General features: G+C 52.3%; 1 protein-coding gene across 3 annotated transcripts; it reads right to left on the bottom strand.

Annotated features, from left to right (window-relative positions):
• Positions 1-29,825: 29,825 nt before the first annotated feature.
• TESPA1 (thymocyte expressed, positive selection associated 1) lies at positions 29,826-67,452 on the bottom strand. 3 transcript variants are annotated; one of them, XM_077838780.1, is made up of 11 exons: positions 67,358-67,452; positions 47,876-48,082; positions 47,112-47,154; positions 44,317-44,366; positions 43,903-43,956; positions 43,288-43,324; positions 42,745-42,846; positions 40,365-40,573; positions 38,249-39,474; positions 36,719-36,803; positions 29,826-31,144 (listed from the first exon to the last, which is right to left on the bottom strand). In XM_077838780.1, exons 2-11 carry the CDS (start codon positions 48,039-48,041, stop codon positions 30,987-30,989), a joined length of 2,130 nt encoding a protein of 709 aa, XP_077694906.1. In that variant the 5' UTR covers positions 48,042-48,082; positions 67,358-67,452; the 3' UTR covers positions 29,826-30,986. The 3 variants fall into 3 exon arrangements, with proteins under 3 accessions (XP_077694906.1, XP_077694908.1, XP_077694907.1); XM_077838782.1 differs by having other exon boundaries at positions 42,745-42,843; XM_077838781.1 differs by lacking the exon at positions 67,358-67,452 and adding an exon at positions 51,107-51,162.
• Positions 67,453-71,008: the final 3,556 nt, after the last annotated feature.

The raw sequence follows: 71,008 nt of genomic DNA, 5'->3' as shown, positions 1-71,008 counted from the left end.
ATCTAATTCTTTTTTGAACCCACTTATACTTTTGGGCTTCACAGCATCCCTGGCAATAAGTTTCATAGGTGTGTGTGTTGTGTTAAGTAGTACTTCCTTTTCTTTGTTTTAAACCCACTGCCTAATAATTTCATTGACCCTTGGTTCTCGAGTTATGTGAAGGTTCACCGGGGGAAGGAGACCAAAGCCCTGAGGTAAGTGGGGAAGTGGGATACCGGGAGGAAGCACGAGCAGGAGCGCGTGAGAGGGCAGGGCTCCTGCCTCATACAGAGAAAGAGGGACGCGAGTTATCTCAAGTGCCTATACACAAATGCAAGAAGCCGGGGAAACAAGCAGGGAGAACTGGAATTCCTGGCACAGTCAAGGAATTATGATGTGATTGGAATAACAAAGACTTGGTGGGATAACTCACATGACTGGAGTACTGTCATGGATGTATATAACTGCTCAGGAAGGACAGGCAGGGCAGAAAAGGTGGGGGAGTTGCACTGTATGTAAGGGAGCAGTATGACTGCTCAGAGCTCAAGTATGAAACTGCAGAAAAACCTGAGAGTCTCTGGATTAAGTTTAGAAGTGTGAGCAACAAGCCTGATGTTGTTGTGGGAGTCTGCTATAGACCACTGTACCAGGGGGATGAGGTGGACAAGGCTTTCTTCTGGCAACTCACGGAAGTTACTAGATCACAGGCTCTGGTTCTCATGGGAGACTTCAATCACCCTGATATCTGCTGGGAGAGCAATACAGCGGTGCACAGACAATCCAGGAAGTTTTTTGAAAATGTAGGGGACAATTTCCTGGTGCAAGTGCTGGAGGAACCAACTAGGGGCAGAGCTCTTCTTGACCTGCTGCTCACAAACCGGGAAGAATTAGTAAGGGAAGCAAAAGTGGGTGGGAACCTGGGAGGCAGTGACCATGAGATGGTTGAGGTCAGGATCCTGACACAAGGAAGAAAGGAGAGCAGCAGAATACGGACCCTGGACTTCAGAAAAACAGACTTTGACTCCCTCAGGGAACTGATGGGCAGGATCCCCTGGGAAAATAACATGAGGGGGAAAGGAGTCCAGGAGTGCTGGCTGTATTTTAAAGAATCCTTATTGAGGTTACAGGGACAAACCATCCCGATGTGTCGAAAGAATAATAAATATGGCAGGCGACCAGCTTGGCTTAACAGTGAAATCCTTGCTGATCTCAAACACAAAAAAGAAGCTTACAAGAAGTGGAAGATTGGACAAATGACAAGGGAGGAGTACAAAAATAATGCTCAGGCATGCAAGAGTGAAATCAGGAAGGCCAAATCACACCTGGAGTTGCAGCTAGCAAGAGATGTTAAGAGTAAAAAAAGGGTTTCTTCAGGTATGTTAGCAACAAGAAGAAAGTCAAGGGAAGTGTGGGCCCCTTACTGAATGAGGGAGGCAACCTAGTGACAGAGGATGTGGAAAAAGCTAATGTACTCAATGCTTTTTTTGCCTCTGTCTTCACGAACAAGGTCAGCTCCCAGACTACTGCACTGGGCAGCACAGCATGGGGAGGAGGTTGCCAGCCAGAAGGAAGAAAGAAGTGGTTCAGGACTATCTAGAAAAGCTGGATGAGCACAAGTCCATGGGGCCGGATGCGCTGCATCCGAGAATGCTAAAGGAGATGGCGGATACGACTGCAGAGCCATTGTCCATTATCTTTGAAAACTCATGGCGATCGGGGGAAGTCCCAGACGACTGGAAAAAGGCTAATGTAGTGCCGATCTTTAAAAAAGGGAAGAAGGAGGATCCTGGGAACTACAGGCCAGTCAGCCTCACCTCAGTCCCTGGAAAAATCATGGAGCAGGTCCTCAAGGAACCAATTCTGAAGCACTTAGAGGAGAGGAAAGTGATCAGGAACAGTCAGCATGGATTCACCAAGGGCAAGTCATGCCTGACTAATCTAATTGCCTTCTAAGACGAGATAACTGGCTCTGTGGATGAGGGGAAAGCGGTGGACATGTTATTCCTTGACTTTAGCAAAACTTTTGACAGGGTATCCCACAGTATTCTTACCAGCAAGTTAAAGAAGTATGGGCTGGATGAATGGACAATAAGGTGGACAGAAAGCTGGCTAGATCATCGGGCTCAGCGGGTAGTGATCAATGGCTCCATGTCTAGATGACAGTCGGTATCAAACGGAGTGCCCCAAGGTTCGGTCCTGGGGCCGGTTTTGTTCAATATCTTCATAAATGATCTGGAGGATGGCGTGGACTGCACCCTCAGCAAGTCTGCAGATGACACTAAACTGGGAGGAGAGGTAGATACACTGGAGGGTAGGGATAGGATACAGAGATTCCTAGACAAATTAGACGATTGGGCCAAAAGAAATCTGATGAGGTTCAACAAGGACAAGTGCAGAGTCCTGCACTGAGGACGGAAGAATCCCATGCACTGCTACAGACTAGGGACCGAATGGCTCGGCAGCAGTTTGGCAGAAAAGGACATAGGGGTTACAGTGGACGAGAAGCTGGATATGAGTCAACAGTGTGCCCTTTTTGCCAAGAAGGCCAATGGCATTTTGGGATGTATAAGTAGGGGCATTGCCAGCAGATCGAGGGACGTGATCGTTCCCCTCTATTCAACATTGGTGAGGCCTCATCTGGAGTACTGTGTCCAGTTTTGGGCCCCACGCTACAAGATGGATGTGGAAAAATTGGAAAGAGTCCAGCGGAGGGCAACAAAAATGATTAGGGGTCTGGAACACATGACTTATGAGGAGAGGCTGAAGGAACTGGGATTGTTTAGTCTGCGGAAGAGAAGACTGAGGGGGGATTTGATAGCTGCTTTCAACTACCTGAAAGGGGGTTCCAAAGAGGATGGATCTAGACTGTTCTCAGTGGTAGTAGATGACAGAACAAGGAGTAACGGTCTCAAGTTGCAGTGGGGGAGGTTTAGATTGGATATTAGGAAAAACTTTTTCACTAGGAGGGTGGTGAAACACTGGAATGCGTTGCCTAGGGAGGTGGTGGAATCTCCATCCTTAGAAGTTTTTAAGATCAGGCTTGACAAAGCCCTGGCTGGGATGATTTAGTTGGGGATTGGTCGTGCTTTGAGCAGGGGGTTGGACTAGATGACCTTCTGAGGTCCCTTCTGTTAGGATATAGCTATTCAGGCCTGTCTGTAAAGGCCTATACTCTAAGAATTTAGGTGTATTCTTATCACTTGGCTAGTTATAGAGGTACAAAAGAGAATCAAAATCACTGTCTGCCGGTGTAAGGGCCTTTTCTTACTGTGACAGTCTGAGGCCCTGTTCTTAGGCTAAGGCCTTTGGCTAAGCAACAGAGGCAGCCATAAGCTGGGAAGCGAACGGTCACATCCTCACATTCCAAACTAGTCACATTGAAATAAGGTGATATGGGGCTGTTAGGCACTATCAGGACAGGATTGTATTCCTATCACCTCCAGAGAAAGGGAAGTGCCTAGAAAATGTAAACGGAAACTTAGTTTGATAGCATCCTGTCTGGCAAGAACTCACTTATCAATAGCTGGGATGTGAAATCCTCACTTCTGTAAAAAGAAAAGGAGTACTTGTGGCACCTTAGAGACTAACCAATTTATTTGAGCATGAGCTTTCGTGAGCTACAGCTCACTTCATCAGATGCATACCGTGGAAACTGCAGCAGACTTTATATATACACAGAGAATATGAAACAATACCTCCTCCCACCCCACATTGTTTTGTCATTATAGTTCCCACTTTGCTATTGTTTGTCTGTATAATCTCTGTCTGGTTCTGTGATTGTTCCTGTCTGCTGTATAATTAATTTTGCTGGGTATAAACTAATTAAGGTGGTGGGATATAATTGGTTACATAATCATGTTACAATATGTTAGGATTGGTTAGTTAAATTTCAGGAAAATGATTGGTTAAGGTATAGCTAAGCAGAACTCAAGTTTTACTATATAGTCTGCAGTCAATGAGGAAGTGAGTGGGCGTGGGTGGGAGGGGATGGGTGTGTGGGTGGGGGGATGGGAACAGGGAATGGGGGTGCAGAAATTGGAATCATGTTTTGCTAAAGAGGGGAAATGGGAACAGGGAATGGGGGTAAGGAAATTGGAATAATGTTTGGCTAAGGGCAGGAATGGGAACAGGGACACAGGTGTAAGGCTCTGTGGTGTCAGAGCTGGGAAGGAGGATACTAAGGAAGGAAACTGGAATCATGCTTGCTGGAAGTTCACCCCAATAAACATCAAATTGTTTGCACCTTTGGACTTCGGGTATTGTTGCTCGCTGTTCATGCAAGAAGGACCAGGGAAGTAAGTGGGTGAAGGAATAAGCCCCCTAACATCTGATATAACCCTGATATTCGATGATTCTATGATTCTATGATTTCCCAATGTAGACCAGGCCATAGTGTTAAGTTGTTTTCTTGTATGTTATGTTGTTGTTGTATCTGATCGGGGGTTGTAGCAGGAAGTTCAGTCCTGCTGGTGTGTGCTGGAGTTGGTACTGTGATTCAATAAGCTAATACCTTTCATTTCACATCTTTCAGGGCTTATTACAGGATATGAGATATTACATTGGAGGAACATGGCGGACATATATAAATATGTAATAGATCTGATTCATAAGTCAAACAATTGCACATATCTAATTTGGTCTGGGTTTATTGGGGTAACAGGCAGTTTGCCCCATTTGACCCTCAGTTTTCTGGATCTCACAGCCACTTATTTCTGGTTGGCTTCACTCCTATGGTTTCCACACCTGTCCATGATGTTTGGTTCATGTATCGCGCACTATAGGTGTTCAATACAGGAAAAGGGGGAAGTTATTTTTTTCTGTCACCTGGCAGGGGTTCTCTTTGGTTTCAAGACCTAACAATAGTTAAGAGATTCCTTCTCAAGTATCAGATCTCTCCTTTCCTGAGAATTGTGTATTTTAGCTTTAGCTTAGTTAATGCTCCCCAGACAAGATGTCCCACTTGTTGGGAGGCGCCTATTGATCTTAAGAACATAAGAATAGCCAGACTGGGTCACACAGAAGGTCCACTAGCCCAGTATCCTGTCTGCTGACAGTGGCCAATGCCAGATGCCGCAGAGGGAATGAACAGAACAGATAATCATCAAGTGATCCATCCTATGTCACCCATTCCCAGCTTCTGGTAAACAGAGGCTAGGGACGCCATCACTGCCCATCCTGGCTCATAGCCATTGATGGACCTATCCTCCATGAACGTATCTAGTTTTTTTTTAACCCTGTTATAATCTTGGCCTTCACAGTATCCTCTGTCAAGGAGTTCCACAGGTTGACTGTGCATTGTGTGAACATGAGCCTCATTCTCTTTAGCGCTGAGAGGGAGCTAATGGTTTGGAATATGCATAAGGGAGACTGGTGGCAATCCTAGTGGCTGTAGAGGGAGTTACAAGGCAGAGAGAGAACTCTAGTTGTTAACAGTGTGTTTTCAAGGCATATGTTAATGTCTGTACACATGACAATTTACACAGCCCTCTAAGGCACTGGACACCCCATTCATTCCCTTTCATGTTGATGGGGTGCCCAGAACCCCCCTCCCCTTCAGCAACATTGATAATCTCCGCCCAGCCATTTGCTTGAGAATCATGCTAACAAAAAGGCAACAAAGGCCCTGTAATGAGGAACATCACTTCAGGGAAGGCCAGGTGGGGGCTGGGGAATTTACTCCCCCCCTTGATTTTCACCCTCTTTCTTTCTTTCTTTCTTTCTTTCTTTCTTTCTTTCTTTCTTTCTTTCTTTCTTTCTTCCCCCTCTCCACCTGCCTAAATGTTGTCATTGCTGTATCTGTTGGCCAGAAGCAGATATGAACCTCATGCTGTATTTTGTCAGTTTCACTGGGTTGGGGGCAAGGGAGCAGGGCTGGGGTTCTCCTTAGGCACTGAGGGGAAAAAAACCCTAAAGTAGAAGGTTTTTAGAGGTGGAACTCTTTCCTATTGGCTTAGGTGTTGCCTGGTAAAGGAGGGTTTGGAAACTGGCTGGAGGCACCTGGGGCTGGGAAACCATCTCTCAGGTGTGTTGGTTTATGGCCAGTTAATCTCTGTGGGAGCAGAAACAAGGACCTAACCCAGCTCATGGGGAAATGTCAAGCCAAGGGGGGGATGGACCCCTGTGCCCCAAGGGTCACAAGGAGGCAGAGGATTTTCCATCCGTTCAGCTGCTGCCTGGGCTGTGCAGGAAACGCAGCCCTCTGAGTTAGGAGTGCCAGGCATCCAATTTTTGACCAGAATACCCGGTTCAAAAGGGATCCTGGTGGCTCTGGTCAGCACCGCTGATGGGCCATTAAAAGTCTGGTTGGTGGGGCTGGCAGGCAAAACATAAGGTCATACACCGAGAAACAAAGAATGTCAGTCACAGTTAAAAGATGGGGATTGTATCCTGGAAACCAGGAACTCTGAAAAAGAGTCATGATGGAAAATAACCGATCATGAGCTTACGGTGTGATGCTGTGGCTATGAGGACTGTGACACAGTGACCCATTGGCAAGGGGACCCCTGTTGTTTGCAAACAACTCTTGTCTTAGCCCTGACATACTCACTACACCAAACACATGTCTTGCAGGGTAGTTATCCAGAAGGAGTGACATGTAAGGTATCTAATGAAAGCTCATAGCTTTTCAAGACTCATAATCATTGCGAGGTGTATATATGGGTAATATTTACAGAATAATATAACTACATTGAAAGTATGCTTTATGATTTTGGAGTAAAAGTTTGTCACCATCTACATCCCAGTCTGTAACATCAAGTCCCACATGAACCACTCCATTATCTTGTCCAGGACTGATGTCAAACTGACAGGGCTATAATTTCTGAGTCATCCTGTTTATCTTTTTTAAAATACTGGCACAAGATTAGCTCTCTTCTAGTCTTCTGGAACTTCCCCAGTGTCCCAAGACTTATTGAAAATCAATACTAACAGTCCAATTAGCTTCTTAGCCAGTTCTTTTCAAACTCTTGGATGCAAGTTATCTCAGTCTGCTGATTTAAAAATAGCTGACTTTTGTACTTGCTATTTAACATCCTCCTGAGGTACTAGTGGAATGCAGTGTGTTATCATATGATATAGTCATATCATCTATTTTTCCCAAATACAGAACAGAAATATTTTTGAATATTTCTGCATTGTTATTTATAATTCTACCAATGTCATCTATTAATGGACCAATACCATTGCCAGGATTGTTCTTGTTCCTAATATACCTTAAAAACTCCTCTTATTGTCCTTATCTCTGCTGGCCTAGATTTCTTCTTGTGTCCCTTATCAATTTTCTACAATTGCTGGCTTCTGATTTATATTAATTACTATCATTTTTCCCTTTCTTCCATTTGTTATGTATTTATTTATGTGTTATATATATTTTGATAGCTGCCTTCACTTCCCCTCTAAATCAATATTGCCTTTGTCCTTGATTGTGACTTTTTTGGGCATCTAGTAAAGTGTTCTTAAACAATTGTCAGTTTGATCATGTGCTTGATTGTTTGAAAAGTGTGAATTGGGAGTGCTTTGTTCCAGGTGAGCCTTGAATGGCCTGACTGTTATAAAAAGGCAGTCAGCTGCGAACTAGCTGAGCAGCAAACTGAGGAGCGGCTGACAGAGGGAGTTTGCCTGGGGAGAGCCCACTGAGGCTTTCATCTTGCAGTCTTCTCTGAGCCCTGGTCTACACTAGGAGTTGAGGTCAAATTTAGCAGCATTAAATCGATTTAACCCTGCACCTGTCCACACGACGAAGCCCTTTTTTTCAACTTAAAGAGCTCTTAAAATCGATTTCTTTACTCCACCCCCGACAAGGGGATTAGCGCTGAAATTGCCCTTGTCGGGTCGAATTTGGGGTAGTGTGGATGCAATACGATGGTATTGACCTCCGGGAGCTATCCCAGAGTGCTCCATTGTGACCGCTCTGGACAGCATTCTCAATTCAGATGCACTAGCCAGGTAGACAGGAAAAGGCCCATGAACTTTTGAATTTCATTTCCTGTTTGGCCGGCGTGGCAAGCTGCAGGTGAGTGCAGAGCTCATCAGCAGAAGTGACCATGATGAAGCCCCAGAATCGCAAAAGAGGTCCAGTATGGACTGAAGGGGAGCTACGGGATCTGATTGCTGTATGGGGAGAGGAATCCATGCTAACAGAACTCTGTTCCAGTTTTCAAAATGCCAAAACATTTGTCAAAATCTCCCAGGGCATGAAGGACAGAGGCCATAACAGGGACCCAAAGCAGTGCCACGTGAAACTTAAGGAGCTGAGGCAAGCCTACCAGAAAACCAGAGAGGCAAACATGCCACTTCTATGATGAGCTGCATGCCATTTTAGGGGGTTCAGCCACCACTACCCCAACCATGTGCTTTGACTCCTTCAATGGAGAGGGAGGCAACATGGAAGCAGGTTTTGGGGCCGAGGAAGATGATGATGATGAGGTTGTAGATAGCTCACAGCAAGCTAGTGGAGAAACAGATTTTCCTGACAGGCAGGAATTGTTTCTCATCCTGGACCTGGAGCCAGTACCCCCCGAACCCACCCAAGGCTGCCTCCCAGACCTGCCATGCGGAGAAAGGACCTCTGGTGAGTGTACCTTCTTAAACAGTATACATGGTTTAAAAGCAAGCGTGTTTAATGATTAATTTGCCTTGGCATTCGCGGCCAGTACAGCTACTGGAAAAGTCTGTTAAAGTGTCTGGGGATGGAGTGGAAATCCTCCAGGGACATCTCCATAAAGCTCTCCTGGATGTACTCCCAAAGCCTTATCAAAAGGTTTCTGGGGAGAGCAGTCTTATTCCGTCCACCATGGTAGGACACTTTACCACGCCAGGCCAGTAGCACGTAGTCAGGAATCATTGTAGAACAAAGCATTGCAGTGTATGTTTGCTGGCATTCAAACAACATCCGTTCTTTATCTCTCTGTGTTATCTTCAGGAGAGTGATATCATTCATGGTCACCTGGTTGAAATAGGGTGCTTTTCTTAAGGGGACATTCAGAGGTGCCCATTCCTGCTGGGCTGTTTGCCTGTGGCTGAACAGAAATGGTCCCCGCTGTTAGCCATGGGGATGGGGAGGGGCAAGCCACGCAGTGGGAGGAAGCAAAATGTGACCTTGTATCGAAAGCACATGTGCTGTGTATGTAATGTTAACAGCAAGGTTTACCGTGAAAGAGTGTACCCATTGTTCTATAAAATGTGTCTTTTAAAATACCACTGTCCCTTTTTTTTTCTCCACAAGGTGCATGTGTTTCAAGGATCACAGGATCTTTTCCTTCTCAGAGGCTAGCGAATATTAGAAGGTGAAAAAAATGCACTCATGATTAAATGTTCTCTGAGCTCATGCTATCCTCCCACACTGACAGAGCACAGACGAATGCATGGAGGCAGACAATATCAGAGTGCAGGAAAGCACAAAATGACTGGGAGGAGAGGTGGTGGGCTGAAGAGAGGGCTGAAGCTGAAAGGTGGCAGCAGCATGATGAGAGGAGGCAGGATTCAATGATGAGGCTGCTGGAGGATCAAACTAATACGGTCCAGCGTATGGTTGAGCTGCAGAAAAGGCAGCAGGAGCACAGTCCGCCACTACAGCTCCTATGTAACCAACCGCCCTCCACCCCAAGTTCCATAGCCACCTCACCCAGACGCCCAAGAATGCGGTGGGGGGGGCCTTCGGCCACCCAGCCACCCAGCCTCCGGCCACCCAGAGGATTGCCCAAGCAGCAGAAGGCTGGCATTCAATAAGTTTTAAAGTTTTAAACTTTTAAAGTGCAGTGTGGCCTTGTCCTTCCCTTCTCCACTACCCCTCCTGGGCTACCTTGACAGTTATCCCTCTATTTGTGTGATGAATTAATAAAGAATGCATGAATGTGAAGCAACAATGACTTTATTGACAGGTTTCAGAGTAACAGCCGTGTTAGTCTGTATTCGCAAAAAGAAAAGGAGTACTTGTGGCACCTTAGAGACTAACCAATTTATTTGAGCATGAGCTTTCGTGAGCTACAGCTCACTTCATCAGATGCATACCGTGGAAACTGACTTTATTGCCTCTGCAAGTGGTGATCGAAGGGAGGAGGGGAGGGTGGTTAGCTTACAGGGAAGTAGAGTGAACCAAGGGGCGGGGGGTTTCATCAAGGAGAAACAAACAGAACTTTCACACCGTAGCCTGGCCAATCATGAAACTGGTTTTCAAAGTTTTTCTCTGATGCGCAGCGCTTCTTGCTGTGCTCTTCTAACCACCCTGGTGTCTGGCTGAGCGTAACCAGAGGCAAGGCGATTTGCCTTAACCTCCCACCCCGCTATAAACGTCTCCCCCTTACTCTCACAGATATTGTGGAGCACACAGCAAGCAGTAATAACAGTGGGAATATTGGTTTCACTGAGGTCTAACCGAGTCAGTAAACTGCACCAGCGTGCTTTTAAACATTCAAATACACATTCTACCACCATTCTGCACTTGCTCAGCCTACAGTTGTACAGCTCCTGACTACTGTCCAGAGTGCCTGTGTATGGCTTCATGAGCCATGGCATTAAGGGGTAGGCTGGGTCCCCAAGGATAACTATAGGCATTTCAGCATCCCCAACGATTATTTTCTGGTCTGGGAAGAAAGTCCCTTCCTGCAGCTTTTGAAACAGACCAGAGTTCCTGAAGATGCGAGCGTCATGTACCTTTCCCGGCCATCCCACACTGATGTTGGTGAAACGTCCCTTGTGATCCACCAGTGCTTGCAGCACTATTGAAAAGTATCCCTTGCGGTTTATGTACTCGCCGGCTTGGTGCTCCGGTGCCAAGATAGGAATATGGGTTCTGTCTATGGCCCCACCACAGTTAGGGAATCCCACTGCAGCAAAGCCATCCACTATGACCTGCACATTTCCCTCAGTCACTACCCTTGATATCAGCAGATCTTTGACTCCGTTGGCTACTTGCATCACAGCAGCCCCCACAGTAGATTTCCCCACTCCAAATTGATTCCCGACTGACTGGTAGCTGTCTGGCATTGCAAGCTTCCACTTGGTTTTTGCCACTCGCTTCTCAGCTGTGAGGGTTGCTCTCATCTTGATATTCTTGCGCCTCGGGGCAGGGGAAAGCAAGTCACAAAGTTCCATGAAAGTGTCCTTATGCATGTGAAAGTTTCGCAGCTGCTGGGAATTGTCCCATACCTGCAACACTATGCGGTCCCACCAGTCTGTGCTTGTTTCCCGGGCCCAGAATCGGCATTCCACAGCATGAACCTGCCCCATTAGCACCATGATGCCCACATTGCCAGGGCCTGTGCTTTGAGGGAAGTCTGTGTCCATGTCTTCATCACTCTCGTCACCACGCTGATGTCGCCTATTCACCCAGTTTCGCTTTGGCAGGTTCTGGTGCTGCATATACTGCAGGATAATGCGTGTAGTGTTTAATGTGCTCCTAATTGCCAAAGTGATCTGACCGGGCTCCATGCTTGCCGTGGTGTGGCGTCTGCACTGAAAAAAGGCACGGAACGATTGTCTGCCGTTGCTCTGACGGAGGGAGGAGCGACTGATGACATGGCTTACAGGATTGGCTTACAGGGAATTAAAATCAACAAAGGGGGTGGCTTTACATCAAGGAGAAACAAGAACAACTGTCACACAGAATGGCCCCCTCAAGGATTGAACTCAAAACCCTGGGTTTAGCAGGCCAATGCTCAACCCACTGAACTATCCCTCCCCCTGGTATTCCAGGCAGGACTGAATCTCCATTAAACTTTTCAAGGTGCCCCGACAGACCTCACCGAAATGATTGTTGGCTGTTGATTTCACGGAGGGAGGGAGGGGGGAGCAAATGAATACAAAACAAATCTGGTCTATTTCTTGTTTTGATCCACTCCATTTATCTTTTACATCTTTGGCTGGCAGCAGACGGTGCAATAGGACTGCTAGCCATCCTCATCTCCTGGCTGCTCGGCAGAAGACAGTACAATAGGACTGCTAGCCATCCTCATCTCCTGGCTGCTTGGCAGAAGATGGTGTAATAGGACTGCCGGCAGGACTAAAGAGAATGACCTGGTCGAGTCACTCCTATTTTAGTCCCTGCATCCATGTCTGCCCAGGTGCTCCTGACCGACCTTACTGTGGCAGCCAAGAGCACCTCCGACATGATGATGATGGTTATCAGGCCTATTGCACCGTCTGCTGCCAAAAGGCAATGAGCTGCTGCTGTGTAGCAATGCAGTACCGCGTCTGCCAGCACCCAGGAGACGTAGGGTGACAGTGAGCTGAGCGGGCTCCATGCTTGCTGTGGTATGGCGTCTGCACAGGTAACTCAGGAAAAAAGGCGCAAAACGATTGTCTGCCATTGCTTTCACGGGGGTGGCGGGGGGGGGCTGACGACATGTACCCAGAACCACCCGCGACAATGTTTTTGCCCCATCAGGCATTGGGATCTCAACCCAAAATTCCAATGGGCAGTGGAGACTGTGGGAACTGTGGGATAGCTACCCACAGTGCAACGCTCCAGAAGTCGATGCTTCCTCGGTACTGTGGAAGCACTCCATCTAGTTAATGCACGTAATGCACTTAGAGCATTTTGTGTGGGGACACACACAATCGACTATATGAAAACGATTTCTAAAAAACCGACTTCTATAAATTCGACCTAATTTCTTAGTGTAGACATACCCTGAGTAGTTACTACAATACCTGAGGAAGCTCGTAAAAGGAAGGTAATATGGATGGTGAACATTCAGCTGTTGTGACCTGCACAGGATGTGCTATGTTTGTCTTTCTTCCACAGGACAGAAGCAACTTTGTCTGTACACAGCGCAAGCTGGTCTCCATATTGGAAAAGAAGGTTCAAGGTCTGGAGAAACATGTATTGACCCTGTGTTGCATAAGAGAAACTGAAAGATTTCCTGGACAGCCGTCAGGATATGCTTCTACAGGCACAACATTCTGAAGATTCAGAGCAGGCTGCTCAGCGGGGACAGAAGGACGGTGAAGAAATCTGGCAACATGTGACCTTCAGAAGAAGAAAGGGGAGCATCCGTGTACCAGCAACACAGATACAGGTAAGCAACCGTTTTCATGTTCTCTCCACAGGTAGAGAACTAATGTGGAGAGTGGTCTAGATGATACAGCTGAGGGAAGGGAACAGAAGGAGACTCCACTGATTGGAAGGCATGAGATGCACTGTCCTAGGGATGAGGGTTCCATGACCACCGCTCCCAAGAGAAGGAGGCGGGTGGTGGTGGTCGGGGACTCCCTCCTCAGGGGGACTGAATCATCTCTCTACCACCCTGACTGGGAAAACCAAGAAGTCTGCTGCTTGCCAGGAGCTAGGATTCACGATGTGGCGGAGAGACTGCTGAGACTCCTCAAGCCCTCGGATCGCTACCCCTTTCTGCTTCTCCACGCGGGCACCAATGATACTGCCAAGAATGACCTTGAGCGGATCACTGCAGACTACGTGGCTCTGGGAAGAAGGATAAAGGAGTCTGAGGCACAAGTGGTCTTCTCATCCATCCTCCCCGTGGAAGGAAAAGGCAGGGGTAGAGACCGTCGAATCGTGGAAGTCAACGAATGGCTACGCAGATGGTGTCTGAGAGAAGGCTTTGGGTTCTTTGACCATGGGATGGTGTTCCAAGAAGGAGGAGTGCTAGGCAGAGACGGGCTTCACCTAACAAAGAGAGGGAAGAGCATCTTCGCAAGCAGGCTGGCTAACCTAGTGAGGAGGGCTTTAAACTAGGTTCACCGGGGGAAGGAGACCAAAGCCCTGAGGTAAGTGGGGAAGTGGGATACTGGGAGGAAGCATGAGCAGGATAGCATGAGAGGGGAGGGCTCCTGCCTCATACTGAGAAAGAGGGACAATCAGCGGGTTATCTCAAGTGCCTATACACAAATGCAAGAAGCCTGGGAAACAAGCAGGGAGAACTGCAAGTCCTGGCACAGTCAAGGAATTATGATGTGATCAGATTTCTTTTGGCCCAATCCTCTAATTTGTCTAGGGCCCTCTGTATCCTATCCCTACTCTCCAGTGTATCTACCACTCCTCCCAGTTTAGTGTCATCTGCAAACTTGCTGAGGGTGCAATCCCGCCATCCTCCAGATCATTTATGAAGATACTGAACAAAACCGGCCCGAGGACCGACCCTTGGGGCACTCCGCTTGATACCGGCTGCCAACTAGACATGGAGCCATTGATCACTAACATTTAGCCATTGATCACTATTAGGTCAGTATACCTAAATCACTCAGAGCTGTGAAAAATCCACACCCCTGATGGCACAGGTAAACTGACCTAGCTCCCGGTTAGGAGACAGTGCTAGGTTGGTGGACGAATTCTCCCATCGACACAGCTACCGCCTCTTGCAGTGGAGCACCTACACTGACAAGAGAACCCTTCCCTGAAGTGCTATGGTTTATGTATAGACAAGCCCTAAGGTAAAGATACAGCGCCATCTATTCATGGAGATGCTGTCTGCACTGACTATTACAGTGTCCTCAGAGAATATATAGATATATGGATCATGTCCACTATGTTTAGAAGTCTATAAGAGATTTTGTTCTAAATATCTGTTCCACTTTAGAAGTGATAGGAATTGTACAGCACAAAAAGGAATGTTGAAAGATATAAACACCTATTCAGGGTATAACATTGGAATATGATGAGAAATTGCTTAAAAGGAGGGGATCCCAATTAACAATCTGAGCGCATACTGCAATACAATCCATGAAATGAATCAGTTCTTAAAATAACAACAGTAAAAACAAGAATACGGTATGACGAAAAGCATGTTGAAGAAATGTGTTATACACTGAGGCCATCTATTGGACACTGATGGAAGCAGCAGAGAAATGGAGAGCAGAAAGCTAAGTGCAATTCAGCAAATGGCCAGTAGCAATCAGAGGGCGGCCCACTCCAAGGAGGCCTGGAAGCTGGGTACATAAAACTGAGATCACCACGTGGGACCCCAGAGCTTTGCTGAACCCTCATCTGAGAAAGATTTGCCCCTCATTGAGGGTCACAATCCTAAGAAGATTTGACTGAATCCACAAAGAGGCTGCAGAATCCAGACGTGAAAGCAACACCCACACACCAGCCTTCTGAGCAGCCCTCCCCTGCTTCAGGGTGACAGGACAAGCAGCAGTGGTGAGATCTCATGTCAAAGCTTGTCATTCCCCTCTGTTCTTTCATATAAATAACTCCAGGTTATCTTGTTGAGGCAACACTTTCTAGCCATATTTTGTACCATAACTGTCTCATGCTATATGCATGCCCTCCGCTCCATTGTATGTCCAGTCAAACTGGCCTAAGAGAGACCCTAGCTTTAAGCCATTGCTTTTGATATTCTAAACTTGTCCCTTTCAGACCAAACCATCCCAATCACAGTGCCCACACTCTTAAGAGTGCCTTTAAGACAAGTTTCAGAGTAGCAGCCGTGTTAGTCTGTATTCACAAAAAGAAAAGGAGGACTTGTGGCACCTTAGAGACTAACCAATTTATTTGAGCATAAGCTTTCGTGATAAATTGGTTAGTCTCTAAGGTGTCACAAGTACTCCTTTTCTTGTTAAGACAAGTGCATCCTTACTCCTTGGAGAGGTTCTGGCCATTGAATAAATGTATTAGAAATACTAAGGAATTGATGATCGATGGTCTTAAGTAAATGCAATAAGAAATCGTGGACATTTGCTTTGTTCCTTAGTAAACTGCTGATCCTCAACACTTGTCTATTATTTGTGTTACAGCAGCAATGAGAGATGCCAACAGAGCCTGGTGGTAAAATGAGGGGGCAGGGCAAGACAGCTGGGCACCCCACCTTTCTGCCTCTCCAGCAGCCAGGCAAAAGTTAAACTGACAAGAGCCTTCCACCTCAGGCAGCTGGGAAGCCAAAAAATTCCAGTTTGGTTTCATGGATGGAATTGGTTGGAGATCCCATGAGAAATGTAATGATTTTTGACTTTTCGTTCTGATGCGGGATGAAAAATATTTAGAAAACCTGAATTTTTTGGTGGGAACGGATTTCCATTTCCCACCCAGATTTGGTGCTGCAATTTGCTCACTTGCCACACATCAAATTTCCTGGCTCACTGAGGAGTTGTTAATGTAGATTTATTATTTATATTGGAAGGAAAGATAACACTGCCTGAGGGGAGCTAGTCTATAGAAGAGGGTTGGGCAGAGATAATTGCAGAACAGGGGGGCTCTTTCTCGCACATTCATGTCTTAGCTGCTGGGGAGCAATGGGATGTGGGGGAAGGAGGATTGCTGAGGGGCAGGGGGATGTGGGGGCAGGGACAGGATGGGTGGGCAGGGGGATGTGGGAGGCAGGAGGCTTGCTGAGGGGGAAGGGGGATGTGGGGGCAAGAAATAGGTTGAGGGACAGGGGGATGTGGGGGCAGGAGGCTTGCTGAGGGTCAGGGGGATGGCTGCAGCCCATTCAGACCCACCTGTGGCTACACCCCTGCATTGCAGGGAAAGGGATGGGGGTGTGACCTTAAGAGCATCCCTATGCTAGAAGGCTTGGGGCTCCCTGATATCTAGCAATGAATTTCAGCTGGCCTGATCAGCTGAGTGTACCCCAACTCACTGTTGTTATAATCTGTATCTAAGAGGTGTCATGTAATATGTCTTTGGGAAACTAATAACTCACTGTTCAATAATATTCTTGTGTCAACCCAGAAGGAACTTTATAGATATATGCTGGAAATATGTGAGGGAAGTTAATAAACAGATTTCTTCTAGGCACAGGGAAGAGGCCAACACCCCAAACCAGGTGTGGCCAAACTCAATGGGCTATTCTTTTGTATCAGAGCTTGAAGCAAGAGATTACTTACATTGTCAAAATCCCCAGCAGGGGAGAAGCCAGCCTGGCGTCCACACCGAGCAGGGAAAAGGAACATGATCCGGGGAGAGCTTTCAGAAGAATGCCTTTCAAAGGGTCACTGGACTATAAAGAGACGGGGTGAACCCCTAAGTTATCCTTCACCTGTGGAGACAAGGAGAACCAGCATCTTGGGCTCTGTGGGACTCCTGACTAAAAGCTAGTTAACTGTTTCTAGAAATGGAAGATTGGTGAGGAAACTACCTTGAATAAAAAGTGTAGTTTAGGTCTTAGCCATTAGAAAGTGTATTTGTATTTTACTTTGTTTGTATCCCTTTCTATCTTTATCCCTTGTACCTGAATTCACTTAAACCCTCTCTCTTTTTAATTAAATTACTTTTTACTTTTTATCTGAACCAACCCAGTGCTTTGATTGCACTGCAGTGATTGTTTACTCCAGTCAAGATAACAAGCCGTTGTTTCCATCTCCTTAAAAGAGCAATGAACGTAATAACTTCTGTGCATGTTCCAGAAGAGGGCTGGACACTGCAGGCACACAGCTTTGGGGAAGTTCAGGATGGGGGAGGGTGTTGAGGTCAATCTGCTAACATTCACTGGGCAGTGGAAGCCAGGGTGTGGCCTGCATGCTTGTCTGCCAGCTGCTGGTGTTCAGGCCCAGAGCTGCAGGGCAGGTAATGACACAACCCCTTACTGGTCTGGGTGGTACCCAAAGTGTCACAGCAAGTTCAGTAGGGGGTGCTCTCCCCTGGCAGTTCGTGCTGACCCCAGTGACCCAGCATGGTGCTAGGGGGCGCTGTGCTGCAGTGAGGAGGAGGGGGGCTCAGTAGGGTGTGCTCTCTCCTTGCAGTCAGTGCTGACCCCGATGCCCCAGCATTGCCTGGCTGGCTGGAAGAGCAGCAGGACCACAGACAGTTTGCTGGCAGGGACCGGCAGAGTGAGAGGCTCCTGGCTGGCAGCTAGGACTGCTAGGAGCCAAAGACAGTCTGCCGGCAGCGACCGGGGGAGCAATGAAGGAGCTCCCGGCTGGCTGCTGGGACTGAGTAGGGCCGCAGGAAGATAGTGTCTCCAGGGAGGAAGCCCTGGGGATATGGCCCCATACCAGGGCTGGGACTACTTAAAGACTGAGCCCAGGGAGGGCTAGAGAGACACCACCAGAGGGGTACTGAGATAGCCCCTGGTGGACGGTATAGCCTGGAAAGGGTCTGTTCTGATTCACATGCAGACAGTGTGTGTGACTCGGCCGGAGGGCTGAGTCACTGAAAAAACCGCCTGAGAACCACCAAAAGGGGTCACCAGAACTGAAAGAATGCAGACACACCCAACCAGAGGAGGGCGCTCGTAAGAGGTGGGTGTTGACCCCATTACAGCACTCTTCTCCCCCTGCAGGCCTGCCTGGGCCTAGGGACCATTCCCAGTCACTAGCCCTTCCTCGTTCACACCTAGTGAAGCAGTTCGGGTTCTCCTGACTTAGAGACCACTGAGGAAACCAATAAGTGTCTTTACTGTTCAGCCAGTTACTATTAAATGTTTGTATTGCGGCAGCACCCAGAAGCCCCATCCAAGATCAGGGCCTCATTTGCTGTATGAACCCAGAGCGAGAGACAGTCCCTCCTGCAGAGGTAGACACAGGGTGGGAGACAGGAATGATCATTAGCCAGTGGAAAGAAGGGGAGCTGAGGCCTAAGGAGACGAGAGCATGTCTACACTGCAGCCGGCTATGTGGCTAACCCGAGGGCAATGGCAAGCTTGTGTGCCTGCAAGCCCCATGCCAGGCACGCTCTCCATCAGGACCCCAAGCTGAGAGCATCAGGAGCAAATGGAGCCACAACACAGAGCGGAGAACAAGTAATACTGTCCTTCTTCTTGTGGAGACAGGCGAGGAAAATTATGCCAACTACGGGATATTGAGTGCAATACTTTGTATAATACGGGGTAAATGAACGAATGCTGTACTTCAGTGGTCTCCAACCTTTTTACACACAAGATCACTTGTTGAATTTAAGTGCAACCCAGGATCTACCCTGTCCCTTCACTCTGCTTACTCCATCCCTCCTCCCTCCATCGCTCACTCTCTCTGATCCTCAATCACTTTCACTGGGCTGGGGCAGGGGGTTGGTGTGTGGGAGGGGTGCGGGCTCTGGGCTGGGGGCGAGGGGTTTGGAGTATGGGAGGGGGCTCCAGGCTGAGCCTGGGGCAGGGAGTTGTGGTGCAAGAAGTGGTGAGGGGTGCAAGCTCTGGCAGGAAGTTTGTGTGCAGGAGGGGGCTCTGGGCTGGGGCACAGTGTTGGGGTGCGGGAGGGGGTACGGGGTGCTGACTCTGGGAGAGGGCTCAGGACTGAGGCAGGGGGGTTGGGATGCAAGAGATGGTTTGGGGTGCAGGAGGGGATATGGGGTGCTGGCTCTGGGAGGGGGCTCAGGGCTGGAGGTTGGGGTGCACTTACCTCAGGCAGCTCCCGGTCATCGGCGCAGTGGGGCTAAGGCAGGCTCTCCACCTTCCCTGGCCCCACACCACTCCCAGAAGTAGCCATCACGCCCCTGTGCTGCAGCCCCTCAGGGTGGGGGGCACATGGCTCCGTGTGCTGCCCCTCTCTGCAGGCACCATCCCTGCAGCTCCCATTGGCCGCAACTCCCCATTCCCGGCCAATGGGAGCTGCGGGGGTGGTGCTGCACAGAGAACCCTGCCCCCCCACTCTCCCCCCCGGGGCCTCAGGGGCATGCTGGCTACTTCTAGGAGCCAGCAAACAGAGCTGTAAACAGGGGAGTTTGAGCGGGAGTTTGAAATGGGAGTTTGTCTTGTGGTGCTTGTTTTTTGCTGTGGGTGGTGGTGTTTTGGTGTGGTTTGTGTTTCCCAGATTAACAGGATTTAGGTGGGAAGGCAATGACAGATACAGAGGCAGCAGTGGGAGTGACCCATGTAGCGGAAGACACAATGAAGATGACTGGATGTGGAAGCTGTGGTATGTACATGATCCTGGAGGGGGCACCTGGTAAGAGTTTTTTCTGTGTGAAGTGCCGTCTGATAGAGCTGATGGAGGAAAAGATCCGAGGTTTGGAGATGCAGGTGGAAAGTCTGGTAGAGTTTAGGAAGGGGTTTGAGCAGATTATGGAGCAAAGACATGAGGTATCTGAAGGGAAAAGCTCAGACTTGCAGATGGAAGCAGGACTGGGGAATTCTGAGGGGAGACTGGGTGAGGAAAGTGGTCAGTGGAAGCATGTGACTAAAAGAACCAGGCAGAGGAAAAGACGGGCTAGTGAAGGAGAAATAGAGCTTAAGAATAGGTATGCAGAGTTGGAAAATGAAGAAGGGGCTCAGCAGGTAGTCACTGAAGGTGGAAGGGCAAGGAAGAAGAGAAGAGCGGCTAGTCCTATAAGAAAAGGGGAAGAGTTAATGGAGATTACACCAAATATGAGCCCCAGGAGAATACCGGATGGGTTAAAGAGGATTACAAGGGAGAATAGGAATGGAAAGAACTTGCAGCCAGAGGGAACAGGGGATAGACTGGAGAATAGCACTGTCACTAGGAAAAGACAGGTCTATGTGATTGGGGACTCTTTACTGAGAAGAATAGATAGGCCTGTAACCAGAGCTGATCCAGAGAATAGGAGGGTGTGCTGTCTTCCAGGTGCTAAGATTCGGGATGTAGACCTGAGGTTGAAAAGGATTCTAAAGGGAGCGGGAAAGAATCCCCTAATTATCCTTCATGTGGGAACAAATGATACGGCTAGATTCTCGCTGGAAAGTATTAAGGGAGACTATGCTAGGCTGGGGAAGACGCTTAAGGAAATTGAGGCTCAGGTGATCTATAGTGGGATTCCGCCTATTCCTAGAGAAGGGCAACAAAGATGTGACAAGATTATGACTATCAACAGATGGCTTAGGCAGTGGTGCTATAAGGAGGGCTTTGGGATATATGGCCACTGGGAGGCATTCATGGATAGAGGACAGTTCTCTTGGGATGGACTTCATCTGAGTAGGGAAGGAAATAGACTTCTAGGATGGAGGCTGGCACAACTGATTAAGAGAGCTTTAAACTAGGAATTAGGGAGAGATGGTTGGGAGATGTCCAGGTAATCTCCACGCCAGAATTTAGCATTGAGAGGAAAGAAAATGAAGTAAGAGTGGATACAACCGTGGGTAGGAGGAAGGGCAGTGTAGATACAAGTCTAATAGGTTATACTGGTAGTAAAATGACCGTGCCTAATAGGGTACAGAATGTGAGTGAGGCCAAACAGCAAAAATTAAGATGTTTGTACAGTAATGCGAGGAGCCTAGGTAACAAAATGGAGGAACTGGAGCTACTGGTGCAGGAAGTGAAACCAGATATTATAGGGATAACAGAAACATGGTGGAATAGTAGTCATGACTGGACTACAGGTATTGAGGGGTATGTGCTGTTTAGGAAAGACCGAAATAAAGGTAAAGGTGATGGAGTAGCACTGTATATCAATGATGAGATAGAATGTAAAGAAATAAGAAGCGATGAAATGGATATGACTGAGTCCGTCTGGGCAAAAATTGCATTGGGGAAGAAAACTATTAGAGCCTCCCCTGGGATAGTGCTTGGGATGTGCTATAGACCGCCGGGATCTAATTTGGATATGGATAGAGCCCTTTTTAATGTTTTAATAAAGTAAATACTAATGGAAACTGTGTGATCATGGAGACTTTAACTTCCCAGATATAGACTGGAGGACGAGTGCTAGTAATAATAATAGGGCTCAGATTTTCCTAGATGCGATAGCTGATGGATTCCTTCAGCAAGTAGTTGCTGAACCGACTAGAGGGGATGCCATTTTCGATTTGGTTTTGGTGAGTAGTGAGGACCTCATAGAAGAAATGGTTGTAGGGGATAATCTTGGCTCAAGTGATCATGAGCTAATTCAATTCAAACTGAACGGAAGGATTAATAAAAATAAATCTGCAGCTAGGGTTTTTGATTTCAAAAGGGCTGACTTTCAAAAATTAAGGAAATTAGTTAGGGAAGTGGATTGGACTGAAGAATTTATGGATCTAAAGGTAGAGGAGGCCTGGGATTATTTTAAATCAAAGCTGCAGAAGCTATCAGAAGCCTGCATCCCAAGTAAGGGGAAAAAATTCACAGGCAGGAGTTGTAGACCAAGCTGGATGAGCAAGCATCTCAGAGAGGTGATTAAGAAAAAGCAGAAAGTATATAGGGAGTGGAAGAAGGGAGTGATCACCAAGGAAAGCTATCTTATTGATGTCAGAACATGTAGGGATAAAGTGAGACAGGCTAAAAGTCAAGTAGAGTTGGACCTTGCAAAGGGAATTAAAACCAATACTAAAAGTATTTATAAATATATAAATAAGAAGAAAACAAAGAAAGAAGAAGTGGGACCGCTAAACACTGAGGATGGAGTGGAGGTCAAGGATAATCTAGGCATGGCCCTATATCTAAACAAATACTTTGCCTCAGTCTTTATTAAGACTAAAGAGGATCTTAGGGATAATGGTAGCATGACAAATGGGAATGAGGATATGGAGGTAGACATTACCATATTTGAGGTAGAAGCGAAACTCAAACAACTTAATGGAACTAAATCAGGGGGCCCAGATAATCTTCATCCAAGAATATTAAAGGAATTGGCACAAGAAATTGCAAGCCCATTAGCAAGAATTTTTAATGAATCTGTAAACTCAGGGGTTGTACCATATGATTGGAGAATTGCTAACATAGTTCCTATTTTTAAGAAAGGAAAAAAAAGTGATCCGGGTAATTATAGGCCTGTTAGTTTGACATCTGTAGTATGCAAGGTCTTGGAAAAATTTTTGAAGAAGGTAGTTAGGACATTGAAGTCAATAGTAAATAGGACAAAATACAACATGGTTTTACAAAAGGTAGATCGTGCCAAACCAACCTGATCTCCTTCTTTGAGAAAATAACAGATTTTTTAGACAAAGGAAACGCAGTGGATCTAATTTACCTAGATTTTAGTAAGGCATTTGATACCATGCCACATGGGGAATTCTTAGTTAAATTGGATAAGATGGGGATCAATAGGAAAATTGAAAGGTGGATAAGGAATTGGTTAAAGGGGAGACTACAACGGGTCCTACTGAAAGGTGAACTGTCAGGCTGGAGGGAGGTTACCAGTGGAGTTCCTCAAGGATCGGTTTGGGGACCAATATTATTTAATCTTTTTATTACTGACCTTGGCACAAAAAGTGGGAGTGTGCTAATAAAGTTTGCGGATGATACAAAGCTGGGAGGTATTGCCAATTTAGAGAAGGACAGGAATACCCTACAGGAGGATCTGGATGACCTTGTAAACTGGAGTAATAGTAATAGGATGAAATTTAATAGTGAGAAGTGTAAGGTCATGCATTTAAGGATTAATAACAAGAATTTTAGTTATAAGCTAGGGACGCATCAATTAGAAGGAACAGACGAGGAAAAGGACCTTGGAGTATTGGTTGATCATAGGATGACTATGAGCTGCCAATGTGATATGGCTGTGAAAAAAGCTAATGCGGTCTTGGGATGCATCAGGAGAGGTATTTCCAGTAGGGATAAGGAGGTTTTAGTACTCTTATACAAGGCACTGGTGAGACCTCACCTGGAATACTGTGTGCAGTTCTGGTCTCCCATGTTTAAGAAGGATGAATTCAAACTGGAACAGGTACAGAGAAGGGCTATTAGGATGATCCGAGGAATGGAAAACTTGTCTTATGAAAGGAGACTCAGGGAGCTTGGCTTGTTTAGCCTAACTAAAAGAAGGTTGAGGGGAGATATGATTGTTCTCTATAAATATATCAGAGGGATAAATACCAGAGAGGGAGAGGAATTATTTAAGCTCAATACCAATGTGGACACAAGAACAAATGGATATGAACTGGCCACTAGGAAATTTAGACTAGAAATTAGATGAAGGTTTTTAACCATCAGAGGAGTGAAGTTTTGGAATAGCCTTCCAAGGGAAGCAGTGGGGACAAAAGATCTATCTGGCTTTAAGATTAAACTCAAGTTTATGGAGGAGATGGTATGGTGGGATAACATGGTTTTGGTAATTAAATATTCATGGTAAATAGGCCCCATGGCCTGTGATGGGCTATTAGATGGGGTGAGATCCGAGTTACGCAGGAAAGAATTTTCTGTAGTATCTGGCTGATGAATCTTGCCCATATGCTCAGGGTTTAGCTGATCGCCATATTTGGGGTCGGGAAGGAATTTTCCTCTAGGGCAGATTGGAAGAGGTCCTGGAGGTTTTTCGCCTTCCTCTGTAGCATGGGGCACGGGTCACTTGCTGGAGGATTCTCTGCTCCTTGAAGTCTTTAAACTACGATTTGAGGACTTCAATAGCACAGATATAGGTGTGAGGGTTTTTTTTGTAGGATTGGTGGGTGAAATTCTGTGGCCTGCATTGTGCAGGAGGTCAGACTAGATGATCATAATGGTTCCTTCTGACCTAAATATCTATGAATCTATGAGTGGCACGGGGCCAGGGCAAGCAGGGAGCCTGCCTTAGCCCTGCTGCACTGCTGGACTTTTAGCGGCTGGAGATCGCGATCAACCCCTTTCAGGTAGTTGAAGGCTGCTATCAAATCCCCCCTCGCTCTTCTTTTCTGCAGAATAAATAACCCCAGTTCCCTCAGCCTCTCCTCATAAATGAGGTGCCCCACCTCCTAATTATTTTCATTGCCCTCTGCTGGACTCTCTCCAATTTGTCCACATCCCTTCTGTAGTGGGGGGACCAAAACTGGATGCAATACTCCTGGTGTGGCCTCACCAGTGCTGAATAGAGGGGAATAATCACTTCCCTCGACCTGCTGGCAATGCTCCTACTAATGCAGCCCAATATGCCGTTATCCTTCTTGGCAACAAGGGCACACAGTTGACTCATATCCAGCTTCTCGTCCACTGTAACCCCCAGGTCCTTTTCTGCAGAACTGCTGCTTAGCCAGTCGGTCCCCAGCCTGTAGCAGTGCATGGGATTCTTCCGTCCTAAGTGCTCTGCATTTGTCTTTGTTGAACCTCATCAGACTCTGCATTTGTCTTTGTTGAACCTCATCAGATTTCTTTTGGCCCAATCCTCCAATTTGTCTAGGTCACTCTGGACCCTAACCCTACCCTCCAGCGTATCTACCTCTCCACCCAGTTTAGTGTCATCTGCAAACTTGCTAAGAGTGCAATTCATCCCGTCATCCAGATCATTGATAAAGATGTTGAACAAAACTGGCCCCAGGACCGACCCTTGGGGCATTCCGCTTGATACCAGCTGCCAACTAGACATCGAGCCATTGATCACTACTCACTGAGCCCAACAAACTAGCCAGCTTTCTATCCACCTTATAGTCTATTCATCCAATCCATACTTCTTTAACTTGCTGGCAAGATCATAAAGTGGGGTCTGGTGTGTGGTTCCTGGGACACTGGGACTGTCACAGCCTCACAGTAGAGGAGTCAAGTTGGCGAGAGCAAACGGGACAAATGCCCGCTTTTGCCAAAGAAGTTGGGATCTCGGGGGCAGGGCTTAAAAAGGGGACTGTCCCAGCCAAAATTGGACATATGGTGACCTTAGGCTGTGGTAAGAGCTGCCCAGGGATCCCAGGAAGCGGCAGGGAGCGCCAGCCTGTGCCAGGGTGCCTGAGAGCAGCCGCCGGCCCCTGTCCCTGCCCCCCAGGGTGTGCTGCCCAGGGCAGGTGTAGGGTCTGGGGCTCCCCACAGCAGCCCAAGGTTCCCTGTGCAACTCTTACCACAGTCCGGCTTCTGGCCAGATCAGGCGATGGGACCTGGGGGAATGGGAGGAGCAGGGGGCGGGACCCTGGAGGGTTGGGAGGGGGGTCCAAATGTTCTTTGTACCCAGGGCCCCAGTAAATCTTAATTCGCCTCTGCCCTGGAGAGATTGTGGGAGCCCTGATTGGTGCAGGCCCCAGGTCAGGCTGTGGGAGCCCCGATGGGTGCAGGCCCCGGGTCGGGCTGTGAGAGCCCTGATGAGTGCAGGCCCCAGGTCGGGCTGTGGGAGCCCCAATGGGTGCAGGCCCCAGGGGTCGGGCTGTGGGAGCCCCGATCGGTGCAGGCCCCGGGTCGGGCTGTGAGAGCCCTGATGAGTGCAGGCCCCAGGTCGGGCTGTGGGAGCCCCAATGGGTGCAGGCCCCAGGGGTCGGGCTGTGGGAGCCCCGATCGGTGCAGGCCCCGGGTCGGGCTGTGGGAGCCCCGATGGGTGCAGGCCCCGAGTCGGGCTGTGGGAGCCCCGATGGGTGCAGGCCCTGGGTTGGGCTGTGGGAGCCCCGATCGGTGCAGGCTCAGAGTCGGGCTGTGGAAGCCCTGGTGGGTGCAGGCCCTAGGTCAGACTCTGGGAGCCCCGATTGAGGGTCCAGGGCAGACTGTGGTGCAGGTAAAGCATCTCCTCCCTTTCAGAGACAGTCCCGTAGATGAATTTTTACTGGCTTGAAACCCCATTCACACCCACGGGATCCGGGAGCGGCAAAACCATGTCACGCTTCACACTGTGCTCAGCTCTGCCTGCAAATCGCTGCTTGGCTGGTGGATTTCCTGTAAACACTTATTTGCTGGCTCAGAACCTGAAGAAGGAAGCAGTAGCTGGGATTGGCATGAGCTTTTTTTAGGGGCCCTTAGAGCCATCTCTGAGCCCCTCTTATCCTGGCTACACCCCCCCTTTCTGGGGCTGCTGTGGGGAACCATGGAGTGGCATCTGTCTAAACCTGCTCTAATCCTTCTGTCTAATCCTGCTCTGACCAAACCCGCTCTGAGTGGAGGCTGGGGGCTGTTACAGCTACGATGATGGTAATGAGCTGCATGGCTTGAGTTATTTGTCTTTTCCTGTCCTACACTCTCATGTGGCTCTAATGAACCCCCTGCCCAGGTCTTCAGTGGGGACTGAACCACAGGTCATCAGTGCCAAAAGCATAATCCTCTACAGCTAGAGCTAAAGGAGCAGCCCCACTAGCTGATGGGAGCAGTAGGTTCTTATCCTCTTATGTCTCTCTCTGTCTCTCTCTCACACACACACACACACAGAGACACACACAGAAAGACACTTACTGCGCAGGCTTGGGTGACTAGCGCTGCGAGGGACAGCGCTGGGACAGGTGACCCTGTTGGGATCAATTCCCTACTGAACTGGAATCCTCACTCCACTCCTGATGGAACCTGCTCCCAGCACGGGGCAAGGCTGCTTCGTTTGTGACGTTTACCCTGGGGGGCCCCGCACTTACGGGTGGGAAAAGGCATGAGAATCATAGAATCATAGAATCATAGAATATCAGGGTTGGAAGGGACCCCTGAAGGTCATCTAGTCCAACCCCCTGCTCGAAGCAGGACCAATTCCCAGTTAAATCATCCCAGCCAGGGCTTTGTCAAGCCTGACCTTAAAAACCTCTAAGGAAGGAGATTCCACCACCTCCCTAGGCAACGCATTCCAGTGTTTCACCACCCTCTTAGTGAAAAAGTTTTTCCTAATATCCAATCTAAACCTCCCCCACTGCAACTTGAGACCATTACTCCTCGTTCTGTCATCTGCTACCATTGAAAACAGTCTAGAGCCATCCTCTTTGGAACCCCCTTTCAGGTAGTTGAAAGCAGCTATCAAATCCCCCCTCATTCTTCTCTTCTGCAGGCTAAACAATCCCAGCTCCCTCAGCCTCTCCTCATAAGTCATGTGTTCTAGACCCCTAATCATTTTTGTTGCCCTTCGCTGGACTCTCTCCAATTTATCCACATCCTTCTTGTAGTGTGGGGCCCAAAACTGGACACAGTACTCCAGATGAGGCCTCACCAATGTCGAATAGAGGGGAACGATCACGTCCCTCGATCTGCTCGCTATGCCCCTACTTATACATCCCAAAATGCCATTGGCCTTCTTGGCAACAAGGGCACACTGCTGACTCATATCCAGCTTCTCGTCCACTGTCACCCCTAGGTCCTTTTCCGCAGAACTGCTGCCTAGCCATTCGGTCCCTAGTCTGTAGCAGTGCATTGGATTCTTCCATCCTAAGTGCAGGACCCTGCACTTATCCTTATTGAACCTCATCAGATTTCTTTTGGCCCAATCCTCCAATTTGTCTAGGTCCTTCTGTACCCTATCCCTCCCCTCCAGCGTATCTACCACTCCTCCCAGTTTAGTATCATCCGCAAATTTGCTGAGAGTGCAATCCACACCATCCTCCAGATCATTTATGAAGATATTGAACAAAACCGGCCCCAGGACCGACCCTTGGGGCACTCCACTTGATACCGGCTGCCAACTAGACATGGAGCCATTGATCACTACCCGTTGAGCCCGACAATCTAGCCAGCTTTCTACCCACCTTATAGTGCATTCATCCAGCCCATACTTCCTTAACTTGCTGACAAGAATACTGTGGGAGACAGTGTCAAAAGCTTTGCTAAAGTCAAGAAACAATACATCCACTGCTTTCCCTTCATCCACAGAACCAGTAATCTCATCATAAAAGGCGATTAGATTAGTCAGGCATGACCTTCCCTTGGTGAATCCATGCTGGCTGTTCCTGATCACTTTCCTCTCATGCAAGTGCATCAGGATTGATTCTTTGAGGACCTGCTCCATGATTTTTCCAGGGACTGAGGTGAGGCTGACTGGCCTGTAGTTCCCAGGATCCTCCTTCTTCCCTTTTTTAAAGATTGGCACTACATTAGCCTTTTTCCAGTCATCCGGGACTTCCCCGGTTCGCCACGAGTTTTCAAAGATAATGGCCAATGGCTCTGCAATCACAGCCGCCAATTCCTTCAGCACTCTCGGATGCAACTCGTCCGGCCCCATGGACTTGTGCACGTCCAGCTTTTCTAAATAGTCCCTAACCACCTCTATCTCCACAGAGGGCTGGCCATCTCTTCCCCATTTTGTGATGCCCAGCGCAGCAGTCTGGGAGAGTCAGGAGAAGCTGCTCCTGAATGTGCTCTGGTTCAAGCAGAGACCCAGAGCCTGTGGGTGCTGACTCTGTGGGTGCTCTGAGGCTGGTGCACCCATGGAAAAAACATAGTGGGTGCTCAGCACCCCCCAGCAGCCCTGCCGATCAGCTCCTTTCCCTCCCTCCCAGCGCCTCCTGCCTGCTGCAATTGGCTGTTCAGCGGCATGCAGGAGGCACTGGGGGGAGGGGGTCAGAGCGATGGCGGGGTGCACTCGGGGGAGGGGGCAGGAAGAGGCAGGACGTGGGCAGAAAGAGGCGGGGCAGGGTGGAGACTCGGGGGAAGGGGTGAAGCGGGGATGGGGGTAACCCCCCAGTAGAACAATAGAGAACCCCTGTCCCCTATTGAGACAGTGGAGAACGCCCACCACCCCACTCCTGTGGAGAAGAATGGGAGCGGCTGGGTGCTGATCTCTTCTGCAGATCTGGCCCTTAGTCTCACAGGGCCTGTTTCCCCATCAGTAAGTGGGGACAATGCCTCCCCGTCTTGCAGAGCTGAAGCGCGTGTCTGGGGCTGGGGGGAGGCTCAGCCACTGTAGGTGGTGCAGGGATAGCCTGAGCTGGAAAAGGGTCAGAACTGAACTGACCAGTCACACCCACACCCCACATGTTCTAGTGCTGTGCTGGAGTAGCATAGAGCCCAACCCCAGGGCAGCACAGCTGAGTCCCCACGGCAGGTAGTAAAGTAACAATCCAGGGAGGAAAGCTGCTCGAAGCAGCTGGTTTGGATATTGCAAAGCTACCTACAGGTGCAGCTCTTGGGAGCCAAGAGTGGGGTGTGGAACCAGACAGACCTAGCACCATGCTACAGATGGGGAAACTGAGGCACAAAGAAGGGAAGTGACTCACCTACAGCGAGTGGCAGGGTTAGGAATGGAACCCAGGAGCCCTCTACCCTGAGAGCCAAGAGTAGAATGTAGGCAGGCTGACTCCCAGTCCCTGCTCTAACCACTAGAGCACGCCACATCTCCTTGGTTCTGGGGGAGTAAGGTGGACTGATGTTGCTGGGATTGGCAAATTAACCCAGGAGATCAATTCTGTCCCCCCACGCCCAGCCTCCACACTGAGCCCAAATGTGTGGGATGCCCAAAGCTGGAGGAAGGTAACTCTCACTTGTGTCCATTCATACAGCTCCATAAAGGTGCACAGACGTCCTCTCCATGTATTTATTTACAATGTGCACGGGCTGTTCCCGGGAAGGATCCCAGCTGTCTTAGTGTTGCAAGTGCTACAGCGTGTGTAACAAGAACCAGTTCCAAAGTGCTAGTGAGGTTGCGAGTGATGAACCGCAGGTAACATGGAGCCTGTGGAGCAATTCCCCATTTGTGCCAGCAGGGGGCACTCAACAAGGACAGAGGAACCCCCCTAGCTCCACCCCATCATCACCCTGGCAAGGCCATCGCTGTGCCCCAAGGGTTACTGAACTCGCTGGAGAACCAGGTGCTGGGGGAAGAAGGATGATTTTCTGCTGTTTTGGGGAAAAGTTCTGAGTAAGCTTTTCTTTTTTAAACACCAGAGAGCTGCCCATCCTCCTCGCTCCAGGGTCACCCTGGCTGACTGGTGGGTGGGTACCCCTGCCACCACACCCTGCATCACTGGGTCACCATGGCTGTCCACCTGCCCCCCAGGTTCACCCTTGTGAGTGGATGCTGCTCCCACTCTGCATCCTGAGTCATCCTAGATTCTTAGTGGGTGCCCCCTGCTCCATGCCCTGGCTTGTCCTGGCTGCCTCGTGGGTGCCCCCTGCTCCAAGCCCTGGATCGCCCTGGCTGCCTAGTGAGTGCCCCCACTCCGTGCCCTGCGTCGTCCTAGATCCCTGGTGGGTGCCCCCACTCCATGCCATGGTTTGGCCTGGTGGGTGCCCCTGCTCCATGCCCTGGGCCGTGGGTTGCTCTGGCTGCTTAGTGGATGCCCCCACTCCATGCCGTGGATTGCCCTGGTGTCTGGTGGGTGCCCCCTGCTCCATGCCCTGGGTCATGGGTTGCTCTGGCTGCCTGGTGGGTTCCCCCTGCTCCATGCCCAGGGTCGTGGGTTGCCCTGTCTGCCTGGTGCTTTCTGGATTTGAGGTACAATTCTGCTGTTCCCAGGCCCCACTCTCTGCTCCACCCCCCCGCCCCCCGACACAAAATGCAGGGGATGTAGCATTTCCCAGGCCCAGGAAGCTGTGATCCCGCTGCCCCAAGGATCGTGCCCGGACCCTGTCGTGGCTCATGAAGGGGCTTGGGACAAGCTGTGTGGAAGGAGCGTGTGGCCTGGAGACAGCAGGCATCTTCCTCCTGCTCAGATGAGTTCTCTCAGCCAGGGAGTCCTGACCTACACAGCCTGCCCTGTGCCACAGGGGCCCCCCATTGGCCTGCCGAGCTCAGAGCAGGCTGTGTCACAAAGCTGGGTGGTGGGCGTTGAGTTGGGCGCCGGCTCCTCCACAAAACCGCTGCTGTCAGAGTGCGCACTGTGGGCGTGGAGTATGAACCCTAAAGCCAAAGGAAACAAAGACTGAGACTGGGCACCTCTTTTCGGGTCATCAGCGTGAAAACCACAGCCCTCTGCGCACTCCACACCAGCAGGGCTGTGGGCGACATGCAGGGCTAGGGGCTGTGTGAGGGGCTGGGAGTTGTTTGTGGGGCTGGGGGCTGTGTGCATGGCTGTATGCAGGGCTGTGGGAGGAGCTGAGGGCTGCGTGCAGGGCTAGGGGACACGTGCAGGGCTGAGGACTGTATGCAGGACTGCGTGAGGGGCTGGGGGCCATATGCAGGGCTGGGGGCCATGTACAGGGCTGGGGGCTGCGTTCAGGGCTGTGTGCAAGGCTGGGAGCTGGATGCAGGGTTGTGGCGAGCCGCATGCAGGGCTGGGGGCCATGTGCAGGGCTGGGGGCTGCGTTCAGGGCTGTGTGCAGGGCTGGAGGCTGGGTGCGGGGCTTGCGGGGAGTCATGTGCACTCTGGGAGCCGTGTGCAAGGCTGGGTGCAGGGCTGGGTGAGGAGTAGGGTTACCAGGTGTCCGGTTTTCGACTGGAATGCCCGGTCGAAAAGGGACCCTGGTGGCTCCGGCCAGCGGCCATTAAAAGTCCGGTCAGCAGCACAGCGAGGGCCCGGGGCTAAGGCAGGCTCCCTGCCTGCCCTAGCTCCACGTGGCTCCCAGAAGCAGCCACCAGCCACCAGGTCCAGGCAGCCCCTCGGCACATGGGCTGCCAGGGCGGCTCCGCATGCTGCCCCCGCCCCAAGTGACAGCTCCACAGCTCCTAAGGGCTGTAGGAACCTGGCGGCGGCTTCCTGGGAGCTGAGGTAAGTGCTGCCGAGACCCCGCACCCCAGACCCTCTCCCACACCCCAACCCTCTGCCCCAGCCCGGAATCCCCTCCCGCACCCAAACTCCCTCCTGGAGCCTGCACTCCAGCCCTGAGCCCCCTCCTGCATCCCAAACCCCGCATCCCGGCCCCACCCCAGAGCCCACACCTCCAGCCGGAGCCCGCACCCCATCCAGCATTCTGAACCCCTCGGCCCCAGCCCGGAAGCCCCTCTTGCACCCCAAACCGCTCTTCCCTGGGTCCACCCCAGAACCTGCACCCCCAACCAGTCCTCACCCCCCCCCGCCACACCCCAACCTCTTGCCCAAGCCTGGAGCCCTCTCCTGCACCCTGAACCCCTCATTTCTGGCCCCACCTAGAGCCCACACCCACAGCCCATACCTCCCTGCACCCCAATCCCCTGCCCCATTGAGGGTGGTGGAGAGTGAGCAACAGAGGGAGGGGGGATGGAGTGAGCTGGGCAGGGTGTCAGAGAAGGGCCGGGGCCGGGGCAGGACCTCGGGGAAGGGGCCGGGGGTTCCTTTTTTTGTTCGGTTTTGTGCCGTTAGAAAGTTGGCAGCCCTCGCTGAGGGGCAGGAGGCTGCGTGCTGGGCTTGGGGCCATGTGCAGGGCTGGTAGCTGTATGCAGGGTTGAAGGCCATGTGCAGAGGGCTGGGGGCAGGGCTGGGGGCAGGGCTGTTTGAGGGGCTGGGGGCCACGTGCAGGCCTGTGTGCAGGGCTGAGGGCTGAGGGCAGGTCTGGGAGCAGGGCTGAGAGCTGCGGGCAGGGCTGTGTGTAGGGCTGAGGGCTGAGGGCAGGTCTTGGAGCAGGGCTGAGAGCTGCGGGCAGGGCTGTGTGTAGGGCTGAGGGCTGAGGGCAGGTCTGGGAGCAGGGCTGAGAGCTGCGGGCAGGGCTGTGTGTAGGGCTGGGGACAGGGCTGGGGGCAGGGCTGAGAGCTGGGGGCAGGACTGTTTGCAGGGCTGGGGTCAGGGCTGAGAGCTCGGGGCAGGGCTGTGTAAGGGGCTGGGGGCCATGTGCAGGCCTGTGTGCAGGACTGAGGGCTGGGGGCAGGGCTATGTGAGGGGCTGGGGGCCACATGCAGGGCTGAACGTTGTGTGCAGGGGGCTCGGTGCGAGGCCGCATATGGGGCTGACTCTCCCACAGGCTGGGCCCACTCTGCTGCCCAGGGCGCTCCCCGTCAGGCACCCAGTCTGGCCGAGACGCACTCTCCAGGGTCATCTGGGAATGAGGGGCGATCAACAGGTTATCTCAAGTGCTTATATACGAATGCAGAAAGCCTTGGAAACAAGCAGGGAGAACTGGAGGTCCTGGTAATGTCAAGGAACTATGATGTGATTGGAATCACAGAGACTTGGTGGGATAACTCACATGACTGGAGTACTGTCATGGATGGTTATAAACTGTTCAGGAAGGACAGGCAGGGCAGAAAAGGTGGGGGAGTAGCACTGTATGTAAGGGAGCAGTATGACTGCTCAGAGCTCCGGTACAAAACTGTAGAAAAACCTGAGTGTCTCTGGATTAAGTTTAGAAGTGTGTGCAACAAGAGTGATGTAGTGGTGGGAGTCTGCTATAGACCACCGGACCAGGGGGATGAGGTAGATGAGGCTTTCTTCCGGCAGCTCACGGAAGCTACTAGATCGCATGCCCTGATTCTCATGGGTGACTTTAATTTTCCTGATATCTGCTGGGAGAGCAATACTGCGGTGCATAGACAATCCAGGAAGTTTTTGGAAAGCGTAGGGGACAATTTCCTGGTGCAAGTGCTAGAGGAGCCAACTAGGGGGGGCGCTTTTCTTGACCTGCTGCTCACAAACCAGGTAGAATTAGTGGGGGAAGCAAAAGTGGATGGGAATCTGGGAGGCAGTGACCATGAGTTGGTTGAGTTCAGGATCCTGACGCAGGGAAGAAAGGTAAGCAGCAGGATACGGACCCTGGACTTCAGGAAAGCAGACTTCGACTCCCTCAGGGAACGGATGGCCAGGATCCCCTGGGGGACTAACTTGAAGGGGAAAGGAGTCCAGGAGAGCTGGCTGTATTTCAAGGAATCCCTGTTGAGGTTACAGGGACAAACCATCCCGATGAGTCGAAAGAATAGTAAATATGGCAGGCGACCGGCTTGGCTTAACGGTGAAATCCTAGCGGATCTTAAACATAAAAAAGAAGCTTACAAGAAGTGGAAGGTTGGACATATGACCAGGGAAGAGTATAAAACTATTGCTCGGGCATGTAGGAATGAAATCAGGAGGGCCAAATCGCACCTGGAGCTGCAGCTAGCGAGAGATGTCAAGAGTAACAAGAAGGGTTTCTTCAGGTATGTTGGCAACAAGAAGAAAGCCAAGGAAAGTGTGGGCCCCTTACTGAATGAGGGAGGCAACCTAGTGACAGAGGATGTGGAAAAAGCTAATGTACTCAATGCTTTTTTTGCCTCTGTCTTCACTAACAAGGTCAGCTCCCAGACTGCTACGCTGGGCAACACAAAATGGGGAAGAGATGGCCAGCCCTCTGTGGAGATAGAGGTGGTTAGGGACTATTTAGAAAAGCTGGACGTGCACAAGTCCATGGGGCCGGACGAGTTGCATCCGAGAGTGCTGAAGGAATTGGCGGCTGAGATTGCAGAGCCATTGGCCATTATCTTTGAAAACTCGTGGCGAACCGGGGAAGTCCCGGATGACTGGAAAAAGGCTAATGTAGTGCCAATCTTTAAAAAAGGGAAGAAGGAGGATCCTGGGAACTACAGGCCAGTCAGCCTCACCTCAGTCCCTGGAAAAATCATGGAGCAGGTCCTCAAAGAATCAATCTTGAAGTACTTGCATGAAAGGAAAGTGATCAGGAACAGCCAGCATGGATTCACCAAGGGAAGGTCATGCCTGACTAATCTAATCGCCTTTTATCATGAGATTACTGGTTCTGTGGATGAAGGGAAAGCAGTGGATGTATTGTTTCTTGACTTTAGCAAAGCTTTTGACACGGTCTCCCACAGTATCCTTGTCAGCAAGTTAAGGAAGTATGGGCTGGATGAATGCACTATAGGGTGGGTAGAAAGCTGGCTAGATTGTCGGGCTCAACGGGTAGTGATCAATGGCTCCATGTCTAGTTGGCAGCCGGTGTCAAGTGGAGTGCCCCAGGGGTCGGTCCTGGGGCCGGTTTTGTTCAATATCTTCATAAATGATCTGGAGGATGGTGTGGATTGCACTCTCAGCAAATTTGCGGACGATACTAAACTGGGAGGAGTGGTAGATACGCTGGAGGGGAGGGATAGGATACAGAAGGACCTAGACAAATTGGAGGATTGGGCCAAAAGAAATCTGATGAGGTTCAATAAGGATAAGTGCAGGGTCCTGCACTTAGGACGGAAGAATCCAATGCACCGCTACAGACTAGGGACCGAATGGCTAGGCAGCAGTTCTGCGGAAAAGGACCTAGGGGTGACAGTGGACGAGAAGCTGGATATGAGTCAGCAGTGTGCCCTTGTTGCCAAGAAGGCCAATGGCATTTTGGGATGTATAAGTAGGGGCATAGCGAGCAGATCGAGGGACGTGATCGTCCCCCTCTATTCGACATTGGTGAGGCCTCATCTGGAGTACTGTGTCCAGTTTTGGGCCCCACACTACAAGAAGGATGTGGATAAATTGGAGAGAGTCCAGCGAAGGGCAACAAAAATGATTAGGGGTCTAGAACACATGACTTATGAGGAGAGGCTGAGGGAGCTGGGATTGTTTAGCCTGCAGAAGAGAAGAATGAGGGGGGATTTGATAGCTGCTTTCAACTACCTGAAAGGGGGTTCCAAAGAGGATGGCTCTAGACTGTTCTCAATGGTAGCAGATGACAGAACGAGGAGTAATGGCCTCAAGTTGCAGTGGGGGAGGTTTAGATTGGATATTAGGAAAAACTTTTTCACTAAGAGGGTGGTGAAACACTGGAATGCGTTGCCTAGGGAGGTGGTGGAATCTCCTTCCTTGGAAGTTTTTAAGGTCAGGCTTGACAAAGCCCTGGCTGGGATGATTTAACTGGGAATTGGTCCTGCTTCGAGCAGGGGGTTGGACTAGATGACCTTCAGGGGTCCCTTCCAACCCTGATATTCTATGATTCTATGATTCTATGATCTGGGCTCTTGTAGGTTCACCGATTGTAAGGCCAGAAGGGCCCATTGTGATCATCTCGCCTGACCCAGGCCAGAGATCTGCCCCCAAAACAATCCCTAGGGCAGAGCTTTGAGAAAAACATCCAAGCTGGACTTAAAAATTGCCAGTGATGGAGACCCCACCACTACCCTTGGGAAGTTCTTCTGATAGTTAATTCCACTTGCTGTTAAAAATGTACAGCACCTTACTCCCAGTCTGAATTTGTCTGGCTTCAACTTCCAGCCACTGGATCACGTTCGACCTTTCTCAGCTTCCCCTGTCTCGTGCAGCTCTGACACCCCTGTGCTCACCCCCCCACCTCCAAGACTGCCTGGTTCTGTGGGGCACAAGGGGCGGGCATCGGGGTGCAAGGTTCCAGGCCATAGAGTACGGATCCCACAGGCTCCAAATGGGGCTGGAGGAGCTGAGCTTTACCCGGAGCCACGCCCGGCCCATCCCACAGGCAGGCAGCTCCGTAGAGGCTCCCTGCCCCCGAGATATTGCCACTGCCCCTCGCCTCAGGCCCCAGTGCCCCAAACCATCCCCCTGCGGAGACTGGCTGACAGCTGGAGCAAGGCCATTCCCCGCGCACGGCTCAAGCCAGGCCCAAGGAGCCTACTTACGCCTCCGGTGTCTCGTCAAGGCGGGAGCGGGCAGCCAGGCTGCTGCCTCGGGGGTGCCATCCTCATCCTCACTGGTGCTTTGCACCTGAAAGCAAGAGACCGCACACTGGGTGATGGCACTGGGGGCAGGGGGGCAGACTCAGGGGCCAGCAGCAAGGGGCCACTGGTACTCTGTGTGTGAGTGAGAGAGACTAGTGCCCCCTGCTGGAGAGAATGAGACCCGTGTGCACAAGCCCTGACTTTTGTTTTGGCTGGTGGGTGCTCCTCTCCGACCCCTGCTCCCCTCTGTGCGAGCGGCGGGCGTGGCCTCGGGGGGAAGAGGTCAAGAGGGGACAGGGTCTCAGAGTGGAGCGCAGGCGGAGGTCACGGCCCGGGAGCCAGGGCCCACAAAAGATTAATCCAGCCCTGCAGGTGCTGAGCACCCCCTATTTTTTCGGCGGGTGCTTGAGCCCCGGAGCACGCACGGATAGCGCCTATGCCAGCGTGCGTGTGCGTGCGCAAGTGCGTGCCAGCTGGAGGATGCTAAGGATGCAACAGCCTGGGTACTCAGTGAAGGGGCAGGGGGTGGGCAGCAGCTGCCCTGCCGCGAAGGGGCTCTGCCAAAATGCTGTTGGACGGACTCATTGCACCAGCTCGTGCTTCAAAGAGACACGAAAAAAGAACAGGAGGACTTGTGGCACCTCAGAGACTAACCAATTTATTGGAGCATCAGCTTTCGAGAGCTACAGCTCACTTCATCGGATGCATTCAGTGGATGAGCGGGAGCTCACAAAAGCTCATGCTCCAATAAATTGGTTAGTCTCTGAGGTGCCACAAGTCCTCCTGTTCTTTGTGCGAAGACAGACTTACACGGCTGCTCCTCTGAAAAGAGACACGAGTGTGTGTCACTGCCTCTGTTCCACCTGCAGCTTCCTCCCCAGCTGCTGGAGGGGGCTGACCCCATCCTCCTCGGCGCCCTCCCCTCCTGGGACCAGCTTCATCTAAAGCTTTCGATCGTTCAAACCCAAACAGCCTGGATCATTGTTAGCGTGTCAGGGACGTTTGCTGTACTGGAGCCCAGCTGCCCTCTGCTGGTAATTCATCCTTGACTGTGTCAGGCCGTCTCACTCAGCGTCTAGCAGGCTACCACTCCTGTCGTTCCAGCTCCTTGAACTCTCACTGCGCCCAACCAACAGAAAGGGTCAGATCGTGTCCCCGAGCCCCACCCAGGCAGCTCCCTGCATGTGGCCCACAGCTGCCCTGCAGTGGATCCATCCCAGGCGTGGGCATGGCCAGCTGTCCCGATGAGGCGCTGGCCTAGTCAGACTCCCTGCAGTGGGAACTGAGTGCTGCGTGCGGGAGCTGGAGGAGGTGGGGAGGTACAGGTGCACCGGGACAGGGGCAGGACCATTGAGGCGTGCATGCAGTGCAGGGATGCAGTGCCCATGGCTATCTACAGGGCACTCCCTGCAGGTGGAGGGCGGACCTTCCTCCCCCGCCCCCCAAAGGGCTCAGTGATTAGGCTCAGGGCATCCCCATGTCTATACCCACCTCTTCCATTTCAAAAGAATCATCCTCCTGGAGGGGCAGTGTCGGTGCCCAGCAAGGCCCATGGAGCATGGAGCCCCCGCCTGCCACCCACAAAGCAGGAACCTCCCCCAGGGAGTGCAATGCTGGCCCTGGGGCTTTGGTGTCCTGCCCCTGGGGATGTGCCACGTCCCGGGAGCCACACGCGTAGGAGCTGCCTCTGAGCGGTGAGTGTCCTTTGCCTTCAGCCCTCAGCTCCTCTGGGCACATGAGAGCTTCTCTGTAGGCCTCCAGCCCGTCCTTCCCTGGAGGCCCCCCCAGGTGGGGCAGCCGGGCTACGCAGGAGCCTGCATTATCCGTGCTCAGGGCCCTGGACAAGTCTAAGGCAAACCCGGCCTCACCTCTGAGCCCCTCTCTGGGCTCCGGATGGAACCATGTTGTCCCGACAGTGCCCAGGGCTTTGGTGGCCATGGAGTGTGTCCCAGGAGATGGTGCAGCCGTGCCTCCAGCATAGGAACTCTCCTCATCAGACCCTGCTCCCCCTGAGGGGCAGGACGCGTCCATGGAGAACTCCCATTTGGAAGGAGCCATCTCCATAGGGGCTTCTCCAGGGCCTTTCTTCTCCTGGAGGCCTGGACTACCTGCTCCCTCTGTACACGCCCCAGCTGTGCCAGCAGGTAGCCCCTGCGGGGCCCATTGCAGCCTTGGCAGGGCTGGCACTGTGTGGAGCTGTCCTTTCCCTCCTGGAGGCGTGGGGGCTGCCTCGCCTCCGTGGCAGAGATGCACTGAAACATGCTCTGCCAGATCTGGTGACGGTGGCTCTTGGAAGGAGCTCTCCACTCTATGCTGGCATTGGAATGTCCCCGTGGGCATCTCATGGGCTGCCCCTTCCATGTCCTCTATGTCTGTTTGGTCAAATCGGAACCACTCCTCCCTCGCCCTCTCCAGCACCTCCTGCACCACCCTGCCCAGGATGCTCCTCCGGCAGCTGGGTACCGTGCTGGCTCTCCGCAGGGACTCGGCTCTGGGTGAGGTGTACAGGCACATCTTGGAGATGGCTTTCTTCAGACGGTCCACCGGAGACTTAGTCTCGGCCTTCGCGGGCACGACCCAGCAGTTGGGGATTTCTGGGCAGGCCCAGAAAATCTGGGCTGGCGAGATCTTCTGCAGGGGCGTCTTGGAGACGTAGGAATAGAGGCAGAAGAAGGCGTCCGCTGTCGCAGCCAGAGCCTCCACCTGCTGGAACCGACCTGGCAGCATGGAAAGGAGAGAGGAAGGTGAGACACTTGGCAGAGATCGGGGATGTTCAGGGCCAAGCAGAAGTTACAGAGCCAGAGGCAGGAGTCCCTGGGGGCAGTCTCTCGCCTAGGCCATGCCCAAAGCTGGACTAGGTGGTCACAACAGTCCCTGCTGGCCTGGACGCCTGTGGATCTATTAGCAAGGTTGCTGTGGGGAGCTGGTGAGTGGAACCCGACTGTAGTAGCCAGGCTCTTCTGATCGCCCGTTCAGTATTGGTTGAAAAGGGTTGCTGGGGGTGGGGGGAAGAAACACAACTCCCCAAGTATCAGAGGGTCTCCGTGCGCTTCACTACAGTGGATCTCGTTCTGCCCAGCTCAAAAGTGGGGAAACTGAGGCACTAGAGGGGAAGCGACTTGCCCAAGGCTGCTCAGAGTGGGATGAGTTGGGAATAGAACCCAGGAGTCCTGACTTCTAATGGCTTGCTCTTACCTGCTTTTACCCCACACCATCCACTGCCATGACCCGTCCCAACACTTCATTTCCCCAGTGGCACATCCCATCCCCACCCCAGCCCAGCTGTACTCCCAGGGCAGAGCCCCAGAGCAGGCCAGCCCATGCCTCTGCTCCAAGCACCAGTCTCTGAGACGGTGCAGTGACCGAGATGGGAACTTGCCTCTGGCACCATGGGTATGAATCCCTTGAGTGCAGTGACTGGCCAGTAAGCTGGGCTTGGCTAGGCAGGGTGGCAGGGCTCAGAGGCTGTCCCAACCTTGGGCACAGCTCATGGCCTCTGACTCCCGACTGCAGGTTTATCGGCCAGGCTGCTTTAACCCCCTGCTATTCAGGCTCCTCTGGAATGCCCAGGTGTTCCTATGGGAGCGGAAAGCCCAGCAACACCTACTGGCCAGGGTCAGACAGGGATCCTCCATCTCCAGGCGCTGCACCTGGGCCTTCAGGAAGAGCTGGAAATCGATGCCCTTGGCTTGGGAAGGAGACGAGAAGAACCGGGCCGGGATCCGGGCTGTGGCCTGAGGCTCATCCTGCACGAAGCCCAAGTTGTAGAGAATCTCCTCAGCGTCCTCCTGGCACCGCTCCAGGATCTCAGAGACGCTGCAGAGAGCGACATGGTGCGCTGAACCAGGGGTGAAGGGGCTCGATCACCCCTCCCGCCGGGGCAGCGGTCAGAGCAGTGGGAAACTCCACACACCATCCCCACTGGCATAACCCATCCCCATGGCATGTCCCCACTGCCATGCCCATCCTCACCACCAGATCCCAGCCACCAGGGCCCCAGCGCCACGACCATTCACACACACCGTCCCCACCAGCATACCCCATCCCCACACCCCAACCACACACACCGTCCCCACCAGCATACCCCATCCCCACACTCCATCTGCACACACCATCCCCACCAGCATACCCCATCTCCACACCCCAACCGCACACACCGTCCCCACCAGCATACCCCATCCCCACACCCCATCTGCACACACCGTTCCCACCAGCATACCCCATCCCCACACCCCATCCCCACACCCCATCTGCACACACCGTTCCCACCAGCATACCCCATCCCCACACCCCAACCACACACACCGTCCCCACCAGCATAAGCCATCCCCACACCTCATCCGCACACACCGTCCCCACCAGCATACCCCATCCCCACACCCCATCCCCACACCCCATCTGCACGCACCGTTCCCACCAGCATACCCCATCCCCACACCCCAACCACACACACTGTCCCCACCAGCATACCCCATCCCCACACTCCATCTGCACACACCATCCCCACCAGCATACCCCATCTCCACACCCCAACCGCACACACCGTCCCCACCAGCATACCCCATCCCCACACCCCATCTGCACACACCGTTCCCACCAGCATACCCCATCCCCACACCCCATCCCCACACCCCATCTGCACACACCGTTCCCACCAGCATACCCCATTCCCACACCCCAACCACACACACTGTCCCCACCAGCATACCCCATCCCCACACTCCATCTGCACACACCATCCCCACCAGCATACCCCATCTCCACACCCCAACCGCACACACCGTCCCCACCAGCATACCCCATCCCCACACCCCATCCCCACACCCCATCTGCACACACCGTCCCCACCAGCATAGCCCATCCCCACACCACATCTGCACACACCGTTCCCACCAGCATACCCCATCCCCACACCCCAACCACACACACCGTCCCCACCAGCATACCCCATCCCCACACCCCATCCGCACACACCGTCCCCACCAGCATACCCCATCCCCACACCCCATCCCCACACCCCATCTGCACACACCGTTCCCACCAGCATACCCCATTCCCACACCCCAACCACACACACTGTCCCCACCAGCATACCCCATCCCCACACTCCATCTGCACACACCATCCCCACCAGCATACCCCATCTCCACACCCCAACCGCACACACCGTCCCCACCAGCATACCCCATCCCCACACCCCATCCCCACACCCCATCTGCACACACCGTCCCCACCAGCATAGCCCATCCCCACACCCCATCCCCACACCCCATCCGCACACACTGTCCCCACCAGCATACCCCATCCCCACACACTGTCCCCACCAGCACACCTCATCCCCACACCCCATCCCACACACCGTTCCCACCAGCATAAGCCATCCCCACACGCCATCTGCACACACCATCCCCACCACCACCACTCCCTATATCCCATTCCCAAACACTCCCTGTAGACATGAGCCATCCCCAAATACCATCCCCACCGCTACCCCCCATACCCCATCCCACGCACCATCCCCCACCACACACCATCCCAACTGCCACACCTCATCTCCACACACTGTCCACACTGCCACACCTCATCCCCATGCCCCATACCCCCACCACACACCATCCCCACACACTGTCTCCCACACCACACCTCATCCCCATGTCCCATACCACCCCCCGTTACCTACCTGCCCTGGGCCTTCCTTTCCAAGTGCCCTGGCTCAAGCCAGTGGGTCTCAAGTTGGAGGTTGTTGGGTTGGGGTGGGGGATATTCCAAGGTATTTGCTGCTGCTTTATGGACACCAAAGGGGAATGCTTGGCTGTGGCTGAAGAACCCCCAAGAGATCCGGCTTGGCTGCAGCTGAGGGCCCCCCTGCCCAAGGCACTGGGACTGGCTGCAGCTGCCTCACCAGAGTTGAAGGTCAGATGGACTCGCTGCCCTGGGAAGAACCAACCAATCCCTGGGGTCCTGTCCTGAGGTCCTCGGGGTCCTACCTGGAGGTAGTCTTGTTGGTGCCACCGGAGATGGCACTGGATGCCATGCTTTGCCCGAGGTGGAGATACCGGCCTGGCCAGGGCTTCTCCAGCAGGATCCTGCTGCGGGAGAGAAGGCAAGGGAGGGTCAAAAACAGTTGGGGGTAGCGTGGCCTCGCCGGGGTCATGCCCAGGCAGTGTCCTGGTCACCATCCCCTGGGCAGTAACACCCATGCTCCAGATCCTGCCCTACATCACCCCAGGGATCAGGCCCTGCGACTGGGTATGAGGCCCACAGACATGGAGAAAGGCCTGATCTGGGGGAGGGTTTCAAGGGGGCTGCTGGGAGTGAGGTCTGCAGGTGTGGGGTGGCCACTCAGGATGTGCTCCTGCCCAGGTATGGGCTGGCAGGTGGAGATGAGGTGTGAGGGGGCAGACAGTCTTGGTGCGGGACCTGTAGGGCCCTGTGAGGGCAAAAGGGCCTATGCTCAGGGCTGGCTGGGGTGGGGGGAGCCTGAGCTCAGAGTCCCCTGGGGGCATGGGGGTGGGATTCAGGTCTCTCACCTGCCAGCGGCTTTGTCATTCCCAGGTAACAACAGAGCTGGAAGAGCGAGAAGAAGCAACGGTGAGTAACACAGGGTGTCTTTGAATCCCAGCTTGGCACCCCCAGCACCCCCACCCCCTGTGGCTCCCCTTGCCTGGGGCACCCAGGGGCAGGCCTCACGTGGGGCACTGGGGAGAGTGAGTCAGCACCGTGTCCTTGGCCCAGAACCAGCTGCCCTTGCCAAGGTTCCTGGGGCCCAGGCTGGTCAGGGTGTTTACCAGACACTGTACAGGGTGGCTGGGTCTGATGTGCTGGACCGGGGGCAATGGGGGATCAACCTGCTGAGGGAGGGAAAAGGGATCTGAGCACATTCAGCCCCCTCCATCCTCCCTCCCACAAGCCCCCTCCCCTACACGAGATGGGGGATTCGGGCTCAGCTCTTCCCAAGTGTCTGGTCTCCTCCCACTGGAGGTGGCAGGGAAATCACATGCTTGCTGGGTTCAGGGCTGTGCAGCCCCATGGTGGCTGACACTGGTGAGAGCAGATGTGAACTGCCCCAAACCAAGGGTGACTTTGGCCCCACTCCCTGCTGTCGGGGGAACTGTCTGGGAGCTGGCATCCCTCATGGCTGGTACCTTCTGCTCCCAGTGTCAAGTCGTCCTCAAAGCTGGTCCCGTTACTACTGCATCCTGCAAGAGAGCAATGGCTGAGCAGATCCCTGGGAGCTGGGCCAGCAAGCCCCGGGCTGGGCAGGGCGCTCACTGAGAGCAAAGGGGGTCCTGGTTCTGGGAGTGCTCAGAGCACCCAGGGCTGGGCAGCTCGGTTCATGGACTGTCCCCTGCCCCCTGATGAGTGGGGCTCGCCGACCACAGGCTGGTCCCTGCACAGGGTTATGATTGGTAACATGCAGCGACCTGCTCCCCCGACCCCGGCTGGGCCTGCAGTTCCGTCCCACAGGACCATTCCCTCTCAGCTCCATAGCTCAAACCAGCTCCGAGTGCCAGCTCCTGACACCAGGAAGGGGCCAAGAACAGGGGAGAGCAACCTACCATAGGGGGCAGGCAGGCCAGGCTCCTCAGGCAGGACCTCCATGGATGCCCTGAGCCAGAGAGAAGAGCCCGTTAGCAGCTATTGTTGTCATTGTTATTTCAAGTGTCACGGTCTCCCCAGTCCCCTGAGCCCCTTGCAGACTGAGGGGGTCTCTCCCTACTGCCCCCAATGCAACTTCTTACCCCTATAACTTCGCTGACCCTCCTCTGCCTCCAGAGAGAGTAAAAGGCATCCAGCCCCATGAAAAAAGGGAGTGATGTACAACGGGTGTGTGGGGAGGGACAGGGTGGGAGTGGGGAGGGGAAGCATGCGAGGGGAGGGCTGGGATGGGTGTGGAGAAGGGGGCAAGATGGGTTTGAGGGGAGGGGCTGGAATGGGATGGATGTGAGGGGGTGGGGATGGGGTTGGATGTGGGGATGGGGGTGTGGGGAAGACTGGGATGGGTGGGGACAGATGTGAGGGTTTGGGGATGAGTGTGAGGGGCAGGCTGGGATGGGGTGGGATGGGTGGGAGGGGACAGGGATGGGGATGATGATGCGGTGAGGGTGATCGGGATGGGGGTGAGGGGAGGGTTGAGATGGGAGTAGGGATCATAGAATCATAGAATATCAGGATTGGAAGAGACCTCAGGAGGTCATCTAGTCCAACCCCCTGCTCAAAGCAGGACCAACCCCAACTAAATCATGGGATGGTGGTATGGGGTGGGGATTGGTGTGAGGGGAGAGCTGGATGGGGGTGGGGATGGGGGCAAGGATGAAGGGGTGATCACTAGCAGCCAGCATGGATTTACCAAGAACAAATCATGCCAAACCACCATGATTTCCTTCTTTGTCAGGGTAACTGATTTGGTGGATAGGGGGAATATGGTGGACATAATATACCTGAACTTTAGCAAGGCTTTTGACACAATCCCACATGAAATTCTTATAAGTAAGCTGGAGAAATACGGGCTTGGTGGAACTACCATTAGGTGGATACATAATTGGTTAAACAACCACAAACAAAGAGAAGCTATTAATGGAATGATGTCAGATTGGAAGGAGGTCCCAAGTGGGGTTACACAGGGATCTGTTCTGGGTCCAGTGTTATTTAAAATCTTTATTAATAACCTGGATCATGGGTGGTGGGTGAACCACAGGTATTGGGAGGCTAGCCCTCATCCCATCCTGCCTCTGCCACCCCCCTTTCCCTACCGAAGCCCAGAGGCTCCCTCCCCCGCGGCCGCCAGCCCCTCACCCCCAGCCCCGGGCTGCCCAAGTGCTGGGTGGGTGGGCAGGTGGTGTGCGCCCCCCCCAACCCCGGAGCGCCAGGTGGCGCAGCCCCAGCCACCCCAAGCCCCACCCAGCCGGCTTCCCAGAAGAGGAGGCAGCCTGCCTGGGCTCGGGCAACTAGCGTCAAGCAGAGGGGACCTTGGGGCGGAAAATGGGAGGAGTCAGGTGAGGCTGTTTGGGGGGGCATAGCCTTCCCCAGCCTATGCTATGCATTGCCCATGACCTGGATGTTGGTATAGAGAGCACACTGATCAAATTTGCAGATGACACAAAGCTGCGCGGGGGAGTGCCAACACTTCAGAGGATAGAGCTAAATTTCAAAGAGATCTTGATAAATTGGAGAACTGGGCTATAGACAGTGAAATGAAATTCAACAAAGACAAATGTGAGGTGCGACACTTAGGGAAGAAAAACCAAATGCACAAATACGGAATGGGGGATAACTGGCTTGGCAGCAGCACTGCAGAGAAGGATCTGGGAGTTGTGGTGGATCACAACCTCAACATGACTCAGCAATGTGCTGCTGTTGCAAAAAAAGCAAATGCAATTTTGGGTTGCATTAACAGAGGCAGAGCATGCAAGGCACGGGAGGTGATAGTACCCCTCTACGTGGCGCTGGTGAAGCCTCATGTGGCGTACTGTGTCCAATTTTGGTCACCATTGTATAAAATGAATGGAGAGACACTGGAAAAGATCCAGAGGGGAGCAACAAAGATGATCAAAGGGTGGAATGCCAACCATATGAGCAAAGGCTGAAGCTACTGGATATGTTTCATTTGGAAAAGAGACGATTAGGAGGGGAATCATAGAATCATAGAATATCAGGGTTTGAAGAGCCCTCAGGAGGTCATCTAGTCCAACTCCCTGTTCAAAGCAGGACCAACCTCAACTAAATCATCCCAGCCAGGGCTTTGTCAAGCCTGACCTTAAAAACCACTAAGGATGGAGTTTCCACCACCTCCCCAGGTAACCCATTCCAGTGCTTCACCACCCTCCTAGTGAAATAGTGTTTCCTAATATCCAATCTAGACCACTCCCACTGCAACTTGAGACCATTGCTCCTTGTTCTGTCGTCTGCCACCACTGAGAACAGCCGAGCTTCATCCTCTTTGGAACCCCCCTTCAGGTAGTGCAATCTTCAGATACTTGAAAGATTGCCGTAAAAAAGATGGAGCAAAGTTGTTCTTTCTTGCCACAGAGGGCAGGACAAGAGGCAATGGATTTAAACTACAGCAGGGCAGATATAGATTTAATCTCAGGAAAAACGTCCTAACTGTAATAACAGTAGGACCATGGAACAGACTGCCCTGCGAGGTTGTGGAAGCTTCTTCACTGGAGGTTTTCAAAAGGAGGCGGGACAGCCATGTGCCTGGGATGGCTTAGACACAACAAATCCTGCATCTTGGCAGGCAGTTAGATTAGCTGACCCTTGCGGTCCCGTCTAACCCTATGGTTCTATGATTCTATCACACACACACACACACACACACACACTCTTACACACAGAGGGCAGTTGGACTCACCCACAATTCTGCAGCCAAGTCTCAATCTTGCTGGAGGGGCTTCCTGTTGGAAATACAAAAGTCCATCAGATAAACCAGGGAGAACCCTTCCCCTCCCCCTGCCCAGCCCCACACTCCCAACTTGCACCTCTCTGTGCCAATAGCCCCATGACCTCCCCAGGACCAGTCCCAGAACAGCATGCTCATTGGGATGAGCAGGGTGGGTGCACCAGCCTGGGGATCTCAGTGGGTTTTCCTGGGAAGTGGGCCCTGCACTGGCTGGGAGCTTCACATCTCAGGCTGAGCACTGAGCCTCTTCCTCCTGTAGACAGAGGGTGCAGGTCCAAGGGGGAAGGTCCAGTCAAGGCCCTGGCCACTCTACAAGGAGAGGTCTCAGCCCCAGGAACAGGGGCAGGGGTTGGGATTGGGGGCTTTGGCGTCAGGAATGATCTGTTAGGGTCAGGGATGCAGCCACAGGGCTGGGCCCAAGGTCCAGAATGGGGTCATCAGGGTCAGTTGTAGGGTCATTTGATGGAAATTTTTTTCAGTTCCTGGAACTTTTTCAGGGATGTTTTTGCAGCTCTGAAAAGGGGATGGGGGGGAGGGGGGAGGGGAGGGGCAGGTGTTGTGCTGCCCAGTGCTCAGAGTGAACAAGAGCGGACACAGTCCCGCCGTGCACACCGGCCCCTTGGGAAGCACAGCACAGGAGTTAAAGGAAGAACCCATCCCCCCCCCACCCCCAACACTCACCCCACCCCTGCCCACTTCCCCAGCTGCTCTCCCACCTTCGAAGAAGACATCGTCTAGATGTGGTGGCTGCAGCCCGGACACATCCCGCACGGCCACCGCTGCCTCCTCCTCCAGCACAGTGGTACGCCAGCACCGGCTCTGCCGGACCCACGCTCTGCGCTTCTCCCAGGATGAGGGGCTCAGCACTGATGCAGCCTCCATGGCTCGCAGGGCCACAGGACTTTCTGGGCAGAGCCAAGACCCTGAGAGAAACCAACAGTCAGTCACTGCATCCATGTCTGAGCTGAGCCACACCTCCTGTGGTCTCTGCTGACAGGGCACAGCCGGGGGTCGCCTTCTGCAGCTCACCAGGGGAGCCATGCCTCCCACGGGCTCCCAGGGCCCAGAACCTCTCCCCTTCCCAGAGCCCAGAACTGCTCCCATTCCCAGCACCCAGAACTGCTTCCATTCCCAGTGCCCAGAATCGCTCCCATTCCCCAGCACCCGGAATCTTTCCCATTCCCAGCGCCTGCAACTGCTCCTGTTCCCAGTGCCTGGAACCTCTCCCGTTCCCAGTGCCCAGAATCTCTCCCATTCCTAGCGCCCGCAACCGCTCCTGTTCCCAGTTCCCAGAACCTTTCCCGTTCCCAGTGCCCGCAACCGCTCCCAGTCCCAGCTCCCAGAATCTCTCCTGTTCTCCAGCACCCAGAACTGCTCCCGTTCTGAGCACCCAGAACCTCTCCCATTCCCCAGCACCTGGAACCTTTCCCATTCCCAGCCCCTGCAACTGCTCCTGTTCCCAGCTCCCAGAACCTCTCCCGTTCCGAGCGCCCGGAACGTCTCCCGTTCCCAGCACCCAGAATCTCTCCGATTCCCAGTGCCTGCAACCTCTCCCAGTCCCAGCTCCTGGAATCTCTCCCATTCCCAGTGTGGCATTACGCCCCATATTCTTCATAGTAATATTATTATGATATGATTATGGCATAACTATGATGTATTTTATGCAAGATGGGTCATGTAAGATATCATTGGAAAGGTTATGATTTACCGAATATGATTACCCTTTTTGTATGCATGTATCATTTTGGTATCTGAAGTTAGGACTATTGTGTATGTATCTATTACAAATGTGTGTACACCTTGGAAATGCTCACTAGGCAGAATGCAACGAGCCTAGATGGCTGGCTGGGAAGGACCATTAGGAAGAACAATCGGTCTTTAGAAGATGCTACTCTTCCACCAGGGAGCCTTCCCGAGGATGCTACAAACAGCCTCTGACACATGGCTGCTATGGCCCTACAGAGACATGTGACCAAGTTGCCTGGTACTGGATTCCATCATAGAATACCAGTGTTTTTCCACTGAAAGGCATGGGAACTAAAGTTGGAGATGAAAGGTTCCCGCCATATGCAAAAGCTATTTAAGGCAGCGGAGTGACATCATCGTGGTTCTTCATGGACTTCCTGCCCAAAGGAGACTCTTGGAAACATCTGAGGAACAGGGACTGAACTGGGGGAGAAGGGCTGAACCCAGGCTAGAGGAATTTCTAGCCTGTGAAAGAAATACCTGGGGGTTTAAGATGCAAGCAGGTGCAGCTTTCCCTCAAGAATCTCTGCAAACTGCCTAAACTAACAATTAGGGTGAGAATTTAGTATTCATATCCAATTTCTTTAGTATATTAAGCTTAGATTGCATTTTTGCTTTATTTGCTAGGTGATCTGCTTTGATCTGTGGGCTATCCCTTATAATCGCTTAAAATCTATCTTTTGTAGTTAATAAATTTATTTTTGCTTTGTCTAAAACCAGTGTGTGTGCAAGTCATTACTTGGGGCAGAAAGCTGTGTATATCCCTCTCCACACTGAGGGAGGGGGCGAATTTTATGAGCTTACGCTGTACAGTTCCCTGTGCAGCGCAAGATGATATAACTTTGGGTTTACCCTTCAAAGTGGGGTGTGCACTTGAGTGACTGGGCAGTTCCTTAGCTGAGCCTTCCCACGCCAAGCTGATCTCAGCATCTGTGTGTACCTGCAGGTGAGTGTGTCCCTACCTGTATGTGTGCTGGAGGGGGCTTGAGGACCTGTCACGGCAGTACAGTGTAAAGGGAGCCCAGGCTGGTGGGTCAGGAGGGCTCAGTGGTACCCCCGTTCCAGGTGGCACCCCAGGGAGAACCGGTCACACCCAGCACCCAGAAGCACTCCCATTCCCAGCACCTGGAACCTCTCCCATTCCCAAAACCCGGAACCTCTCCCATTCCCAAAACCCGGAACCGCTCCGGTTCCCAGTACCTGGAACCGCTCCCATTCCCAGCACTTGGAACCTCTCCCATTGCCCAGTGCCCAGAACCACTCCCGTTCCCAGCACCTGGAACCACTCCCATTCCTAGTGCCCAGAACGGAGAAAGTTAAGAGTGAGTTGATCAGAGTCTGTAAGTACCTAAATGGGGAACAAATATTTCCGAATGGGCTCTTCTATCTAGCAATGAAAGGTCTATAAGGTGGATAGACCTTTAAGGTGGATAAAGGTCTATAGGGTGGAAAGGTCTATAAGGTGGATAGAAAGCTGGCTAGATTGTCGGGCTCGACAGGTAGTGATCAACGGCTCAATGTCTAGCTGGCAGCCGGTATCAAGCAGCATGCCCCAGAGGTCGGTCCTGGGACCAGTTTTGTTCAACATCTTTATTAATGATCTGGATGATGGGATGAATTGCACCCTCAGCAAGTTCGCAGATGACACTAAACTGGGGGGAGAGGTAGATACGCTGGAGGGTAGGGTTAGGGTCCAGAGTGACCTAGACAAATTGGAGGATTGGGCCAAAAGAAATCTGACGAGCTTAAACAAGGACAAGTGCAGAGTCCTGCACTTAGGACAGAAGAATCCCATGCACTGCTACAGGCTGGGGACCGACTGGCTAAGCAGCAGTTCTGTAGAAAAGGACCTGGGGATTACAGTGGACGAGAAGCTGGATATAAGTCAGCTGTGTGCCCTTGTTGCCAAGAAGGCTAACGGCATATTGGGCTGTATTAGTAGGATCATTGCCAGCAGATTGAGGGAAGTGATTATTCCCCTCTATTCGGCACTGGTGAGGTCACACCTGGAGTACTGTGTCCAGTTTTGTTCCCCACACTGCAGAAAGGATGTGGACAAATTGGAGCGAGTCAGGTGGAGGGCAATTAAAATGATTAGGGGGCTGGGGCACTTGACTTACAAGGAGAGGCTGAGGGAACTGGGGTTATTTAGTCTGCAGAAGAGAAGAGTGAGGGGGGATTTGATAGCAGCCTTCAATTACCTGAAGGGGAGTTCCAAAGAGGATGGAGCTCGGCTGTTCTCAGTAGTGGCAGATGACAAAACAGAAGCAATGGTCTCAAGTTGCCGTGGGAGAGGTCTAGGTTGGATATTAAGAAACACTATTTCACTAGGAGAGTGGTGAAGCACTGGAATGGGTTACCTAGGGAGGTGGTGGAATCTCCATCCTTAGAAGTTTTCAAGGCCCATCTTGTCAAAGCCCTGGCTGGGATGATTTAGTTGGGGATTAGGTCCTGCTTTGAGCAGGGGGTTGGACTAGATGACCGCCTGAGGTCCCTTCCAACCCTGAGATTCTATGATTCTGTGATTCTAACATGATCCAGTGCTGAAAGTTGAAGCTAAACAAATTCAGACTGGGAATAAGAGTAATTAACCATTGGAACAGTTTACCAAGGGCTATGGTAGATTCTCCCTCACTAGCAATTTTCAACCTGATTTATCTTATGCTCTAGTTCAAACAGGAACTTTCTATGATTCTATTTGGGGCAGGTCTCTGGCCTATGTGACACAGGAAGTCTGACTCAATGATCACAGTGGGCCCTTCTGACCTTGGAATCTATGATTGTATGAATTGCTGCCCTTCCCAGCGCCCAGCATGATTCCCAGGGTGTGTCTATATGGGAAGAGGGACATGTTCTGAACTCGAATTAGCCAGCACAGGACACGTAGCAGTGAAGACAGGGCAACTTGGCTTTCACTCAGGTGAGGCACGTTTGCCAGGGGATCTTTTTTTAAGCTTTTGTTTGTTGGGAACACTGGGGCATGGCCACTGGGTAACTTGAGGGGATGGAAGACCACGAGTGTCGATGAAGCCCCCTCGCGCTAGGCCCCAGTGTCCTTGGCCCCCCCTCCTGCCTGGAGGCACTCGCAGCAGTTATGCTGAGAATCTGCAACAGTATGTTGCAGAGTCAGACTGCCTGAAACTAAGCAAGGCCAAACAGGGGAGATATGGAAGAACAATGCTGAATAAAGCAGCTTTATGTATAGTTTAACAAATGATACAGAGAATCAGGGAACTAGCTGGGAACTGGATTGGCTGGCTATATGGATACTTGGAGCAGCTTGCTATTGGATAAGTATGCTGGGAAAAAGAATGTATAAAAGCCTGTGTAACTTCCTGCTTTGTTGTACAGGATTTGAGATTCAAATCTCCCTGTACCTTTTTGAAGCTTCAAATAAACTTTTTCTGCTTCTCCACCCCGTTGTGATTATTGGGTGCAGCACACCGGGTAACGAACCACTCAAGCTGTTGTTCAGCCTCTCGGCACTGGGTGCCGGCAACAGCTTTTGGCGTCCCTGAGTGGGCGACGAGGCTGCAATTTAGCCTTGCCCGGACCCCTCCTGGAGGTCGAGGATTGCGGCGAGAACCGACGCCCAGCGCGCACCGGTGAGTTCATCGGGGGCCTCGGAGGAGACGCGATTTGATCGACCCCGGAGGGCACAACGGTGCAACGCACTCATATAGTGGAGAAGCAGTTGTGGACGGCGGTGAAGAACCGGTCCCTTAGACGTGGGGGAGGAGCAGCTGCAGACCACGGTGAAGAACCGGTCCCTTGGATAAGGTAGGAACCTTTTGAAATCCGGATTATATGCTCTGTTGGAACCTGGGGACGCCCAGAGTTACCCTGTAGGTATGGGACAGGGACAGAGCTCAGAGGTTAGGGCACGGTGTACGCCCCTAGAGTGCATTCTAGCAAACTGGAAGGTATTTGGTGCGGATCCGATGACTAAGAGCCAATTAAAACGATTCTGTACAGTTGACTGGCCTCAATATCAACTAGAGGACCAGGAGTGGTGGCCACCAGGAGGGTCAATTAATTACAACACGATCCTTCAGTTACTCCTGTTCTGTCAGAGAACAAGGAAATGGAATGAACATATGTATGCGCATTTGTTTCTGACTTTATGTACTCGACCAGATATTTTACAGCGCTGTAATCTGACTCCGACTGGTTCGGTAGCAGCTAATGTTAGTCCCCAGACCCCCACCCCCACTGTAATGGCAGAGCCGGTGTCCCCTTCGGCCCCTACACCCACACCTTGTAAGTCCCCAATGGTTGGCCTATACCCCTTAATCACCGAAACTAAAGTCGCCCGGTCTGGATCAGACAGGCGTCCTGCCACAACTATGCAGGTTTATACTCATGTGCCCTTTAATCCTGTGGATTTGGCTGCTTTCAAAGCACAGGCAGGAGAGTTTTCCACCAACCCAAGCAGGTTTATATCAGTCTTTGAGGGGTGCCTCAGTAGTCACAAGCCGGACTGGGATGATTGTAACGTCCTCCTGCGAACCCTATTGTCTGAGGTTGAAAGACAACAGGTTGTGTCCAAGGCAAGGGAGGAGGCGCAGAGACGGTACGACCGGGATCGTATTAATGTCCCTGACCCGGATGCACAAGTCCCCCGAGCAGACCCCAGGTGGGATCCAAATGATCATGGGGATATGACCTGCCTTACCTCCTATAAGGAGTTGCTTTTACATGGACTCCGTCACTCGGCTGTCCGACATAATAATTGGGCAAAGCCATATGAAGTAATGCAGGATTTAAAAGAAAGCCCAGGGGCCTTTCTACAGCGTATTCGGGACACCATTCGACAGAACACTAATGCAGACCCCGATGATCAGGCAACTGAGTCAATTATTAAGGGAATTTTTACGAGCAGAGCAGCCCCTGATATTAAGAAAAAGTTACAAAAAAAGGAGGATTTAATGGGTATGACCATGGCACAAATTTTAGAGACTGCAAACCGAGCTTATAGTCTGAGAGAGACAGAGAAGGAGAGAAAGCAAGTGAGATTGATGGTAACAGCGGTACAGGCCGGCACTAAGAGAAGTGGCCGGGGAGGAAGGGGCCATGGACGCGACCGTCCGGGCCTGCAGGAGAGACGACTGGGTCGCAACCAGTGTGCCCTGTGTCAACAGGAGGGACACTGGAAAAATGAGTGCCCTAAGAGGAAAGAAAAGGGGGGTGCCCCTATGATGGCGATAGTGGAGCAGGAATAGGGGTGTCAGGGGAGACGGACCACCCTACCCCCGGAACCCCGAGTAAAGATGCGGGTGGGAAGCTCAGAAATAGATTTTTTAGTGGACTCTGGAGCGGCCCGAACTGCCGTAAATCAGCCTCTTCAGTTGCCAGTAGCAGATTCCCTTACCGTGGTGGGAGCCACAGGCAGGGACACCAAGTGCCCAGTGTATGCCCCAGCGGAATGTGCTTTGGGAGACAGGACTATATCCCACAAGCTGGTATACCTCCCTGAGTGTCCAACACCTCTGCTGGGACGGGATCTACTTTGTCGCCTCGGTGCCACCCTGCATTTTACTGAGGCCGAAATAACCCTTACCTTACACCCTGAGAATGCCTGGATCATGACCCTTGCAGTTGAGCCCTCAGCCATGCAAGCCCCAGAATGGAGTCCGTGGGAAGACCAGGTGTACCCCCTCGTGTGGGCATCAGGGATTCCAGGAAAGGCCACCCACCAGACCCCTATTACTATTCAGCTCATACCAGGGAAAGGCCCAGTGCAAGTAAAACAGTATCCAATCAAGAGGGAAGCCAGAGAAGGTTTACAGGAAACTATAGATCGATTCCTAATGTATGGTATTCTCCGGGAATGTCAGTCAGCCTGGAACACTCCCATTCTACCCGTGCAGAAGCCTGATGGCACGTATCGGCTGGTACAGGACCTAAGGGCAGTCAATGAACGGGTTAAGACTCTGCACCCTCTTGTCCCTAACCCGTACACCTTATTGGCTTCTATAGGGGGACAGTATACCCATTTTTCAGTCCTTGATCTGAAAGATGCTTTCTTTACCATCCCAGTTGCCACCCCATCACAGGAGATCTTCTCCTTCGAGTGGGAGGACCGAAAAAGGGTTAAAAAGCAACTTTGCTGGACAGTGTTGGCCCAGGGATTTAAAAACTCTCCCACCCTTTTTGGCCAGGCTCTGGCCAGGGACCTACAGGAGTGGGATAATGAGGAGGCTCTCCTTCTGCAGTATGTAGATGATTTGTTAATTGCCACTGTGGGCCAAAAACCCTGCCTTAAAGCCACCGTGAGCCTCCTGAATTTTATTGGACTCCGGGGATATCGTGTAGCACGGAGTAAGGCTCAAATTGCCCTCCCAGAGGTACGGTACCTCGGGTTTCACATACGGCAAGGGGAGCGTCAGCTTTCAAGCGAAAGAAAGGAAGCTATCTGTCAAGTTCCTACCCCAAGTAACCGTAAGCGGCTCAGGGCATTTCTGGGTATGGCAGGCTTTTGCAGGATATGGATCCCAGAGTTTGGACTGTGGGCTAAACCCCTGTACGACTGTGTAAAAGGAGCAGATCATGACCCCTTCTATTGGACCCCAGAGGCTGACAGGGCATTTAAAATCCTGAAAAGAAAATTGATGGAAGCCCCGGCTCTGGGCCTGCCAGATCTCTCTAAGCCGTTTCAGTTGTATGTACATGAACGAAGGGGGGTGGCTCTAGGAGTGCTTACACAGCTGTTAGGAGCATGGAAGCGTCCTGTGGCTTATTTTTCTAAGCAATTGGATCAGGTTGCAAAGGGTTGGCCGGCATGTTTACGGGCGGTCGCAGCTACTGCCCTATTGCTTGAGGAAGCCGAGAAGCTAACATTGGGAGGGGTTATGCAAATCTATACTCCCCATATGGTCCGAGCCTTATTGGATGCAAAGGGAGGGCTTTGGCTCACCCAGGCTCGGATTGCTCGGTACCAGGCTAAGCTGTTAGAGAACTCTGAAGTCACCTTACAGCCTTGCCCCTCCCTTAACCCAGCCACCCTCTTGCCAGAAACAGAGGAACAGAAACATGACTGTTTAGAGATCATAGATGTCCAGTACTCCAGCCGTCCGGATTTAAAGGATGTACCCCTCCCAAATGCAGATTATGAGTGGTACACTGATGGTAGCAGTACTGTAATAGATGGGCAAAGGAGGGCGGGTTATGCTGTTGTGACCCTCCATGACACTGTGGAAGCTGAAGGTTTGCCTGCTGGGACCTCTGCCCAGCTTGCCGAACTAATAGCCCTGACCCGTGCACTTGAACTGTCAAAAGGAAAGCGGGTCAACATTTTTACTGATTCAAAGTATGCTTTTGGTGTGCTGCATGCTCATGCTGGCCTATGGAAGCAAAGGGGAATGCTGACAGCCCAAGGCTCCCCAGTCAAGTACGGGCCCCAAATCCTCTGGCTCCTAGAAGCTGTACAACTCCCCTCAGAAGTGGCAGTGGTACACTGTAAAGCCCATCAAAGGGAGGATCAAGATGTGGCCAGAGGTAACGCCCGGGCAGATAGAGAGGCTAAGCATGCTGCCACCCTGCCATCCCCTCAGGCTGAGAACGCCCATATGCATGCCCTTATCCCATCAGTAGGGGAGCTTCCAACCCCTCAGTACTCTGGGGAGGAGAGACAGCTAACTGACAAACTCGATCTCCGGGAAAAGGAGGGATGGCTCCATTCCCCAGAAGGGAAGGTCCTCTTACCAAAGGGCCTAATCCGGCCAGTGCTGCAGAAACTACATCAAACTACTCATGCTGGCAGGGAAGCACTTATCCAACTAATGGGAAAATACTTTATCACTTCCGGACTCCGACCCCTGGCTGCCCAGGTACAAGCGGACTGCTTAGTCTGCCAAAAGAATAACCCCCGACTGGGACATCTTGTGCCACCAGCTGCCCTAGAACCCACTCCGGGCCCTGGACAAGTGTGGCAAATAGACTTTACTGAGTTTCCCCGGACCCAAGGGTTCAAATATCTCCTTGTCATAGTGGATCGGTTCAGCGGATGGCCAGAAGCCTTCCCATGCCGTAACTGCACTGCCAGAACAGTGGCCCTCAAGTTTGTTAAGGAGATCATTCCTCGCTTTGGACTCCCCCTGTGGATGGAATCTGACAATGGGACACACTTCACATCAAAAATCATTCAAAGCATCTCACATGCCTTACAGGTCCCCTGGAAACTCCATACGCCCTGGAGACCGCAGGCCAGTGGGGTAGTGGAGCGTACCAATCAGACCCTTAAACGGCATCTCTCAAAAGTGTGCCAAGAAGCCTCACTGCAATGGCCTGATGCTTTGCCCCTCGTCCTACTCCGTATCCGCGTTCTCCCAAAGGGTAGATTAGGGCTCAGTCCCTTTGAAATTATGTTTGGAAGGGCATGGCCTATGAATGGCACCCCGGTTCTGTCAGGGGAATGGGAGTTGGGTAATGGTTTTTTGTCACAGTATATGTGTTCCCTGTCTGCTGTTCTCTTGTCTCTTCACAGGTATACCAAGGATTCCCAGCCTCTCCCCTTGGACTCTCCCGTCCACTCCTTACAGCCCGGTGACTCTGTGCTTGTTCGCACCTGGAAAGACGAGCCTCTCCAGGAAAGGTGGAAAGGACCCTATACCGTCCTGCTGATCTCCCATACAGCGGCAAAGATCGAGGGACACAAGAACTGGATCCATCACTCTCGTCTGAAGGCAGTACCTGCCCCCTCGTCAGCAGGACAGTGGACCGTCCAACCTGCTGACTCCTCATCTAGTGATGATCTCGGGCTAAAGCTACTGTTTAAAAGACACAAATAGCGGGCACCTTAATGCTAAAATGGGCCCACCCAGGTACTGGAGACCCTGGGTTGGGAAGACTCTGGTGATAATTAATTGGGTAACATTGTTATTCTCTGTATTGGTATTTCCAAACTGTGCATATCGGAAGCATAACTCCTTTGTTTTGCTTGCGCACCATGTTGCTAATTTAACGAACCCGACTGATTGCTGGGTGTGTGCTCCAACTCCACTATCCCCCAAAACGGGAATGCCCCTTGATATGCTGCCCCTGACCCTAGCAGAATTAGCCACCACCAAAGAGCAGGAAAGAACGGACTCACCGTTCTGGAACAAGATCTCTTTACAACAAGCCACCTATCAGGACCAGGAGTATTCAGTTGCAGTACTCGCTGAGGGAGTGTTATGTTTTACCCGAAACCAATCTGATCCCTATGGGCATCCTGTGGGAAAGAGCTCCTGTGTTACTACACAGTGGGCTGATGGGTATTGGATAAAGACCAACAGGGGAGGCCAACAGTGTGGGTGTAATGGTTCCTCCCCTTTTAGGGAAACACTTACAAATAATCTTACCACAAAAAAGGGGTTTGGAAATGTAACTTGCCGTTCAGTTAATATCTCCAATGTAGCAAGCCAATGGTGGGTTTGTAGTGGTCCCTATGGCGAGTGTAATTTGAATGGCACAATTAGAAATGCCCCCACTTGTACCCAATCAGGAGGATGGGATGTCCCCCTAGGGGCATATGAACTGTTTGGAAAAGCAGCCTTAAATATCCCAGGAATCCCCTTAAGAAATAGTCCTTACTGGGCCCTACAGGGTCACTATTTTGTATGTGGCCGAAAGGCTTACAAGGTACTGCCAGCCAACTGGACAGGTAGCTGTTATATAGCTCATGGAGTTCCTCATCTTTCCATAACTGCCACACTGCCCAAAGGAAAGATTAGAAATGCCCGAGACACCTCTGTTGAGTCACGAGAAAAAACCCTGCAGCGACTGACTAAGGCATTGGAGGGCAAGATGAAGAATCCCCTCACAACTGAGAAGCTGGTAGGGTGCTCTGTACTGGGAATAGCGCCACTGTTTACCGGGCCAGCCCTGGCATGCATAGGCCGCTATACTATAAGGCTGCAGATGGTACTTGAGAAAGTGGCCTTAGAGTTAGAGGACTCGGTTAGTGATTTAGGGTCAGCAGTAAAAAATATTAAATAAAGAGGTACAGCAGCTCAGGACCTTTTCCCTCCAAAACAGGCTGGCTTTGGACTATCTCTTGGCATCCCAAGGAGGGGTTTGTGCCCTCATCGGGCCCCGATGTTGTGTATATGTAAATGATAGCAGTTATGAGATCTATGAGAAGGTGGTACAGGCTGAGGCCCATGCCCGAGCCGGAGCACAGGTTGCCTATACTGCCCCAGAGAACGATTGGTTGCAAACCTTGTTTTCAGGCTGGGGTTTGTCGTCTTGGCTTGGTGGTTTATTTAGCCTGCTATTGAAAATTCTCTTTCCTGTATTGCTTGTATTACTGGTATTATGCTGTGCGGTATCATGTGTCAGGGCCCTTTTGCAAAAGTTAATAAGTCATTCTCTTCAGGGCTATCACAAAGTGCTTATGCAAAGTCATATTGTAAAGAAATAAGTAGCCCAAGTGAGAAAACTCAGAGCCAAGGCTGTTGAGTGTTCTCAAAGGGGGGAGTTGTTGGGAACACTGGGGCATGGCCACTGGGTAACTCGAGGGGATGGAAGACCACGAGTGTCGATGAAGCCCCCTCGCGCTAGGCCCCAGTGTCCTTGGCCCCCCCTCCTGCCTGGAGGCACTCGCAGCAGTTATGCTGAGAATCTGCAACAGTATGTTGCAGAGTCAGACTGCCTGAAACTAAGCAAGGCCAAACAGGGGAGATATGGAAGAACAATGCTGAATAAAGCAGCTTTATGTATAGTTTAACAAATGATACAGAGAATCAGGGAACTAGCTGGGAACTGGATTGGCTGGCTATATGGATACTTGGAGCAGCTTGCTATTGGATAAGTATGCTGGGAAAAAGAATGTATAAAAGCCTGTGTAACTTCCTGCTTTGTTGTACAGGATTTGAGATTCAAATCTCCCTGTACCTTTTTGAAGCTTCAAATAAACTTTTTCTGCTTCTCCACCCCGTTGTGATTATTGGGTGCAGCACACCGGGTAACGAACCACTCAAGCTGTTGTTCAGCCTCTCGGCACTGGGTGCCGGCAACATGTTCATTTCTTCATGGGCTCTGTGGGCTCCTTCCCCCTCACCCCCAGCTTATGCCATCTGTGAGCGGGTGGGTGGGATGAGCCCTGATTTTGACATGTCAGAAATTCCAGGAAATTGGGGCCCTGGCATGCAGTTCTGCTGTGCAGCCAGATTGCTGGGGTTACTGTCAGGCACCGTGGCCTGGCAGCACAAACCACATTGTCTGGGGCAATGCAGATCAGAGTCCTGGGTGCTGCACAAGAGAGCAGGGCCCAGGCTGTCTGCAGTGAGCGGATCCAGCTCCGGGACAAGTGAAGAACCGAGAGTCTGGCTGGCGAGGAAACACTGAGGAACCTTCCCTTCCCTGAGCTCTTCCCAGCAACAATGACCAGATTCCCGTCACTGACCCCCCCCAGTACAGCACATAGGCTCCGAGCAGTTCCATCAGCAATGGTCCTGCTGGCAGCTCCAGCTCCCGCTCTCACCAACAGAGCTAAGGCGGGGGAACCCTACGCTGAGATAGCAGGGCTGTGGGTCAGGACTGAGGGGCATTGACAGAGCCTGTGTGTGGGGACCCTGGAGCTGGAGCACTGAGCAATCTGAGGGTCTCATTCTATTGCCATGGCCCAACCCGGGTAGTTGGGCTGGACATTGGGGAGGTGCCACCCCAGGCTGCAGAGATCCCAGAGGTGCTATTACAGCCTATATTGTGCCCAGTCCAGGGTAGAAAAAGGGAAGGTGTGAACCCTCAGCCCCTCCCTGCTCCACCCCCCTGCCCAGCACCTTGCCCCCGTGTGCTGCTCCACAGGGAGTCCACACAGAACGGGGCACTGTTCCATGCAGAGGGTACACTCCCTACCCCTCATCCCTCCGCTGCCACAGGCTGTCCTCGCCCTGGCTGGTTTTCCAGCCAGCGACCCGCCATGCAGAACATACCCCTGTGAAAGGGAATGATCTGTTAGGATCTGACAGAAATTCCAGGACATTGGGGCCTGCCCAGGCATGCGGTTCTGCTGTGCAGCCAGATAGCTGGGGTACTGGCAGGCAGCACCCCAGCCTGGCCAGCAGCAGCACTGTGGCCTGGTAGGCAAAGCACAGGCCACCGCTCCTCTGCGCAATGCAGCTCAGAGTCCTGGGTGCTGCACAGGAAAGCAGGGCCCAGGCTGGCTGCAGCAAGCGGATCCAGCTCCAGGACAAATGAAGAATAAATGGTCAGTTTTCAGACTGGATAGAGGTAAATAGTGGTGTCCCCCAGGGATCTGTAGTGGGACCCGTGCTGTTCAACACACTCATCAATGATCTGGAAAAAGGGGTAAATGGTGAAGTGGCAAAATTTGCAGATGATACAAAACTACTCAAGATAGTTAAGTCCAAAGCTAACTGGGAAGAGCTACAAGGGGATCTCGCTAAACTGGGTGACTGGGCAGCAAAATGGCAGATCAAATTCAATGTTGATAAATGCAAAGTAATGAACATTGGAAAACATAATCCCAACGATACATATAAAATGATGGGTCTAAATTGGCTGTTGCCACTCAAGAAAGAGATCTTGGAGTCATTGTGGATGCTTCTCTGAAAACATCCACTTAATGTGCAGTGGCAGCCAACAAAGTGAACAGAATGTTAGGAAGTATTAGGAAAGGGACAGATAATAAGACAGTAAATATCATAATGCCACCATATAAATCCATAGTACCCCCACATCTTGAATAGTGTGTGCAGTTCTGCTCATCCCATCTTTAAAAAGCTATATTAGACATGGAAAAGGTCCTGAGGAGGGCATCAAAAATGATTAGGGGTCTGGAACAGCTTCCGTATGAGGAGAAATTAAAAAGTCTGGGACTGTTCAACTCAGAAAAGACACAAGTACGGGGGGATGTGACAGAGGTCTATAAGATCACGAATGGCGTGGAGAAAGTGACTAGGGAAGTGTTATTTACCCCTTCACATAGCATGAGAACCAGGGTCACCCAATGAAATTACTAATCAGCAAATTTAAAACAAACATAAGGAAATATTTCTCCACACAACATACAGTCAACCTATGGAACTCATTGCCAGGGGATGTTCTGAAGGCCAACAGTATAACTGGATTCAAAAAAGAAAGCGATACGGTCATGGAGGATAGATCCATCAATGGCTGTTAGCCAAGATGGTCAGGGGTGCTACCTCACGCTCTGGGTAGCCTTAAACCTCTGAGATAATTGCCCTATTCTTTTATTCCTTCTGAAGCATCTGGCACCAGCCACTGTCAGAAGACAGGATACTGGGCTAGATGGACCATTGGTCTGACCCAGTATGGCCGTTCTTATGTTCTTATGTCCTGCCCACAGTGGCTACCACATGTCCTCCCCACATATACACAAGGGCAGAGGGGGGTGTGGCCTGTGATAATCCCACCCAACCACTGAGTGGAAAATTGCGGCCCCCTCCTGCAGATGGAAACTCCTGCAGCATGACAGCTGGGCAGGCACCAGGTGTCCAGGCGAGGGAGGCGACCGACTCACCCTCCATCAGCTTAGCTCAGGGATTCCTGCATCACCAGCAGCTACCGAAACCACCGCCCACTCCCTGCAGCCGTGAGGATATCATAGACGCTGCATAGCTAAATCACGTGAACAACAGCCCTGGGGCCCATGGCCTCCCCTTCCAGGCCATCCGTCTTGTGCTGGCCCAGACCAGGAGTCATGAGCGTCTGAGAGTGGCTCAGGGCCTATGTAAGACAAGCTGGGAGGGTCTCAGCCCAGTTCCCTGAGTTGCCTTCTCTGCTAGGCCGGTGTGAGGCACCCGGCCAGGAGCCAGAGGGGGAGCTCTCTTCACTGTCCCCCTGCTGAGGGCAAACAGATCTCAGCCCTGCGGCGGAGCAAGCCGTGCGCAGAGAGACATTCACCGACAAACTGGAAGCAGCAACCCCCCGTACGTCCATGGCCCACATGGGAGAATTACCAGGGCCAGTCAGTCAGAGAGACAGAGTTCACTGTACCATCAGGGCCAGTGCCCCCACCCCACCCCACTGAATGTGTGGCCATGCCCCAATCACAGCCAAGGGGCCGCTCAGGGCAGCGCTTGGGCCCCAGCGTGCCCTGCACCATCACTTCCAATGCCAGGATTTGGGTTTAGCTCTCATGGCTCCCGCCACAGTGAGATCTGGAGGGGGGTCTGCCTGAGGGACAAGCAAGATAGCGGTGTTTGGAGACCCCCTCCACCCCCCACAATTGGGTTGATGCTGAAGAGCTTGAGGTCACCACAGGCAGCAACAGGCTGTGGCATGTGACTGCAGGGAAGCACTTCAGAAATGTCTGATTTCTTCTAACACTGAATAAGGAACTCTTCTAGAGTTCTCCCTATCACTACCCCATCTCCACTTCCACTGCCATCTTCTCCAGCCTCCCTGTGCACTCCCGGGTGGTGCACAAACCCGCATGCGTTTCCTAAACCCCCTTGCAAGCGGGATTGTGTCTGTGCAAATATTGGACGCATGCGGAAGTGCTGTGAATCCTCCTGCAAATTGATCTTCTCTTCGGGGGAGTGTCTGGGGCTGAAGTGCCTGTGTGGCCATCTTGTGGAGAAGACTTGTCACATGACTGAGGAGGTGCCAGTCGCCCAGCTCAGCCAGTAGATCACAAACACCCGCTGCTCAGAGCAGCACCAAGGAGAGTCTCCAGGAGCCACTGGGAAATTATTCATAGATCCACCGAAGGGGCCATTAGACCCTCTAGTCTGACTCCTAGATAGCTCAGGGCAGAGAATGTCACCCAGTCCCTCTGTGCTGCTGAGCCCACTAACTTGGGTTTGCCTAATGCCTCTTCCAGAGAAAGGCTACAGTCCACATTGGAAGAGACCAAGAGAGGGAGACTCCAGCCCTTCCCTTGGGAGTCTGTCCTAATGGTTTCAGAGTAACAGCCGTGTTAGTCTGTATTCGCAAAAAGAAAAGGAGTACTTATGGCACCTTAGAGACTAACCAATTTATTTGAGCATAAGCTTTCGTGAGCTACAGCTCACTTCATCGGATGCATACTGTGGAAAATGTAGAAGATCTTTTTATATACACATAAAGCATGAAAAAATACCTCCTCCCACCCCACTCTCCAAGGTAACCTATTTCCCCTTGTTTTTTTCTACCCCCTCCCCCCCCAGACGTTCTTGTTAAACCCTGGATTTGTGCTGGAAATGGCCCACCTTGATTATCATACACATTGTAAGGAGAGTGGTCACTTTAGATAAGCTATTACCAGCAGGAGAGTGGGTTTGTGTGGGGGGGGGGTGAGAAAACCTGGATTTGTGCTGGAAATGGCCCAACTTGATTATCATACACATTGTAAGGAGAGTGATCACTTTAGATAAGCTATTACCAGCAGGAGAGTGGGGTGGGAGGAGGTATTTTTTCATGCTTTGTGTGTATATAAAAAGATCTTCTACACTTTCCACAGTATGCATCCGATGAAGTGAGCTGTAGCTCATGAAAGCTTATGCTCAAATAAATTGGTTAGTCTCTAAGGTGCCACAAGTACTCCTTTTCTTTGTCCTAATGGTGTCGTTCGGGAAGGGGAAACGCTTTGAATAACTGCCCAAGCTGTCGCCACCTTCCATCCAAGACTCCAGCCCCCAGCGGTCAGAGCCTTAGGGTGCTGTGTGACCCCTTGCTGAGCCTGGACCCGCAGCTGCTCTCAATATAATGCTGCCTTTCACCTCCAGCTTGCTGTGAAACTCTGCCTCTCCTCTCTGGCTCTGGGTTACCCTACCTCCGGGCTAGGTTACCCTAACTCACTGGATCTGAGGCTGATTGATGTTCAGGCTCCAGCTGGTGCAGCAGGAGTAGGGTGACTGTTTTGGCCGGGACGGTCCCTTTTTTAAGCCCTGTCCTGGTCGTCTTGACTTTTTTGGAAAAACTGGGCATTTGTGTGATCGTCTGTTGGGAAGAGCAAATGGGACAAATGCCCAGTTTGGGCAAAAAAGGGGGATGCGACCCCTAGCAGGGCGCAGAGGAACTTGGGGGGGAGGCAGCAGCAATGCCAGCTCCGCATGGGAGGGAGGGCTCAGGAGAGCGGATTGGGCCCCGTGGATGGCAGGGGGCTCGGGCCTCCTTGCTTGTGGAGAGAAGAGAGGCAGGCCTTGGGCTGCCCGTGCGCGGGCAGGCAGCTGGGGGCCCGGGCTGCCTCGCGCACAGGGGAGAGAGGGGGGCATCAGGCTGGTTCCAGGGGTGGGGAGAGAGGACCTCAGACCAGCCCTCTGTGGGCGGGAGGCAGGGAGGGCTCAGGCTGGCCGCATGCAGGGGTCCCATTTTCCCTTTAGGAAAATATGGTCACCCTAAGCATGTGGCTGCCCGCCTTCTCCATGGCTCAGGCCTCTGGGAGCATACCAGGCCTGTGCTCAGCTCCCTCCACTGGCTCCAGCTCCCTGTGCTGGTTTAAAGCTTTGGTCCAAATCAGCACAGCAGCTAACGGGTCGAGCCCCAGCTACACCAGAGATCGAATTTCGATCTGTGACCCACCACAACAGCTGCGCTCCCCTGGGACCGTGCAGATCACAGAGTCCAGGAGGAGTGCAGGAGAGCTGGGGACCCCGCATTCCCAGTCAGGGGGGGTCTGGCTGTGAGATGCACTCCCAGAGATCAGGAGAATCCAGTGTCTGACCACCACCAAGAAACATCGCAAGACCTTCCTCTTTGAGAAAGCCTCTCTACCATGAGAATGACAGCCATACACTGACCCCACTCACCTGCAAACCCCAGCACTGGACCGCCTTCTCCCCACAGACCCTGACCCCCCTTCAATCCTCAGACCCCAGCACTGAGCCCCGTTTCTATCCCCCAAACCCAGACACTAACCCCCCTTTCCCCCAGACCCTGAGCCCCCTTCTATCCCTAGACCCCAGCACTGAGCCTCCTTCTCCCCCCAGACCCTGACCCCCCTTCAATTCCCAGACCCCAACATTGAGTCCCCTTCTCCCCCCAGACCCCGATCCTGACCCCTTCATTCCCCAGGCCCCAGCACTCACCCCCCTTCTATCCCCTAAACACTGACACAGACCCCCAACTTCTATCCCTTAAAACCTATCACTGATCCCCCCCACCCATCCCTCACCCTGCCCTCTCCCTCCAAAATGGAAATCTTAAAGAAAAGAAAAGGACCCGAAGCAGACCCTGGCCCCTCCCTGACACAGAGTCAAACTTTTGGCCCCTGCAGGCAGAACTAGCCGAGGCTGCACGAGCCACTGCAGGGACGCCGGCGCCTGCCAGGCTGCCCTTGTGCTGACTTTGCTCTGTTGCAGCTGGGCAGCGTGCTGGGGTTGGCACCTCCAGGAGCGTAGGGCTCCCGGGGCACGGTACCAAAGCCACAGGGGTCATTGGGAATATCCTGCCCCCTCCCAGGCACTGCCATGGCTGGGCCAGACCCCATGCTGCCACATGCTGCGGAGTCCATGGGACGAGGCCGCCCCAGCCCTGGCTCCTGGGCAATGAGGAGCACGCTGGGAAGCTGCGAGTCTGAGGGCCCATGGCGCCGTGGGGAAGGGCACAAGCAGTACACAAGCCAGCCCCCCACCCCAGCGCCACAATGGCAGCTGCAGCCCCACTGGAAGCTGCAGCCCCACCCAACAACGAAACAGACCGGGGCCGACCTGCCCCCAAGTCTCCCACAACAGGCTGGGAGACAGCAGCCACAGACCCTCCCGAGAGAGAAGCAAAGGGCCACAAATGCTTCAGCATGGATATGCCAGCTCTACTCCGGTGATTCCCTCTGGTCTCCCTGCCCCCCACCCTGCCCCTACAGCCTGCCCCTGCCCTCCCCACCCTGTCCCTACCCCCTTCCCTCCCCACTCCCAACCCTGTCGCCCACCCTGCCCCTGCTTCCTGCCCCTCCCCCTGCCCTCCCCACCCTGACCCCTCCCACTGCCCTGCTCCCTGCCCGCACCACCCCTCACTCCTCACCCTGCCCCCTACTGCTTGTCTCTGCCTTCTCCACCATAACCCTGCCCCCACCCCCTGCCCTGACCACCACCCTCTGCCCTCCCCATTCCCAACCCTGCCCCCCACCCTGGCCCCTACTGCCTGCCCCCATCCTCCCCACCACCTGCCTTGCCCCCCACTCCCAGCCCTGAGCCTGCCTTCCCCACCCCCCTTCCCTACTCCCCTGCCCCCCATCCCCTGCCATCCCCACTCTTAACTCTTCCTCCTGCCATCCCTTCTACTTCCCCACCTGTCTCCACTCCCCATCTCACCCTCTGAAAGAAAGCCTCAAGAGGGTAATTTCCCTTTGTTTCATGTACACTGTCCTGCCCACCATACAGCCCCTCCAACACCATCCCTCTGGGTCCCTCTTTCACCCCCCATCCTCACCCTCTTCCTCTCTGGCCGTGACCCCTCTTTGCTGGCGCACCTGCAAACCCTGTCCTGCGGAGCGCTTGCCCAGCATGCTCTTAGAACAGGTGCCCAGAGCAAGGGATTTTGGCTGCTCAGCGGGGTCTGTCACTCACCGGGGCTGGGGGGTGCCAGCGTGACCCTGGTCACTGGCTGACCAGCGGATCGCCGTCTAGCTCTGGAGAGGGACCATCAGTCGTGGCGTCCCGTCGCAGCACTGAGGCACCACAGCCCACGCATGCATCTGTCGTCAGCAGGGAGGGAGGAAGCTGATCTGTTTTGAAGAGGAAATTTAAAAAAATCAACAACGAAACCTCAAACGTTGACCCACATCCGCTGCCTAGACGGGAAAACATAATGATCCACCAACGCAGGAGGGGGCGGCTAATAATAGTACACAGCCCTGATATAGCCCTCTGTCATCGCCCGTCCAGAGAGGGGAAATTGAGGCACAGGGAGGGGAAAGGAGGTTCCAGAGATGCAGATAGAACCCATTGTCTTGGCTCTGGGCTCTAGCGCCATAAGGCTCAACCAAAATTGGTCCTTTGGTTACCCATGCTCTGCAAGGTGCTGTCCATTCAGTGATTGAGCACACTGGCCAAAGGCTCCTTTATCCCTGACCCCAGCAAGGTAGGCCACAATTATCACTGGGGGAAACTGAGGCATGGAGACAGGAGAGTCATATAGCAGATTGGTGGCCTGGCTGGCAGTCAAATCCAGCTCTCCAAATTCCGAGTTCCATGTTTTCAAGGTGATCTTCCCAGTGGGGGCGGGGAGTGAGTTTGTCCCAATATTCTGCTGTCTGTGATGGAAACAGGCCGGAGAAGCTGGAATAAAGACTTTGCAAATCCCATGGGCAAGCAGGGCTGGGATCTTAGTGTCAAGCAATGCAAACAACCCCAGCTGGAGGTGAGAGCACCTGCAGCTGATCTCCTGGGCCTGGCACTTGACTCCTGTCACAATGTTTCACAAGGGGGTTTGAAATGCTGGCACATGCCCATTTGTGGACAGCAAAGTGTTTTACAGAAACCTGCGGGGATGCTGGAACAATGTGTATTGTGGGGGTGCTGAGAGCCATTGAACCAAACTGCAAACCCTGTATCAGATGGAAACCACTTCAAGCCAGGGGGTACGGCAGCACCCCCAGCACCCCTAGCTCCAGCACCTATGAAAACCTATCCATTTAGATAAATCTTTCCTTAGAATACATTTTCAAAATATGCCTGGTCTCCTGCCAGCACCTCCACCCTGCTTCTCAGCATCCCATCAGGAGGGCTGGCCAGGGCTGGGGACCCCAGGCCTTCCCACCTGCTGGGCCAGCTGGCTCCCTGTGCTGTCTGACTCCCACAGCCTGAAGAACCAGCTGCCCCAAGTGTTGGGCAGCTCAGGGAGCCCTGGGGAACCCGGCCTTGGGGCAGGCCACATGGCAGGGCTTGGGTGGCTCAGAGAGCTGAACCACAGACTTTGGAATCCCTCAGGAATCCCTCCGAAGCCGTCATCTTGGAAGGGCAGACATGGAGCAAGGGACCCTGCAAAACCTTGCAGGGGCAGAATGAAATTAACATGATTCTTATAAAAAACAACAAGAAGGAGTTCCTTGTTGTTTTTGTGGATACAGACCAACAGGGCTACCCCCTGTTACATGATTCTAATCAGTTTCACTGCTGTTCTGAAACTGGGGTCTTCCTACACTGCCAGTTAGGGCACAGAAAACTGGTGCACTGTGGACTCACAGCCTGGCTTGCCTTGCAGTAACTCACCACCTAGACAAGCCCTGGGTCAGTTTGATTGCTGCTGTTCAGTGGTGCACAGCTAGGAAACTGACAAAAATTATGTCAATTTCAGTGCCCAGCTGACCCGGATCCTGGGGAGCACATTTTGTTGCTGAAATGTTTCAGGAGTTCCAAACATTGTGGGGTTTCAGTTCTGTGAAAAGTTCTGACTTTATGGCTCTTTGTCCCAATTTGAAAATGACCATGGAACAGAAACTGGGTTTTCTGGATGGCTCAGTCTCACACCCAGTTTGCACTAGTGCAAATGGCTGCACAGTGTGAAGGAGGATCAGGCCCCCGTGTCCACCTGTGTAATTGTAAGAAGAAATTGGCTCATAAATACACTGTCCCCAGCTGTCTTGGTCATGGATAAATATGCAGCTGCAATGGAGGAAAACATTTCCAGCGCTTGTACTGATGGAGCAATCACCCCGCTGAGGTAGCCTGGTGTGTAGGGGGTGCTGGGTGCTTGGAACAAGTGCAATAAAACACGGCAGCCTTAAGAGAGGCTGAAACGAAACAGGGGCAGAACCTGAGCTGGTGTCAATGGACCCAGGTCCAGTTGCGCCAAGGGAGCTGTGCTGTGCTGAAGTAGCACGCACAGACTCCAGCACCACATGTGTTCATGAAAGCCCAGGCTGGGATCCAGCCACTACAGTCACTCAGGCCCTGCTTCGAAGCCTCTGTAGAAATCAGACTGGATTTTCCATAAAGCATCAGTCCAAGGACTGACCATGCTTCCAGCTTGGCACCTCTCCTGGAAAGATCCTGGTGCAAGCAGCACACTGGCGCCAGAGAGACCCTGCCACAGAAATAGATGCTCTCTGGGGAGGGAGCATCAGGGCGGGGTCTTTGCCAGCAGTGTCAACACTCTTGCCTCTCACACTAACTCCTGCAGAAGGTCAGCAAGAAGTGCTGGTTGAATACCCCTTTACCCCTGACCTGGGATGAGGCTGGGGCAATGGGCAGAACCATGACCTTCCTGATTCACCAGCCAGAGGCTTTCACTGAGGAAAGACCAGGGCTGTAAGAAAGGGGATGCGACAGCATTATCCACACCTTAGGCCTTGTCTACACAAGAAAGTTGCACCAGTTGGTTTAATTTAAACTGATTTTGTTAGTCTGTGTGGATGCTCTGATTTGGGTTTAAAAGATTGCAGTTTAGTTCAGACTGGTTCCTGTTTGGCTTTGTGTGTAGAGCGACTGACAGTGCAGTGGCTAGGCTGATCGGAGTCAGGCTTAGTGGAGAGCATCCACACAGGGGGTGGCACTGCTGTAAAGGGCTCTTACACAGATGTACATCAATCCAGCGTACTTGTGTGTGTAAATGAGTGTGTGTAAATTCCTAAAAGATCCAGGGCCACACAGCATCCCCTGGCAGAGCCACAAGAGCGTTGGGAGAGGACAAGGGCCCGATGCTGAGCCTTTATCACTGGGACTTTGCACACAGGTGACCAGGGCACCAGCACTTATTCTCATACCATTTCACACCCAGACTTTCACACTTCAGAGGGGTTTTGCCAAGAGGTTCACTTGTCCTCATTTGGCCAGATGCCCAGCCTAGGTGACGGGCAGGATTCAGCTTGGAAAGGCCCCAGATGGTCAGACCTGGGCAGTAACTCCGGTGCCCAAATCAAGACACTTTAACAGAGGCCTGTCTCTGACAATGTTGTGCCCCCACCCCTGAGTCAGGTTGCTGCAAAGGTCACGGGTTAAGGCCCAGCATCTCCCAGTCTCCGTCACTTTGGACATTTTTCATAGAATCATAGAATCATAGAATATCAGGGTTGGAAGAGACCTCAGGAGGTCATCTAGTCCAACCCCCTGCTCAAAGCAGGACCAATCCCCAATTAAATCATCCCAGCCAGGACTTTGTCAAGCCTGACCTTAAAAACTTCTAAGGAAGGAGATTCCACCCCCTCCCTAGGTAATGCATTCCAGTGTTTCACCACCCTCCTAGTAAAAAAGTTTTTCCTAATATCCAACCTAAATCTC

This window comes from Eretmochelys imbricata, chromosome 20, assembly GCF_965152235.1.
Source record: "Eretmochelys imbricata isolate rEreImb1 chromosome 20, rEreImb1.hap1, whole genome shotgun sequence".
NCBI classification, from domain to species: domain Eukaryota; kingdom Metazoa; phylum Chordata; order Testudines; family Cheloniidae; genus Eretmochelys; species Eretmochelys imbricata.
This window is presented reverse-complemented; position numbering and strand designations above follow the sequence as displayed.

Coding starts and splice junctions, on each gene's coding strand:
- TESPA1 (XM_077838780.1), bottom strand. CDS start 48,041: ATGGAGGCTGCATCAGTGCTGAGCCCCTCATCCTGGGAGAAGCGCAGA. Junction 47,155..47,875: donor AGACGATGTCTTCTTCGAAG/GTGGGAGAGCAG, acceptor TATTTCCAACAG/GAAGCCCCTCCAGCAAGATT. Junction 43,325..43,902: donor CTTGACACTGGGAGCAGAAG/GTACCAGCCATG, acceptor TCGCTCTTCCAG/CTCTGTTGTTACCTGGGAAT.